We start from the raw sequence: 72,089 nt of genomic DNA on the forward strand, positions 1-72,089 counted from the left end.
AATAAAGTCGTTTGAAGAAAAACGACTCCCGGGCGAAGCCCGGGTAACCAGCTAGTAATTATATATAATAAGATCTATTTATGTATTCATTTATATGCAATTATATCAAAATATTTATAACTCCATATCAAATTATGCAACATTATATTACAATTCTTTTCTGAGTAAATAATTACATATAATTATATCAAGATATGTATAATTCCATATCGAATTATACAATATTATATTAAAACTCTTTTTTTGAATAAATATTTATATGTAATTATATCAAAATATTTATAACTCTATATCAAATTATGTAAAGTTATATCAAAAGTCTTTTTCGAGTAAATAATTATATGTAATTATATCAAAATATTTATAACTTCATATCAAATTATGCAAAGTTATATTAAAATTTTTTTTCAAGTTGAGATACATCAAATTATATACAAACTTATATATAATTGCGCCAAATTAGATATAATTATATATATATTTATATTTTAATGTTTGATTAAAATAATAAATAATAAATTCGCGTAAAAATACCATTTTTCTAGTAAGAATAATGTATAATTTTATTTTTATATGTATGTGTGCGTACACATATATTTTATTGTTCTCATAATAGAATTTATTAAATTTGGTGTGTTACAAATATAATCACCTACTTTTACAACTTTATTAATGGTTTTAATGTCCATTAATTTTAATATGAGATATTGATCATCTATTTCAACAGGCAATATATACTTTACTTGCTTCCGTAATTCTTTATGATAGAATATTTTAGTATGAATAATTTTAAATTTCCGCAAAACAATGTACATAACATAATTATTAGCTTTTATAAAAAATCTTATCATGCCATATATTGCAGAATCAGAAGAATTGTTTGTTATTTGTACTGTATAACTATTAGTTTTATTGTGTCTAGAACAAATTTCAGAAGTAAATGTCTCATTTTTTATGTTTGCTCTGCCATAAATAAGAAAATCCCCAGCCAATACTTGACTTAAGAAGTTTTTATCTTGCTCTGTCAATAGCAAATCTGAAATATTTTTATCTAAACACTCAACAAATTTTTTTTCTTTATGAAGACTAATTTTAGTCTTTAAAATAGTCACGCCGTAAAGTATAGATAAATTATTAATAATTTCTTGGCCTATATTCTTAGATGCGTGTGATAAACTCGCTATTATTCCATTATAATTTTCAAATGGAAATGCTGAAGTAGCCCATAAAGGACCCCAACGTTTAACGCAAATACCAAGATGTAATAACTGATGCACATTATATGTAAGTTGTCTATCATTATAAAGATCTGGAATTTGCTTCACAAATATTTTTAACATAAATTCTGCATCTTCAATATCAAGTAACGTTATATCGCGCTTTAGTAAAATAAATATAGACATAACAAGCAAAAGCCAATGTTGAAAATATTGTGTAGGCAAATAATTCTTTAAGGTAGGAACGGAATAATATAGAAGCCAATTGTAATATTCTGAAGCTTTATAAAAGTGTATTAAATTCAGACTTCTTGGTAATCGATTAAATGTATCTGGAGGTTTAATTTGTAGCAAATAATTATTCATTTCATTTAAATATTTTTTTAAACTCCAAGGCCCATTTTTTTGCAACCATGTATTTAAAATCTGTTTTACAGTTCCAAGTAACACAGAATGCATAAATTCTGGAATTACACAAGTTCCAAGATCTAGAAACGGAAGTACAGAAATAATTGTTGGTCCTTTTACACCTGTAGCATTGGCAACATTTTCTCTAAATGCTATTTGGCTTTGTTCAATTATTCTTTCATTAGTTCTCAATGTACAGCCATTTTCTACAAAAGGATAGATACGAATAGTTTTTTTGCCTTCAATTCTCAAACATTCTTGTGTTTTAATTTCACAGATATTACAACCGTACTGCCCATTAAAATTGTATGTATTTAGTATTTGTGCTCTTGCAGGCGCATCAGCTATTATTAATGGTACAAACCAATTTTGTTTGAGGATGAAGCCAATTTATTCCATCTTGGAAACATTTATGTAATTTTAAACAAAAAGGATGTAAAAAAGTATTCATTACTGGTTTTTGATCATCGTACCATAATCCACCTATAATAATGAATTGTTCTCTCAGATATTGAGGTAATTCCATTATTTGAAACATTAGAGGCCAACAATTACTTTTTGAACTTTTTGACAAAGATAAGCCGTCAGTATTTAACATTAATGTGAGATCATATTCTCCTCTACTTTGTCGAAAGTTAACCCTTTTGTATTCGGATCCATCTGTTATATCAGAAATTTTAAATCCGTTATTTAAGTCATTTTTCTGAAACGTTTTTAATATTTTAGCTAAATTCCTATGTTCAAAAAGACACTTAATTTGTTCCATTATATCAATTTAAAAAAAAAAAGAATTTTCGTTTATTGAACACAATTTGCACACTTCTGACGCAGTATTTACACCTTTATATAACATACATTTTTTACAATAGAAATGTTTAATAACAATAAAAGGAGGAACAATATTTTTAACATAAGAAAATAATTTATGTAAAGTTTTTGGCATCAAATTTGGCTGGGGAAGCATATTATTTATGACTATTAGCATATCCTCTAAGTTAGATTTTGTCATTCTATGTTTGATATAAAGATTTATTAAATTATAAACTGTTTCATCAACAGTTTGAGCACTATCATTAAATAAAACATTCTTATTATTACTATAAGAAGTGCAAAATGTACTTTCATTAAAATCTGTATGATGCTCATCATGTAATGATTTACATACATCAATTGCATTATAATTTATGTCATCTAACACCGCAGTATCATCTTCATAATCATGATTATGATCGACGAAATCATTTATAGATTCGTTTTCAGAATCAGATACCTCATCTATATAAATATGATCGCTACAACTTCTAGAGCTTAAATGATTATCTTCATGACTTGTATTCGAAGCTTGTGTAAAATTTTGTTCATTAGTCTCATTGCCACTTTCATGTATATCAGGAATTGATAGTGCAATTTTTTTATCCCATCGTTGACGGTTTCTAACAGGAATCTATTTGCATAAAAACATTTCTATTATATAATTTATAATGTTCATCTTTTAAACATTATATAGAAAATATAAAAATAGTTTTTATACATACGGGAACATTTATATTTTCTTCCCACAGTTTATATCTTTTTCGTGGAAGTGTATATTCACTGGCCATTTTGTCTAAATATATATAATTTCGATCCTAAAAACGCATATGTTATTGTTTTGTGTGATTTTATTATAAATTATAATTATAATTAAGCTATAATATTTATATAATTTAATTAGACTTAAGCTTTAAAATATTAATTAAAAAATATTAATTAAAAAATATTTTTAATTTTTCAATGCAGTATTATTTGCTATAAAGTTATTGATCGTCAATTATCTCAAACATTTAGTGTATAATATCGTTAATCGTATCGAATATATTTGGCCATTGAACGAGAGAGACATATACGTACCGTACCGTTTACAAGTTTACTTCTGAAGCTCTCTATTAGCGTTTTTTAATGAAAAAACTTATACAGTATGTACAAGTGCAACACTTGTGCACACTGAAAAAACGTTATAAATTAATAGCGCTGAATAATTTTTTGCATATACACTATTGTAATTTTTCTATTGTGCGGAAACCTAATCCAGACAGGAGACCAGTAATATGTATATAGAAATAAGATATATGCCACACGTAACAATCGAGAACCGTGTCGCGCAGAGCGTTCTGCGCAGCAGTCAGCACGTGTACGGGTTGGCGGTTCTCGATTGTGTGTGTGTGTGTGATCCACGGCTTACTTTTTCTCAACGTCCCTACCGCAAAGCAACTCAACGCGCGAAGTATATTGTAAAATATTCGATAACGGTACACCACGTGGTGAACTATCTCGAGTTTCTTATTAACATATTCCGTGCAACTGTTTCTTGAAAATGTTTATTTTGTATTGTGCTAGTGATAATTCCTACAGTTGTGTGGAAAATGAAAACGTTATTTTTAACGAAGAAAATATTAACAAAGGTGATGAAGTAATATTTACTTATAATAATAAACAATATACCGGAAAAGTAATAGATTATTCAGGTAAAGTTAATTTAAATCTATATACGTCTGTTATGTAGAAATTATTATTCACTATTAGTCACTTTCTAACCTATATAATATATAGGTTAGAAAGTGACTTCATTATTATATTGTATACCAATTTCTAATAACTTTCTAAAAAACTATTACAGATAATAAATGTTACCTGGAAAAACAATTCGATAAGTTGAAATTGATGGAAAAAGCTAAAAAAAGTAAGGAATCAAATAAAACAGAAATGTCTCTTCGTAAAAGAAGGAACATAGAATCATCGCCGTCTTTATGCACATCATCAAAAATAGCTAATGCTAAAAGCAAAAATAATACTAAAAATAAAGTACGTTATAATTTAATATATTATATTGTTTATATTGTAATTTATAAATTGTTAATTGCAAAATTTTAGGTCTTAAGAAAAATACAGAGGACATCAAATTCTGTAGTTTTTGATGTATTGAATAAATGTAGTAATTCAAAACTACCTGATAACAATGCCAGTGATAGCAATAATCATGCTAGTAATAGCACGATAGATTTATCGAGTTCAAGTACAATGATTGATGACTACAATACTTCACAAGATAATAAAAAAATGGTGATTTTTAAATAATACGTACATTATTTTAATCAAAATATTATTTCTTATTACTTATAAATTAAATATGGTTTGTGTGAAATCTTTACAGGATCATAGTCCGACAAAGGAAGAATTGAAAAAAATGCTTTTTGAAACCAGAAAAGAGTTAAAAGAAAAATCTTGTGAGTTTGCTACGTGCTGAAATTTATATTATAATATAAATTATATAAATTACGTTAATATTATCAATATACAATGTATGTATAATAAGTTTATATTTCATATCTGTTTAGTGTTAAAGGAGATAGATAAAGATTCCTGTCAGTTAAATCCATCACAGAACATTAACAATCTTGAAATGGAAATAGAAAATAACTCAGATACGCAATCTGAAATTACAAATTCGGTTGATAATACTGTTGATGAGAATGTTGATAATAATATAGAAAATCTTGAGGACGATAGTGATATTGAAATAGAAGAATTTGAAGATACAGATACTCAGTTATATGGAAAGAACTTCGAGCCTAAGGTAAATATTCTAAATATAGATTATTTATTGTAAATATTAATTTAATTTTCCAGATTCAATAATATTTCATAAATGTATAATCACACAGTAAATTATTAAACAGAAAAAAAATTGATTGCAGATGATACACTTGAAGAATAATTTCTATTGTAGAAATGCAATATATTATGCAGCTTTAGGGAATTGTCACAGATCATCACATATGGTTAGGAGACTGTTAACAGGAGTGTTTAAAAAAGAAGCATTAATTAACTGTACTCTGACTGGACAAACTCCTAGATCACAAGGAAAAAACCGGCAAAATGTTAAAGTCTCATGCTTACATCCTATTGCAATTAAAGCAATAGTTGGTAAATAATATTTTTTTTATTATTATAATAATCTTAATCATAATAAATAAAAATTCTAATTTTGCAAACAATATTTGTTATAGATTCTAAAATTTTTAATTCTAAATTCTAAAATTATATATATAACAGATATGTACATTGCATTTTCAGATTTTTCTCTTGATCACGGAATCAAACATGGTTGGGCCACACAAACAAAGAAGGATTTACTTTGTTATTTACTTAACTTTCTTTTAGACGGAGGGGTTCGACAAATTACGACACTTATTTCGATTGTAACTGCAAAGACGCTTTATTAGGCACTCGCGACGTGCGACGTGCGTAGTACAAGGGCGCTGACCACAGACTGCTGGGATTCACTCCCCTCTCCTCTCCTCTCTACTCGTCTTGTCGCTCGTCTGCCGTTTTTCAGAAAACATATACGCATATACATATATATATCTCCTAGCAACTACCAGCACATCCTCCCCCCTTTTCTTCTCGGAAGGGAAGAAAAATAAAACTTAAAACTAACATACTTTGTATCATTTAAACTTATAATGTGATCTAACAATATTGGAGTTATCGAAAGCTTATAACTATATATCTTATTATTTCCTAGTATTTAAATCGCTCAGGCTTTCTGATTCTGCGTCCACTCCTCGTAGTAACAACCTTCGAGTCACACTCTACTCCTTCGCAATCCAATGGCTCACCTTCCTTTTTACAATTATCTTTATCTTTCTTATCATTAGATTGCTCTGAGTTCTCTCGTTCATACAAATTCTTCGTAAAACTTGACTCTTCCGTAGAGAGTTCTAGTGGATAAATTCGTTGTATCGGTCTTTTGAATATGCCATTTTTAGTTTTCAAAACGAAGACTCTTTCTCTACCGTCTCTACCTGGAATCGCTTCTATTACGCGTGCCAGAGGCCAATCTATGCGCCTGTGTACATCGTCCCCTATTAAAACTACATCCCCGACTTTTACTTTACGCATTTTTCTTTTCCCGTTTTTTAATAATAAGTGTCCTAAATATTCGGTACGGAACCTCTTTCGAAGGTCTTCAAGAATTTTCTGTCTGTGTATGAACTTCTTGCATAATTTTTTTCGATAGAGCATGTCACAATCTGAGACTCCACATTCTCGAATTTCTTGTAAAAACATTGATGGAGACAGAGGTTTAAGATCATTGGGGTCTTCCGAAATATATGTAAGCGGACGGGAATTAATTATCGCTTCTGTATCGCACAAAACTGTATATAAGCTTTCGTATGAGAGACTCGCTTTGCCTAACATTTTCCTTAACAGCGTCTTTAGGATTCCTATAAGCCTTTCCCACCATCCACCCCACCATGGTGCTGCAGGTGGGTTGAAACACCATTCGATCTGGGATATTGAACTATCTTTGGTGACCCTTTCCCAGTCTAATTTCCTTAACATATTCGAAGCGCCCATAAAATTGGTCCCATTATCGCAATATATACTACTTGGACGTCCACGCCTTGATACAAATCTCCGTAAACATTCCAAAAAGCCCTGTGTAGATAATGTGGACGCCAATTCCAAGTGTACCGCTCTATATACGGCGCATGTAAAAATGCAAATCCAACCCTTTCCTCCCCCCTTTAAAATTAAAGGTCCTGCAAAGTCTATCCCTACTGTTTCAAAAATTGCTGCGTCGCGAACGCGATCGGGGGGCAAAGCAGGAGCTTCGCATTCCATGCGTTTCACCTTTTGTCTCTTACAAATTACGCAATTCGATATGACGGATTTTATTGTTTTTCGGAGAGAAATGATCCAAAACTTTTCCCGTAAATGACACATGATTATTTGCGCTCCTGCATGACCCATATTTTCATGTGTTTCTCGTACTAACATATAAATTATATCGTGGTTGCTGTCTAAAAGAATAGGGCAGAGAAAGTTAGGCGCATCTATTCGGTTAAAGATTTTCGTTCTTAAGACATATAACCCGTCTCTGTTTTTCATTATTTTGAAGGATGATAATTTGGTTTTAGTTACAGTGGTGAACATGTAGTCTTGCAAATATTTAAGTAGTTTAATTTCAGCCGCCCTTAGTTCGTTAAAAGTTAGACGCAATTTATTTAGCTCCTCTTTGGTTAAATGTACTACTTTGTTATTTTGGGCGTCGTACGATTCTTTTGTTCCCTGCAATTTGCAAGAAACCTATTCATCCACGCTAAAAATCTGATAAGTCTACTGTAAGACGAGAAAAAATCACCAACTTTGAATTCCCGATCCTCTGTATTGATTAGGTGTGTCAGACTCGACTTTTTTATTTCGCCTTTTATTTCTTCTTCTTTAAACTCGTGTTCCCCCGCGGGCCAGTTCGATTCAGATTCATACAACCACTTCGGTCCCAACCACCATTCGGATTGCGCTAGTTGCGAAGGATTGCAGCCGCGCGAAGGGAGATCTGCGGGATTTAGTACCCCAGGCACATATTTCCAGTCGTGTTCCGCGCTAAGCGATCGAATTTCTTTTACTCGGTTCCACACGAATGTTCCCCATTGCATGTCCCGTTTGATCCAGGCTAATACCGTAGTTGAATCGGACCAAAACGTTGACTTTAAGATTTTCCTTGTTAAAGACTTGATCACGGCGTCTGTGAGCCTAACTGCTATGGTGGCTGCCATCAATTCGAGACGCGGGATTGTTGCCTTTTCCGGGGCTATACGTGACCTAGCGCTTAACAACCTAACTTCTATTACACGTGTATCTAGGTTTTCAATTCTCGCAAAAACAACTGCCGCGTAGGCCGACGCACTCGCATCACAAAACGTATGTAGCGTCAGATTGCCTCTACCGAGCTTTCTTGAGATTTCGATTGTATTTAACATAGGTAATTCCTTTAGCCAATTTAAAAACCTATCCTTACGACTATCTGTAATCTCTGTATCCCAGTCTATTTTCTCCGTCCATAACTCTTTGAGTAACAATTTAGGCAGTAAAGACGCAGGGCATGTGAACCCAATGGGGTCGAAAACTTTGTGCGTGGTGGACAAGATTTCTCTTTTCGTTACGACTTCCGGATAGTTGCTTTTTAATATGGCCGGATTAATCGCTATTGTATCTCTTCCTTTATTCCATAAGACGCCCAAGACCAATGTTGTTTCGTTTTCCGACAAATCCCCTGAGCTCTCCCATCCCCGAAGTTCAAATCCCCCAGACGCCATAGCCGACGTGGCTTCTTCTCTGAACGTTTTCAATTCGTCTTCTGAGTTTACACTCGTGACGCAATTGTTTACATAAAACGATCCTTTTAATTTTGCTATTAACTCCGGGTTTTTCTTTACGTTTGATAGATGCAACTCAATAATCGCAGCTAATAAAAAGGGACTACATGTCAGACCAAACACTACACGGCAATGTCGGAAGATTACAATTTCATTGTTGACTATCCAAAAGAAACGTAAATGATCGCGGTCTGTCTCGTTAATAACTATTTGTAAAAACGCTTTCTTTATATCTGACACGACTCCGATTTCGCCTTCTCGAAACTTGTTTAAGGCTGAAGGCACTAGTTCGATTAAATTCGGTCCTTTTTCCAGACACTGATTTAGGGACGGGTAACCTTTATTGCACGCCGACGCGTCAAACACTGGTCTAATCTTAGTCGTGCCATGCGTCTTTACTACCGGGCGGTGTGGTAAATAATGGCCTAAATCATTAACTTCTTCGTCCGGTACTCTCTCAATGATACCCTCGGATAGCCATTGCTTAAAAACTTCGTCGTACGCTTTCAGAAGACGCTGTGTCGTTAGCCTTTCTATACATTTCTTTAATCTTAAACGTGCAGTGTTATAATTACTAGAAACAGGCGCGTGATCCTCTACCCATGGCAATCTAACTTCATACCGACCTTCCTCATTTAATTTAGCTGTTTCCTTTAAAAATTCTCGCGTTTGCTCTTCTCTAACTAATTTACTCGCCTTTTCGATCGGGTCCGAAATACCGACCACATCCAAACGCCATAGATCTGATATATTAGCCTCCTGTATGAATAACGTAGTGATCATTGCCGCCGCGTCGACCCTTTGAGATTCTCTCGGCAATTTTCCTATCACCGTCCATCCTAACCGTGTTTCGAAGACTGTCAGACCGTTCTTTAAATCGCATTTGCGGCCCGTTATTAATTTGCCTGCTACATCCGCGCCGATAAGAATATCTATCGAGCTACTGCTCTCTCCAATGTCCGTTAAATGAATATTTTGATCCCGTAATTCCTCGACCCACTTATCCTTTTTAATGCTTTGAATTGTAGAACAAATAGTTCCCTGATTCATTACCGAAAAATTGCACGCATAAGAATCATCGAGATTTTTTAGTCGTATCAAAAATACATTATGTGTTTCACATTCTGATTTAACCCCGCCAAACAAAGAATGGGAAATCTCCTGCTTGCCCAGAGAAACATAACCTAATTCTCTTGCGACATCCGTGCGGATGTATGATCGCTGGGAAGCTGTATCTATTACCGCTCTTACTATTTTCTCTCGTGACTGCGAGTACAACTTTACACGAAGCGTTTGTAAATAAACGTCACGCATTTCGCACAGCGTGGCTAAACTATGTTCTTCCGTGGTTTTCGCGGGATTTTTATTCTCTGGTTTATTCGGCGGAACATTTTCTTTGCGGACTATACCCGGGCACATCACTAACACGTGTCGTCTCGAACACCAATCGCATCGCAATTTAACCTTACATTTTTGAGACACGTGTCCGCGCTTTAGACAATTAAAACAGCATCTTTCTTTCTTTACGATCTCTTTTTGCTCGTCGAGCGTTAATTTTCGCGCATTTTCGCAGACCTGACTCTCGTGACTCGATTTGCAAAATATGCACTCCGCGGGCTTAGGGTCTTTAGAAACAAGAAGAACACTAGCGCTGGGTGCTTCTTTCGCTGCTTCTATCTTGCTCTTCTGCTTCTTCGCCTGTTCCGCCGGTAATCCGAATCCTGTCAGCGCCATGTCGATGCGTTCCTCATTCTCGACCTCGCGTTGCAAAAATTTGAGAAGATTAGAAAGTCGGTCGGTAATTTCACGTCCCTCATTATCTTCCGGTCTCTCTCGTCCGCTGCGTTGCCATGCGCGTAGTACTTCCTCAGGGAGCGACGATTCGACTAAAGGATAGAGCATGGAAGCGCATCTGTCCGTTGTCACGCCCAGCGTTTCCAATGCGCGAATGTAGCACTCAAGTTTATCATACACACTCGCCAGCGATGCCTTCTTGGTTCCCCTCACCGCGTTCTGTAATACCAAGCCGAGCAACTCCCGCACATAGAATTCTACAATGATGTCCTCTCGTCCAAAACGATTTTTTAAACTCGCGATCGCTTTCACATAATTTTCTCCCGTTGGCGGGAAACTTTGCACGATCTCCTTGGCACGAGAATCCGGGAGCGTAGCTTGCTGCAAATATTGGAACTTATCTTCATTACTGATCGCCGGGTCGTCGTGTATTTTCTTAAACTGGCTCCAGAACGGAAGCCACTCCTTGACCATGCCACTGAATTTCGGCAGTTCCAATTTCGGGAGGTTCGCTTTCTTAACGGTGTTGGAAACTGTCCCTGGTGCGTCGACCGACGTCATCGGCGTCAGATTTACCATCTTCATCTTTGCCGTAATGAAGGTCGTCTTATACCGATCGTCCGATTCAAGCTCGTTCGTAATGGTGTCGTCGTCCGCATCCGATTGGAAAAGTAATTGGTTGTACGTGGAATGTACCGTATCCAACTTTGCCATCTTGGTTTCAAGAAACTGAAACGCTACCATCTTTTCTTCCCGCGGCCCTTCGACGTCCATTTTGGCCGTAAAGGCATTGAGCGCCTTCGTGAAGCTCGCGCGCAGAATTTTCCTCTGCTTTTTGGCAGCATCCATTTTCTCGCTCTTGAGTAAGCGTTCGCGTAACGTAAAAATACGAACGCCCTGTTGCACACTAGTGCCGAGGTTAGATTGCACGTAATTCGCGCCGTACTAAACACTTCAATTGCGGAATGTTTACCCTCCAGAAGGTCCTGTCACGGTCGCCAGATGTTATTTACTTAACTTTCTTTTAGACGGAGGGGTTCGACAAATTACGACACTTATTTCGATTGTAACTGCAAAGACGCTTTATTAGGCACTCGCGACGTGCGACGTGCGTGGTACAAGGGCGCTGACCACAGACTGCTGGGATTCACTCCCCTCTCCTCTCCTCTCTACTCGTCTTGTCGCTCGTCTGCCGTTTTTCAGAAAACATATACGCATATACATATATATATCTCCTAGCAACTACCAGCACATACTTCGAACTATAACACAAAGGATTGGAGAAATAAAAAGAGAAGCAAGAAATAAATAATGTATTTTAGTCCTTGTTTAAAAGAAAACAATTTGTTAATCGTTTATTTTTTTTCTTTAAAATTCTAAGTTTAATATAATGATTGATAACATATTGATTTGTACAATCAAACAAGGGGTATGAGACTTCTTGTTTGATTGTATATATCTTACACGGTCGTTTAATCTCATACTTATTGTTCATATTGATTTAGTTTAACATAATGATTGAAAATATATTGATTTATTTTATTTCTTTTATTGCAAAATTAAGCAATATTATTTTTCATTTATGAGATTGTTTATGTAAATGAATACAAGTGTTATAAATAAATAATCTTCTATTCATAAAAATATATTTTAATTTTCCATATTTACCACAAAAATGGACCTATTAAAGATTTGATCTAATTGTATACAAAAATATATAATTATATCTAATCATTTATATATATATGAAGTATGCATGGTTTGATCTAATTACATATAATTATATACAATTTTATCTATTTATATATAATTAGATCAGGTCAAAATCCATGTATAATTATATCTACAGAATTATATATAATTAGATAAAATTTTATATAAACATTTTTTCCCGGGTATACTTTTACGATAAAAGTCATAATGAGATTCCATAATAAAGAAGGTATCTCTCTCGTTACAAAAGCATTATTAGAATAGAAATAGAATCAAACGAGTCACCTGTATGACTCATTCGAGTGGAATCTAGCCTGCGCATAAAATAGGACCATATATGGACATGTCGAGGCAGAGCGAGCCGCATGACCATATAAGGAGAGAAAGTCAGAACGTAGCCATACCATATAAGGTAATGAATTCGAAGCCACCGCCCCATGACTCACTGTAACGAGGTGCGGTCACCTCCCACTATCGTTTCCAAAATTGTATAAAAGCGCAATTTTTCACCTCCTCGACAGAGAGTGGAACGAGCCAGGAAAACCGACATATCTTATACTTGTTCCATCCTCTCACATAGAGCACTTGTATCGTGAAGTTCTACAATAAATACCATACTTTTATACTACAAAAGAAAGATAAAAATTATTGAATACCTACCTTCAACGGATCCGAGGAGCCACAATCCACATCGCCGAGGACAGTTAATTATCCTGGGGTTTTACCTCCTTAACCGCAGAAGAAGAACCCATCAACGGAGACGTTCTGCCGGATCGAGCCACCTCGCATCACCCAGGACGTCACAAGTTGAAATTTTTGGTGGCAGCGGTGGGATTGCCAAAAAGGTGATCCCCGTGGGATAGCTGAAAGGATTGGACATCTAATTGTAAGAAGCATCCCTTGGGACGACACTTCAATTCTCTGGAAGCTGAGTGAGTCAGTAGCGGAAGAAGAAACCGATTGCTGTATTCATTCTACCGTATCCTGTCTCTACAACGAGAAAAGGATCCTTTCCGGAGAGCAGTTGCGGGGATAAGGCTGTCCACACGCTCGCAGGACAAGGCTTCATGGAGTCACGCATAACTATCATTCTTCTTTTCATTATCACACGATACATGTGAGTTCGCACTTACACTTGTTAATATCACTGGGCGGAATTCATAGTCGTTGCTCAAAACTTGTCTTAAGCATGATCTTGGCAAAGACGGTCTTAAGATCGAAAACCGTCTGATGACAGCTTTACATGCATAGCTAAATCTTGAGAACACGAGTTTTAGCTTAAGATCGTCTTGACGAAGTCTGTGCTTAAGAATATGGCTTCGGCAATGTTCGGGACTCCAAGCTTTTTGACCAATTATGATAAAGATTTACAAGAATTTACATGAAACGCTGCATAACACGACGAGATGACATGTGTCATTGTACAAGGTATGTATGTACATACACGTGTTTATTTATCTGAAATACGAATGAAATAAGAAATTGTGTAAGTTTTATATAAATCCGTTTGCGTTTATAACCACCAGCTTGGTTTAATCGATTGCTGAACAGAAGTGCGGTCAAGGAAATAGAAGAAGAAAAAGAAGAAACTTGTAAAATAAGGTAAAAAATACATGGTTTTTTAAAAATGCTATTATGTTTTAATTTGTTACACCATATTCTATTCTTATCAGTCATATGCGTTACTGTTAGGAGAGCAAATCCATAATAGTCGTTTATGCGCGCCTGGACGTAAGGTTAAAAATAAAGTCAATCGTTTTTTAACATTGAACGTAACATTGTCAAATTGTATAATGATACTATTATTTAAATTATAATGAGGATTGTGTTTTCAGTGAATGGATAACATCGGTGATTTGCTTACATTTGATATCCTTGGGAAAGGCTACCGATCCAGATTGAACTTGTATAGTTGTTTGATATAATACAGGTTTCGTTAGATTCTACACACAGGTAAAAGAATATTAACTTCTTTTTTTTTACTATTGCATTATTCCATCTCGTCGATTCACTACATCGTATTCTTTTTTCAGATAGGTGCGTTTTAAAAGAGTAAATCCATGAGAAATAAAGTGTCAATACCGCAGAGAGGATTGATCCGTACAAATCCTTTAGGCTTAACAAACCCACGGACTTGAGTTCTGACTGTGGACACTACACACAATTACACTTACACTTACACACACACACACACACACACACACACACACACACACACACACAGTGACATATATAACATAGTTGGTGTTAACAGAGATTCTGAATCTATAAGGGACTGCCCACAATGAAAGGAATAGGGAACAGGGAACAGAGAATAGGGAACAGAAAATAGGGAACAGTTTAATATTAACATATTCATTGTGCATATGGCATACAGAAACAGAATAAAATTTTATCACTGTTCCTTAGCGCTATTCCTCTGTTCGTCTATTCTGTGTTAATAAATTACACATGTTAATAAATTTCATTTAATATTGAACTGTTCCCTATTCCCTGTTCGCTGTTCGCTGTTCCCTATTCCTTTTATTGTGCGCAGCCCTTAACCGCTTTGGGTTAGGTGCTGGAGCAGCGAGTGCGGGATTATTAATGGTTGCGCCAAAGTAATTGAATGTAATACTATTATATATTTTTTTATCAAATCAATTGTGTTAACTAATTTATTTTATTTTATTGTAGAACTCGGCAGACGATATCAAAAGTAATCGTACAATCCAGTTCAGCCTTAACTGGGCGGTGATAATAGACAAATACCGAGCATAAAATACATCCCGAGTGTATGCAGAATGCTCGGTTGCAGTATAGAGAGAATTGGAAATTGAAATTTACAATGCTTAAAGGATAGATGCAAAGGATTTCTTATGATAAAGGACCATCGGTAAGACTTTCTCAGGAAAGTCTGAAAGATATTGATTATTTCAGATTTTAAAATAATATATAAGATGTAAGCAGGGGGTTCCTCCGTAGCCCTCGGCGGGGGAACAGGTGGATAAATGGTAGGAGAGTGAAAGGAGATGAAGGGAGAGATTGAGAGGTGAGGAAGGTGTTGATTGAAGGGGGTAGATAGAGGAGTGCGAGAGGAAGACGGGAGAATGGAGGCGAAGCGGAAGGTGAACTGGAGGAGACGGGAAACGTTGGTGAAGTGGCACGTGAAAAGTGAGGTTAGGAAGAAGGGCGGGATTGAAGGAATGGAGGTAGCAGCCCAGGTTACACGACGAGGGAGTTGAGCGAGTTGGCAGCAGGGAGTATCGATCGGGCGATCGATCGATCTGTCGCGAGACAGAGGGATTGTCGATGGTGGCGCGGCAGGTATGGAACGGAGCAGGGAGTCGTCGCGACGGATCGATGGATCGAACGATCGAAGGGGCCGGACAGATAGACAGGTGATGGAAAGAGAAGGAGAGAAAGCGACCGCGACGGAGGGGTAGAACGAGGAAGGAGAAAAGGTGACGAGAGTGCGTGAGCTGGACTTTGGAGGCAAGGAGAAAGGAGCTAGGGGAGTAGATTAAGGGTGAAGATGGACGAGGATAAAGCGGTGGAGGCGAGGATATGGATACGGACGAGGACGAGGGCCATAGGAACATAGGAAGAAAGGAGAGTAAGAGGGAGGCGGGAGGAGCGGGGACGGAACAGGGGGCAGGGAAGGCGGCGAGCGGGAGGAGGGAGAGAGAAGGAGGGAGGGGAGGAGAGCAGTGGCAGAAGGGAGGGAAGCGGAGAAATGACAGAAGCAAGGAAGGCGGAGGGAGATGGCTGGAGTAAAGAGGAGGGGAGGGGAAAGGAAGTGGGTTTTTGTTTCAGAGCGAAGACAGAATAGGAAGGAGGGAAGGCGGCGAGCGGGAGGAGAGAGAGAGAAGGAAGGAAGGGGAGAGAGCAGTGGCAGAAAGGAGGGAAGCGGAGAAATGGCTGAAGCAAGGAAGGCGGAAGGAGATGGATGAATGAAAGACGAAGGGAGGGGAAATAAATGAAATGTAAGGTCGCATATGGCCAGGGCACGTAGGGGAGTGATTTGTAAGAAGTTTGGGTACGTTCCTCATAAAAAACGCCTTGTAAACCCTACGGGAATACACAATAAATCTACATACATATAAGATGTAAGCAATAGGTGCATCCAGAAGGACGATGGCTCATTGAGCTGCTAAGTAGCAATAGAATGTGATTGGTTTTTACCTTTGGATCCAACCTATCACTTAATTGCTACTTAGCAGCACAGAGAGCGGTTGTGCTCCTGGATACACCCAATAAGTATTTTTTTTATTATATAATTATATAATGTAATGATTTATAAATTTCTTTTTATTTTAGAGGAGAACAATTATTTCTTAGATGAGGGTCTAAGGGAGAATTCACACCTTGGCAGAATAGCAGAAAGAAAAGCAGCAGCCAATCAGGACTTGCGCTAGTAGTAAGCAGAATGTACTGTGCATGCATACTGTAGTATGCTTACTATCAGCTCAAGTCCTGATTGGCTGCTGCTTTTCTGCTTTCTGCTATTCTGCCAAGGTGTGAATTCTCTCTAAGATCACAATGGATTTTGCAAGGCAACAAACGTATGGAAACGTAAAATAGAGGATAATGTTCGTAAATTACTGGAACAAATCTCGAACTACGTTCTGTCTAACAATAAAACCATCAGCAGGCTGCCAATGAGGATCATTATGATGCAATTCTTCAACATTTTCATTTACAATTGCATCATTATCTGGATCTTCTGGGAGAATATCTTTAAATTGTAAGGATAAATTGTGCAAAACTGCACAAGCTGAAACAACTGCTGTACAGGTAATAAGTTTTAAAGACAATCCTCTTGCTAATCGTCTCTTGCAAGGAAATCGTCTCTTCCAAACTCCAAACGTTCTCTCAACAACCATCCTCGTTCGTGATTGAATTACATTATATCTGTATGTAATGAAATATATTATTTATTATATACTCTTATTATTTAATACTAAATACTTTTTAACGACTTATTAAAATTTAAATTAAACGACAATTAAATTTAGGTTTCTCGAAAATTAACCATAGAAAGATAATAATTGGGCAAAGAAAAAACAACGCGGTTATTAGTGCGTGAAAAGTCAAACAGACAATAATTAAATATTTTTAAAGATATATAAGCGCGAACGTTTTTGGCTCCGCTTTAAGCTATCTTCAGCGATGTCACAAAGTGTAAAATAAAATTACGTAGTCGCAGACTATTTCTATTCTGGTTCTATTTGTAAGGCTTCCTGATCACACCATCAAGAAGCAGAACAAATGTGGAGCATGAGATATAAACTTTTATTTTTCACCTTGTTACATCGCTGAAGATGTAACAAGTCTTTCTGACTTTTCACGCACTAATAATCGCATTGTTCTCTCATTGCCCAATTTCTATCTTTCTATGGTTAAATTTATTTACAATTACTCTCTTTTCTTCTCTTTACCTCTGTTCTTCTTCATTCTGTGGGTTTCTAAAGGGTGTCAAAAGAAATGGGAGACAAGGATATCCTGCATCTCCAATCAACATTCCTGTTAATTAGCGTTGTTGATATCTCATAAAAACTCGAGAATTTTGGAAGATTCGGCTGTCGTGTTGACTTCCAGGTCATTCTGGGACAAGGTCCAAAAATTCCATTCGTGGTCCCACAATAGCCTTTTACACAAAGAGTAAAAAAAAATAATAAAAAATGAGTCAAAAAGTTAATGAGTCAAGTTGAGTTAATTGAGTCAAAAAGTTCTGAGTCATTTTTTTCTATAATGCTTAGCAAAATAGTAATTATTGAGTAAAGTCAATCCAACCAGCACTGTCTTTTAACCGGGCTAGTGTACGTTCATTCATACTACCAGGCGCGCGGCTCACTGACGTACAGTCAGCTAAAGAACTGCGCTGAGTGGATTGATTTTACTCAATAATTACTAACAATAAGTATTATAGAAAAAAATGGCTCAGGACTTTTTAACTCAATTTTTGATAAGGAATATCGCTGTGTAAATAGTGGGTGTGAATTCTATAGGTGACACCCTGTATACGTTATATATGATGGTGTAAAAACTTCATAGTAAAAAATAAATAATTACACATCTCTCTTTGAGGAGTTTTGCTAATTTTACTCGCTCTTGTAGTTCTTTTTCCTCTAATAATAATTTTGTCAATTTATTTATTAATTCTTCACGTTTCTTTCTCATATTAATTGACACATTTCGATTTCATGATTAATTTTAATTCCTTTTTGCACATTACGATTTCTATTCAATTTTTTTGTTTAGAGCATAAACGTAAGTCAAGTTTTGTAAAATACTGATTATACAGATGCGTGCTATACAATATAAATTGCACTTATACACACAAATCAATAGTTTAAAAACTTGACTTGCATTATTACATACGGCTTTCACCCCCTCATATATATTATTCAATACCATATTTTTACCTGGACATTCAAAGAAAAATATCCTTTTCTGTTTCTGTATGTTTCAGCAAGTCCTCCAAAATTGTTACCTACTAGTCTTATATGGGTGCAATCTATCGCTCCATCAATATGAGGAAGTCCAATAGCTCCTTGTCCATACCCTAACTCTTTAAAGAGTCTTCTATTTTCCTGAATGGCTGCTTGGTTTGTTGTAAATTTTACATAAGTATTTAAATAAGTTGCTAATACAATTGTTACTCTAAACACAATCCTGCTTATTGTCGGTTGTGATAATATCATGAGATCTCCATTTACTGTCTAAATAATAAATTATGAAACAATATATTAAACATATTTGTACTGTTTGTCTTTAATGTTTGAAGATGCATTATAGAAAATTACCTGAAAACTACCAGTAGCATAAAATCGTAAACAAATAAGCAATTGGATAACTGGATCAATCGGTAGACCTCGCTTATCAGGCTTTGTTAAACTTTCGACGACTAAAGGCAATAATCCGTTCATAACACAATTTTTTGAAAATCTATATCTAAGATGAAATTCATGTTCGCGGTAGGCAGTGAATGGATCCATCGCATCTCGAATATATCGTTTTACGCGTATTATTCGAATTTCATTATGCTCGTCATCCGAAGATGAATCAGAATTGTCAAATAAATTTATGTCAAATTGACCATATATATTATTTAATTCCATGTTCTTATCTAAAATGTATATAGTAATATAGTACAGTAATAATGAAATAATAATATACATTATGTTATTATGTTTATACGGTCGTATATATTATTATAAATTAATATAAGTTAAATAAATAAGAATGTTATTATTATGTATATATGTATATCTGTAAAGAATCTGTAGTACTTACCTCTTATTAAGAATAAATTATACGGTTTTAATTGCTTCTTTTTTATTTTTCGAAATCCTACGCGTGAAATGAAAATTGCGAGATAAAACTGCAGATTAGGTTAACAATCCGCTATGGTTAACAAACAATAGATGATCGATAGTCGATCGTTAATAAACAATTAGTATATACAAAAAAAGGAAGGAATTTAATATAATACACATTATTATATGATTTGATATTCAAAAACTTTATTTTCATATAAATTTAAATTTAAATTTTATTTTCATATAAAAAGTAAACGAGTTAAACGAAATCATTTTTATTACTATATAATTCTAAATGTAAATATATCAACTCATTGAGTATTAATTGAAAAACGTAAAAGTGTTTGACGGTCGCCGTAAAATCGATTTATATACATGACATACGCTTAACTAAAGATTATTGCTTACTTTTCATACAAATTCCGAAAATAACACCTTACTATTAGAGATAATATTTGAAATAATATTTAATGACCTAGTTTACATCGATCACTTGATACGCGTATTAAATAGTAAATAACTAGTAAATTAGTTTGATTATTGGCTGATCAGCTTAATTATACTATTTAATACGCGTATTAAGAGATCGATGTAAACTAGGCCAATGTTTCAAATTTAATACTTAATACTAAATAGGGCCAAAGCACATAACATTACGTAGCAATATATAACAGTCATAGTAATTACAGAAAGTCAACATCTTTTGGGACGATACTATTATTTCAATGTTGACCGTCAGATCGAAAATTTCACCGGAATACAGTAAATTCGCGCGTTCTGCATCCCGCAAACTTTCCACGGAAGATTTTTGAGCTGGAAACACGCGATTGTTCGAGTACACGATCGATCGACGCGGATGTATCGACGAACGACACAATTCGTTCATGTCGGCGTAAACAGTGCGTTCTTTATCTTCGATATAGTCCGAAGAACACCTTTTGTTATATAGGTCGTTCAAAGTATCGCCGCTGCCATTGCCCTCGTCCCGAGATAAGCGCTTGATGTAACGCTCCGTTCAAGCGGTAAGAGTTTTCCTATTGCACATATTGCTTTTCTGGCCATTCTGCGCGCTATCCGCGACGTGAAATCTGTTTAACGAGTTGTTCGATCTGCGACAGTCTTCGTCGGAACTGCTGCCAGCGCACAAATGATCCCTCTTCGCTTCGGCCCGAGGTTTCAGTTTGTTCCTTCGAGACTTCTTCCCTAAACCGTCTAACGAACCGTCGCTGCTACGCGAATGCAATGAGTCTCGACATGAATGCGGCGAATCCATCACGTGGCGAACTTACTTGTCATCATCTGAAAAATAATTAGGGCCCCTAAAATAAAAAAAATATAAATTATTTATTAAATAGATATATGAAGGAGGCTCTCTATATAAAAAATTCAAATCTAGTTATATAAATTTGGCAATAAGAGTCAATTGGCTCTTATTCCCAAATTTAATTACATTCGAATTTTAAATATAATAAATTATTTAATTATTTAATTTAAAAAAAGTAATTACTTACATCTCTTTTTGAGCTTAAAACTTCGCTAATTTTACTCGCTCTTTTAATTCTTTTTCCTCTAATAATAATTTTCTAACTGTCAATTCATTTATGAACTTTTCACGTTCCTTTCTTAATTCACATATTTCGATTTCATGATTGATCTTAATATTTGCTAACTCTAATTCTTTTTCACATATTACGTTACTTCTGTCCACTTTCGACTTTTTTGATTTAGAGTTTAATGAGTCCGTATGATTTGTTCTCTTTGAATCAAGATATATATATATATTTTTTATTAGTCATTACATCTGAAACATAATTTTAAGTTGCATTTAAATATTAAAAGTATTTCTTTAAACAGTATTTAATTTTAAATAACGTTTGGTATTTTCTTACCAGATTGATTATTGGGCTCTTCCTGTATATTCTCTTCTTCAGGAAGAATTGAGTATACATTTTCGACATCACTATCGTCCTCGTCTACGGTCAATATTATATTATCTGAAAAAAGAAATATACAATTAACATAATACTAATCTTATCAATATATTGTAAAAAATTGTGACTTTAAATTAATTTTAAATTAATTAATTTTTAGCTTACTTAAGTCAGATGCTGATTCATGCTGACTGCATGACAAAGTTGTTGTTTTTATTGGTGTTTTCTTTAAATGTTGTTCATTAGAAACCTCGTTTAGTACTGTTAAATTATTTTGTTTAACTGCTTTACAAATTTCTTTTTGTCGATCTAAAATAATAAATTTTATTTATTTATTTGACAAATAATTTTATTAACAAATTTATATGTATTATTTAAAAACATTTTAATAGTACCTGTAGACTCATTCCTTGTAAAATTACTCGAAGACATTGTTGGTGCTGTAGTCATAAGGCTAGGTATTATGTCTAACACATTTGAATCAACTTCACCAACATTTTTTTGTCGCCCTCCACCAGTAAGAAATCTTGCTTGTCTTTCAGCTGTTAAAATGTTCTTGTTTTGTTGTTTCAAGTTAGACCAGTATTTCTTTAATTGTGAAACATCTCTCTGCAACATAAAACATCCTAATATTAAGAAAAATAAATAAATTCGAGGAACTGCTGTATGAAATATACTTCAAATACCTTACTGTTATTTGGCATTATGACAATCCACTTATTTTTAATATTAATCTACGCACAAAACATGTAAATGTCCCATTTCATTATTTTTGACTTGATGTTTTCTTAATTCACTTTACACATATTCAATATTATATTTCAGTTCAGATTTAGATTTATTGCTGACATAATGTCCGAACTAACGAAATGTTTTATAAAGGCTGTGGTCCACTTGATACTACAAATGCTTTAAAGCGTTCTTCTTCTCCATCTTTCTTCATTGAAAGAAAAAAGAAGAGGAATGCTTCAAAGCATTTGTAAGTGGACCGCAGCCAAAAGCGTATAAACGATAAAGTGTACTTGATAAGGACTGGAATCCTGGTCGAAACGTTGTACTAATCAACCGGGATTCCAGTCCTTATCAAGTACACTTTATCGTTTATACGCTTTTGGCTGCGGTCCACTTACAAATGCTTTGAAGCATTCCTCTTCTTTTTTCTTTCAATGAAGAAAGAAGGAGAAGGAGAAGAAGAACGCTTCAAAGCATTTGTAGTATCAAGTGGACCACAGCCTTTATAAAACATTTCGTTAGTTCGGACATTATGTCAGCAATAAATCTAAATCTGAACTGAAATATAATATTGAATATGTGTAAAGTGAATTAAAAAAACATTAAGTCAAAAATAATAAAATGGAACATTTACATGTTTTGTGCGTAGATTAATATTAAAAATAAGTGGATTGTCATAATGCCAAATAACGGTAAGGTATTTGAAGTATATTTCATACAGCAGTTCCTCGAATTTATTAACTTAATAAAGATTGCCAGTTTGGTCGAAATAAACGAATCCCCCGCATTTTATTCTTCACTGGCGAAGAAAAAAAGTTTATGTTTATCTTAAAATACCTTATTAGAAATTAATGGAGACTCATTATATTCCTGTGTAATTATAAACCAAGCTTCTGATTTTTCTTTTAATGTTGACGAATTTGTTCCTTTTGACTCAATAATATGCTTATATTTTTTTAAAATTTCGAGGAACACTTGCTTCTCCAAATCGGAATAAATAACTCTTTTAGTTGCCATTGTAAAAAATTTTCGTTTAACACACTGGTCCGTGTCCGTTGCGGCTCTCCTGGCTTCGAGTGTCTTAAAGAGGTTAGCAGCTGACACCGATGTTTGGCATCATTACTGCAGCGGCTTCCGCTTCCGCCGCTACCACCAGAGCCAGACCACAGCTGACTTCTCTGCCCCTCGCGCCAACTTCGATACTTCCCGACGAAACCGTTGCCACTTCTGGAGCTCCCTGACGGAGCCGCGGTCGTCGGAATTCCCGGCTTCGGCCTGTCCGCTGTCCCTCTCTCTCGCTCTCCCCTTTCGCACTTGTTCTCTCTGCTCTTCCTCGTCGTTCTCGGCTGCTCGTCTCTCACATCGATGACTACGCACTTTCCTCGTCACACCTCCTCGCCTCGAGTATCGGCGACTCGAGTTTATTCGTCGTACCTCCTCGGAGGATAAACACCACCACTGCACCCGTCGCTCTCTTTAAGGTTAATCGTCGCGATACACGACGCGATGATGACGGCCACGACGGCGAGAATGACGCAATCCCGACACTGGAATATCACCACTCGCAATACATAACCTGACAAAACCGTCTTAAGTCGACTATTTACTCGACTTGACCAAGACTGGCTCAAGACAAATCTTAAGTAAGAACTGTGTATTGAATAATGCCATTTCGCTCTTAAGATTTATCTATGCAACGTTATTTGCTTACTTAAGACCGAGCTCAAGTTTAAACTTAAAAGTCGGTCTTAAGCAAGAACTATGAAGCGATCGTAGTCTCGAGAACAAGCTTAAGCCCGTCTTGACTTTCAAGATTCGTCTATGAATTCCGCCCTAAAATAATACAATGCTTATATGTTCATTGTTTTATTATATTTGTGAATTCTAGCTTCCTAGCGTAGATGATCATTTGAAACGTTGTCTTCGATAATATTTAATTAGCCTAGAAGAGCTGAGATGAATGCTTTAATTTACATAATAAAAATGATATGCCAATGAAACTTATACATTTTATTAAAAGTTGTCTAAAAATAATAGTTTAATCTGCCGGATCTGCTTTTCGTCGTTACATCAAAGAAATCGGATTCTATATTTGATATTATGTGATTGATGAAAATGTTTTGCTTTTTTTTATATATGCTATACCTTTGCAGAAGCTAGGATTCACAAATATATATTTGTATAGCATATATAAAAAAGCAAAGCATTTTTATCAGTCACGTAACGTCAAATATGAGGTCTGATATCTTCGATGTAACGACAAAAAGCAGAACCGGCAGATTACACTATTATTTTTAAATAATTTTTAGCAAAATTTATAAGTTTTATTGGCATATTATTTTTATTATGTAAATTAAAGCATTTATCAGCTCCTCATAGGCTAATTAAATATTATCGAAGACAACGTTTCAAATGATTATCTATGCTTGGAAGCAAGGATTCATAAATATATTAAAACAATAAATATATGAGCATTGTGTTATTTTAATCTCCATATCTAATAACTACAAATACTATGTCTAAAAATATATGTCAAAAATACATCTAAATACGAAACAAGAAATTAATTCAAAAATTTCCATCAATAACGTAACGTCACATAGGGGGTCCAATTTCTCCGATGTAATGACAAAAATCAGGACCGGCCAATTAAATTATTATTAAATGTTGCCAAGATTTATGCGGTCCACACACAAGAGCATATCGTTCTCATTATATAAATTAAAAAGTTCATTATCTGTTCGTAGACTTGTTGAAAATTTGAAGATAAGATTTTAAACATTTGCACGAAAAATGTTGACTGCAAAATTTTTAACTAGCCTACGAACAGATGATAAACGCTCCAATTTATACAATGAGAGCGATATGTTGATGAGACGTACCTATAAATCTCGGTCAATAAAGCAATAATTCAATTGCCTGGTCCAGATTTTTGTCATTACATTGAAGAAATTGGTCCCCGTATGTGACGTTACGTTATTGATGGAAATTTCTGAATTAATTTCTTGTTTCGTATTTATGATTTATTTCTGATATATTATTTTAAAAATAGTATTCGTATTACACAAACATCGAGATTAAAATAACACAATTTTATATGTTTACTATTTCATTATATATGTGAATCCTAGCTCCTAATCATAGATGATTGTATATAACGTTATGTCTTCGGTAATATTTAATTAGTCTATGAAGAACTGTTAAACGCATTAATTTATATAATAAAAATGGTATGCCCAGAAAAAGCAAAAATTTTGTTAAAAATAAATCGAAATGTAATAGTTTATCTGGCAGGTCCAGCTTTTTGTCGTTACATTGGAGTCAAACCCTATATGTGACATTACTTTGTTGATAAAAACTTTTTTCTTTTTTATATATATATGCTTTACGTTTGCATATACTTTTAGGTATTAAATATTTGTATTATTCACAGATTGAAGTTAAAGTAACACATTGTTTTGTACACAATTTATTTTATTAATAGTCCTAACTTCCAATCATAGACGATCTTTTAAAACGTCTTTTAAAACAAATTAATAAATGTATTAATAATTTTCTCAAAAATTAGTAATATATTTTCTAACAATTACTAATTATTCAAGAAACAAATAATATATTTTTTAAAAACTACTAATTTTTTCTGAAATAAATTTTTTTTCTGAATAAATAATTTCTTTTTAAATTGATTGTCTATTTTAATATAATTACCAATTTTATAAATTATTAGTAATATATGTATAATTATTTATTAAGTTCTTAGATAAAGTATTATATTTCCAATCAATTAATAATTATTTTAAATCTGGAGCTTAGAATTTTAACAATTACCAATATTTTGTTAATTAAAATTGAAAACATTCAATTTTTTATTTTTGATTAATGGAAAATAATCGCCGATATTATTTCTAAGAACAGAATTTTTGCCGATCACTGTACCTATTTACACTACCTGCAAATCCAAGTGTGTTATTTTAGCCAAAGCTCTTTTTACACATTTTTTGCCGTTTTAATTACGTCATTTAACACGATTGAACGTATTAACTTTTAATTCAATATGATTAAATGTATTAAATGACGTAATTTAATATGTAAAGAAACACATAAAAAGAACTACTGTCTAATGTGTCATTTTTAGACATTTATGCGTGTAAAAATAACACACTTGGATTTGTAGTGTACCAATGACCGGTACCTATTAGAATATATGCTATCATCTAGTCTATCTTCTGAATGTATCTTTAAAGTTTATTTTCTCCGTTTTCACAAACTTTGGGTTAGCCCATTATAATAACAAGCCCTTCAAATATCCTGATATACATCTGACGACTTTCTTCTTGTACAATTTTTAGAAGAATTGTAGAATTTTACAAATAATTTTAAGAATATCTTTAGCATATAGGGAAATCTTGGAATGCAATTCACTTGTAATTTCTTTACGTTACGTATCCACAGTTTAGAGAAATAAACTAGAATTTTTACGGTCCCATTAAATTACCATACAAAAGAAACTTTCTTTTTTTTATGTAATGTTTAATATAATGTATACAAACCACAATTAATTACGAAATACAATGTATATGATTATCACAAAACTATGTATACTGCATTTTGCATTATGTATATCATGCATAATCAGTTTTTAATGCATTTTTTAGTGGTACCGACAAATAACAAAGCATAAGAAAGGACTAAATTTTGATATATCTTTGTTTATAGCTTATACATACGAAAAATAATTACAAAATGTTCATTAAGATGTTGACGTATATCAATGTATACTTATGTATATGTTACTTATAGTTGGTCCTAGTATGTGCCAAGCAATAAAGATATATATATATATATATATATATATATATATATATATATATATATATATGTGAATCAATATCCCTGTCATCATGACATAACTAAGATTATTAAAGAGAATGTGCGCTGTGTTAAAAGTTAAAGTAACATTTTAATTGCTGACAGACTATTAAATTACATATAAAATATAGGCATTTTATATTAAAAGTGGTGCAGGATATATGAAATATTAATATGATTTACTTAAATGATATATTTAATATAAGTACACACTTAAATAGGAGAGAAATCTTTTCTACCATATACATTACAGAATAGTGCTATACACTGAAAAATAAGTAAAAATACAGATGTTTGACATGTATGAGATGTATCTGTAGTTGATACATAATATTAGTATATTCTATTGACATTAATTATAATTCTTGTAAGCTATCTCAAATCTATATCTATCTTAATTATATCGGCAGTTTCAACTTGAACTGATTACCTTAACGAAAAGATCATGCATTGATATATCTTGTACTACCAGCGATGTATATAATGTAAAAAAATAAAAAAAATAAAAATAAAAAAATAATTGTATAAACGAGACCGAAACGATAAAAAAATAAAAAAAAAGTTTATACATGAGGCCACGCTGGCCACGACACTCCTGCGGATGGCATACCCCCCGCCGTGTATCTTGAGGCATCTAGGCCTTAATAAAGCGCGAGTTTAATCGTAAATCAAGTATGCGTTAAAAAAATAAAAATAAAAAAATAATCGTATAAACGAGACCAAAACGATAAAAAAATAAAAAAAAATTTTATGTATGAGGCCACGCTGGCCACGACACTCCTGCGGATGGCATACCCCCCGCCGTATATCTCGACGCCGACGGCGGCGCGTATGATGGAGGCGGCGCGTATGATGGATGCGACGCGTTTGATGGATGCGGCGCGTATGATGGAGGCGGCGCGTATGATGGAGGCGGCGCGTATGATGGAGGCGGCGCGTATGATGGATGCGGTGCGTATGATGGATGCGGCGCGTATGATGGATGCGGCACGTATTGATGCGAGCACTGGCACTGGCACTATGAGACTGAGGAGCTGCCCGGGCTGCTCGGGGGTCAGGGGGTCTCGATCACGTGACACTTTTTCTATCACATGTTTTTTTGACTTCGCTGGCTTCGGTCTATCCTTGCGACGGAAAACAAACGAATCGCGCTTAGAAAAGGACAGCCATATTCTGTCTCTCTCGCGCTGCGTTTTTGCTGTTCGCCAAGCTCGCCGAGCTGCTAGCCGGCTCGCTTGACGAGCGACGTGACAATTGTTTTCGTCTTCGATGATATCGCGCCGGAAAATAATTGTCACGCAGCGAACGGCAAGCATTGCGATGAATTCGCTCGCTGCTCGGCGCACTCAACGAGCGACAAATTCATCGCGTAAAAATTTCTAAATTATTATTATATTTATTTTTTACATGTTTTAAAATTATTTTTTATTTATTTTATAAATTATGTTTAAAATGTTTCTTCGATGATTATCATCCAAATGTACACTTCCCGAAAAAGATTCCGAAGACGATTTCTATATATATAAATAAAGCAGAATTTAAAAAAATTTTAGAATTATTGCAAACCGATATTATTCGTATATGGTTGCAAACGTTAAAATATATATAAAATATTATATTCAATAATAATGAAATAATAATTTTTCTATTATACATTCTTGCCTAATCATTCATTTTAATGTACATTAAATAAAAAATAAAAAAATTTGGAAAAGCAGGGTTTGAACGCGCAACCTGCAACGTTTCAGTCCGCCACCTCAGTCGCTGCGCCACGCTTGCTACATGGCTATCTCGGTTGCGTACTCGGTACATCAGTCGCACGAGAAGTTTCAATACTTTCTCGCAAATACTTGAAAAATGCATCCCGCTGCTTGCTCCGTTTCAAGTAAAACTTACTCGGTTTCGAGGGGAACATCTTATGATGGATACACGTTTTTCCTGAGATTTTAAAGTAACCTTGGTTTTTTTCAATGTAATCATACGATATTTTTTATATAACATAATTCCTGTAGTTATTTGGCACATAAAAGTAGGTAAGCTAGCAGTTATCAAAAAATCAATATATTGCGAGATGTTATATTTTATTCTGGCATATATTTTGACATGAAATATAAAATATCTTGTAAACTATTCATTTTTTGATAATTGTACCTACTTTTATGCGTAAAATAGTGGAATGAGTAAGTTGATTTAAAGACAACGCATAGTTGCTTTAAAAAAAAATAATGCAATTTATAATGTGCAATTACATACTTTTTTCAGAAAGTAACTATGTTTTTCTCACATCAATTGATTCGTCTTACTATGCTACATATAAATCATAATATATATAATATAAAATATCCCGTAAACTATTGATTTTTTGATAGCTTTACCTTTATACTTTTATATGCCAAATAAGTAGAGGAATTATATTATATAAAGAAAGTTTTATGATTCCATTAAAATAAACAAAGGTCACCTTAAAATCTCAGGAACACCTCCACCTAGGACAAACGTGTGTCTATCATAAGATGTTCCCCTCGAAACAAAGTCAGTTTTACTTGAAACGTTTTTCAATGAAATCATCCGTTCGCGAAATATAGCGCTGTCAAATTTATAATAGGACACCCTGTATATAAATAATTTTTAATATTTTATTGGTAAAGTTGTTACCTATTTCTAAATCATGGTCTTTACTCTGTATCGAATTGACGCAAAGTCAGAAAGCGCAGTGTATGTATATTATATACTGTGTATTGATGTAGAATGAACTAAAAAACGAATAGAAATATTATAGAATAATTTGCAATTGTTCAATGAACAAAACATAATTATGATAAAGACGAAAAGATACAAATATCAACCAGTATTTGAAAGCGACTATTCATCGACGCATCGCCGTCGATTCCACTAATTATTCCTGACAGAGTACGTAATGTGGATCTTTTTACTTTTAGATTTCGAATAGATTTTTAGTACGGACAGTATATATCGGAACACGGCCGTAGTATGTGTCATATATAAATAATATCATGGTGTTTCCGCGGTATTAGTAATAAATATTATGATATTCGCTCGAGCCGATACGTATTTTTACAAATTCATATCTATGCATTTGTAGTAGATATTAGGAATTTTCTTTGAACGATATTCTTTACTAATTCATTGATATGAATTCGTAAGAATACGTACCGGCTCCAGCGAATGACATAGTATTACTAATACCGCGGATAAAATGCCGTAATATCATTTACCGCATTTACATGACACATACTACGGCCTTGTTCTTACGTGTACTGCCACTACACAAATCTATTCCAAATGTAAATATGTAAAAAAATCACGTTACGTATGGTACAGATTTTCAGTACTGGTAATGTAAATTGTGAACACGATCTACGTGTCTATGGCTGGATTCGGGGAGCGCGCTATTAGCGCTATTTGCTTATTCTATCCTTGTTTTACACCTGATGAGCGATAAAGACAGAATAATGCAACAGCGCTAATAGCGCGCTTTCCGAACGCAGCCTATATGTTTATGACAAATCAACGACAATCGCGGAGTGAGATAGATATAGATAGATCGATACTGTCGCGACGATAGTGTAGTGGCGCGAGTGTAATAACGCGAGTGTAATAACGTGCTACAGTGAAGTGAACAGTGAAGTGAACAATGAAGTGAGATTGAAGAGTAAGGAAGACTAAGGTGAAAATAAGTTAAAATAATGGGTGTGAAACGTTTTGAGAAGAAGAAGCCTTTGTATTGCCACAGGCTGTCCCGGAAGAAAGGAGCGTTACAGAGGTTAGTATACATTATGCATCTATGATGACACTTTGATAAATATTTATTATACAAATCTCCCAAGCTATCGATCAAGCCTACTTAGAATTTCATCTATTCACTCGTTATTGAGATCTCAAAATCTCGGGTACTCGCAACTCGTGCGTTCGCGTAAAAGAGTCACGGTGCGGTCTCGCTCCGTGTGCACTTGGCGCGAGGCTCTACCGTGTCTCTTGATATTTACGAATAGAACAATTTAATCAGACAAACAGACTGACTGACTGACTGATTGACTGACAGGTAGACCGGTTTTCTTACATTTAGAACTTTTGTTACATAAAACTTTATATAAAGGTTAGGTCAACTTTCTTACTATAATATTTTTTTTCACGAATATTTTTGTAAAGATCATGTGCATATATGCGCATGCACGCACACACACGCACGCACGCACACACACACACACACACACACAAATTTTGTTCTTCGACATAGTTTAAAAAATTGCAAAATGTTAATAATTTTTATTTTTTTGTAAGTTTTGTTACATTCTAAAATATAAGTAGTATCTGTGCGAAAGATAAATACGCAATCCTTTGTCTATTTTAACATTGAACTAAAAATTAGTTATGCATATTCGTAGCGTGTAATAATACTTAATAGTCATTAGTAATGTAAGGGTAGTACATAGAGTGCCAAAAGCGTCAATTCTGACGATACTGTCAGAGTAAATGTCATAAGCGTCTGTTCCAACGGTATTGATTTTAATAACAATCAGAAGCGTCAATTGAGACGGTACTGGCAGAGTAAGTGTCATAAGCGTCCGTTCCACCGGTATTGATTTTAATAACAATCAGAAGCGTCAATTGAGACGGTACTGGCAGAGTAAGTGTCATAAGCGTCCGTTCCACCGGTATTGATTTTAATAACAATCAGAAGCGTCAATTCTGACGGTACTGGTAGAGTAAGTGTCATAAGCGTCTGTTCCAACGGTATTGATTTCAATAACAATCAGAAGCGTCTATTCTGACGGTACTGGCATTTACGATAAAAATTTATGGAAAATATTAATAATAATATTTTAATACAGAAAGCAGATGCGTCAATTGAGACGGTACTGGCAGAGTAAATGTCATAAGCGTCTATTCCAACGGTATGATAACAATCAGAAGCGTCTGTTCTGACGGTACTGACATTTACAATCAAAATTTATGGAAAATATTACTAATAATATTTTAATACAGAAAGCAGATGCGTCTATTCTGACGGCATTAGTTTAAAAAATGAAAAAAGCATATGTTGTGATTATACTGGCTACTAATAATAACAATATAAATGTCAAAGGCATCTATTTTGACACAGGCTAGTTACCTGATGTAGTAATATAAAAGCTGAAGCGTCTATTCTTATATACTTAGTTTTATAAAACAAAAATGAACAAAGGATTGCTGTCATATTTACACTATTCTTTTAAACTTCTTTCATATCGACTCAACATTATTGTCGACTACACCAATTTTCTGTCAAGTGTTGTTTCATATATTAATATTTTTATTTTTCTTTACAGGCGACAGGCTTTGAAGAGGCGTCATGAAAATGACACAGAAATTGCGGCAAGTATCGACAACGAATCCATCAATTTCCGAGAATCAATGGTAACATTGCCCGATATGATGGATTCAAACTGCAATACCGAAGTAACGCAGTGTCCGTTGCAAGAAAATTAAGGTATGTGCAATTTAAATGTCGAAAAGTGCGATGATGATTATGACCTTGTCATCGATAATACGGGCCTTCTAGATACAAATCGTATCCAAGAGTGCATGCTTGAAGGCCGTAGCATTGTCGACATTTCATTTATGTTGAATGAGATCCACAGAACATTCGATAATCATGCGCGAGGAATAGAGTGCCAATTTAAAGATTGGAAACTCATAAAAGCTCGTCGCAAAGGGTCATTGACGCAGTTGTTCTTCAAATGCCAAATGTGCAATTATAAAGATAACATCTGGTCAGAACCCACGGAATCAGAAACATTGAATGTGAATGCAGCTGTTGTAACCGGAAGCGTTGCAATCGGAATCGGTTACGCTCAGTTAGAGGAACTGTGTGCAGCTGCGAATATTTCTTGTATGTCTGAAAAGACATACATCAAACATCGAGATGATCTAGTCGATGAATTTGAAAAAACAGCCTTGAGAAATATGAAAGAGGCTCTCGAGATTGAAAGACGACTCGCTCTCGAGAGAGGCGAGACTATCAACGGCATTCCGTACATAACCGTTGTAGCGGATGGCAGTTGGATGAAGAGATCGTATGGTACTGCGTACGATTCACCTTCCGGGGTTGGTGCCATAATCGGTCATTGCACAGAAAAAGTTCTCTTCGTTGGTGTCCGCAACAAATATTGCACGGTGTGTGATATGGCGAAGCAAAAAAGTATCGAGCCGAGAGCTCACAAATGTTATAAAAATTTTGATCGCAATTCAAGCTCCACAAGCATGGAGAGCGACGCCATTGCAGAAGGCTTTCAAATTAGCCTCGAAATGCATGGACTGATCTACAAAACTGTTGTTGCAGATGGTGACAGTAATGTATATCAGACTATTTTGGACAACAGACCATATCACAAACAGATGGTAACAGTAAAGAAAGTAGAATGCACTAATCACCTTCTTTGTAATCTGTGCAAAAAATTGCGAGCCGTGGGTAAAATTACTCAACCAAAAACGCAAAGAAAACGTGGTTTTGTTCAAGTACGAAATGTTGTAAAAAATAGCGTTTTAAAGTTTCGAAAAGCTGTGATAGACGCAATCGTTAGACGAAACAAAGAAAATCAACCTCATCATTATAAGGCTGCGGAATTACAAAAAGATATATTAAATATTGCCAGCCATATTTTCGGTGAACATAAGCGATGTAAGGAACGCGGTCTTGATTGCGAAAATAATCGTGATGACACGGAAAAAAATTATGTACCATTTCTAAAGTTATATGGTCTGTATTCAAAAATAGAGAGTGCTCTGAAACATATAAGCGCTTATTCCGATAGTTTGTTGCTAAAATTGACAAATAACCCTGCAGAATCGTTCAATTCGATAATCTGCAAAGAAATCGGTGGAAAGCGCATTCATTTTGGTAAACGAGGCTCTTATAATGCCAGAATTGCGGGGGCAGTTGTGCAATATAATACACAACAAGTCCTTACGGAAATGCATCGAGACATGTGCAAAAGTGTTCCTTCCATTATTGAGAAACTGGAACAGCGACGACAAATAAAAGTTGCTAGAACCAGAGAATCTCGAAAAACGGATGGAAGGTCCAAAAAATTTAAACGAGAACCAGAACTGTATTACGGTCCGCAATCGCAAAAACCAGATCTTCCACCAGATGTATACAAACAACTGAAGGAAAATTATTTGGAAAAGTTAAACGAAAATGGAAGAAACTGGGAGAAAATTGAATGTGATACGAGAGGTCAAAATGAGTCGGATTTGTGGCAATCATTCAGATGCGAAATGTTGACGGCGTCAATTTTTGGAACTGTTTGTCGCATGAGACCAACAACGTCTTGCGTCACGACTGTAAAAAACATCTTGTTTCCTCCAGCCATTGATACCGTGGCTATGAAATATGGCCGCGATAAAGAAGAAATTGCGAGGAAAGAGTTGAGCGCGAAGCTGAACAAAGAAATAAAAACTTGCGGATTATTCATAGATCATGAAAATCCGTGCTTGGGTGCTTCTCCTGACGGACTTATTGAAGAAGATGGTCTAGTAGAAATAAAATGTCTTTTATCGGCTGAGCATTTAACGGCGGAAGAAGCTGTACAAACATTACCGCAAGTAAAGGGCATCTTTGATAAAAAATATCCGGATAAAATAAATCAAAATCACCGATATTTTTATCAAGTTCAAGGACAATTAAATATAACGCAGCGAAAATATTGTATTTTTACTGTATGGACCCGAAAAAGTTTTAAAACAGTAAATGTTATTAGAGACGATACTTTTTGGAAAAATAAGATGCTACCCTTTTTAACACGCTTCTATTACGAATGCATGCTTCCGGAAATCTTGGACAGTCGCCGTAATAGGCACATGCCAATAAGGATTCCGAGTATATTACAGAAGCACAGGAAGCAAGTAAGAAATTAAGTAATCGAAAAACTATTAAGCAAAATGCAGTAAAGAGCGAAAATGTCATTAATGAAAATAACGAAACGTTAAAATGTGACATTTCGCCGATGAAAACAGCAATTACCACTGCTATGATTGCTCAAGATATGGAGCAGGACGATGATTGTACATATATTGGTACAAGCTACAAGCAAGATATAACCGAAGAGGATAAGGCAAGACAAATACTAAATTTAGATGAAATTATTATACCTATTTCCATTGTGGAAAAGAATGTCTTGTCTGGCGACGAACTAACGGACGAATCGATAGATACATTTGTACGCATTGTGAGACAAAATACTCCTTTTGAAACGCAAAGTGTACAGTATCAAGGATTGCCTGATTATATTGACGCTAGTAAGAGCGATAAAAGCTTACAAATAATTGGAGGAAATAGTCGATACTCTGAAGAGGGAATTGAACACTGGCGATGCATATTTTGTGATGGCACCAAACTGTTCGTATATGACAGTATACCTGGCTGTACATACGACAGATTGGTGCTCAAGGAAAGAGAATATATAAAGTGTCGATATCCAAAAATAAGGCAAAGTGATATTATTTTTGAGAAAGTCGATGCACAACCAGACGGTACAAGTTGCGGAATTTACGCCGCAGCTTTTGCCACAACTGTAGCCTTAGGAGGCAATCCTTGTGATGAAAAATATTCCAAGAACGTAAATTGCATGAGACAACACTTTCTGAAAATTATAAAGGGAAATAAACTGTTGCCTTTCCCAAGACGATGAAAACGTACAAATATTATTTAGAAAGTTACGAAATATGTTCTGACGGTACTTTTCAAATAAATGCCAGAAGCGTTCTTACACACGGTACTGATTATTAAAAAAATCAGAAGCGTCTGTTCTGACAATACTGACAAAGTAAATATCAGAAGCGTCCATTCAGACGGTACTGATTATTACAAATGTATCATTTGTACATTACAATCGGAGAGACGGAAACATATTGGTTGCGTTCTCACGGGAATGGGCGTTGGAGGGGCCCATTCTATTTATATTATAAATATATAAACAGTACACACACGTATATATAATATATATATATTAGGGTGTGTCATTTTAGGGCGACTTTTTTTTTCATTTCACGAATAGCATATATACTTCTAGGAAGGTAAAATAAGATACCTGGTAAAGTTTGAGCCCTTAATATTAATATTAACAGGTCGCTCATCGCAATTTTTTATTTTTTATTCAGTAAGATGGAAAAAATTTTATAACTATCTGACAAACAGTAATGCAGCATTTTTCTACATAGATTTTTTGTAGTAAATTTACCGCTCTACAAAAAAGATCTCTTATCATTTTTTCATAAATTCAACCGTTCAAAAGATATTCAAAGTTAAAGTTTGATAAATTTTATAAAACTGTTTTTGCTTCTTATGAATTTTGTATCATATCGACTATCAATAATTATGAAATAACCAATACATATTTTTGTAGAAAATTGAACGATCTACAAAAAAGGTCTCTTATATTTTTGTCATAAATATAACCGTTTAGACGATATTAAGGTTTAAAGTTCAAAGTTTTAACCTTAATATCGTCTAAATGGTTAATTTATGAAGAAAACCCAAGAGACCTTTTTTGTAGATTGTTCAATTTTCTACAAAAATATGTATTGGTTATTTATCTGTACAATGTATATATATAGCTATAATGTATATATATATATATATATATACATTGTGTATATATATATATATACAAAATTTATCAAACTTTAACTTTGAATATCTTTTGAACGGTTGAATTTATGAAAAAATGATAAGAGATCTTTTTTGTAGAGCGGTAAATTTATTACAAAATCTATGTAGAAAAATGCTGTATTACTGTTTGTTAGATAGTTATAAAATTTTTTCCATTTTACTGAATAAAAAATAAAAAATCGCGATGAGCGACCTGTTAATATTAATATTAAGGGCTCAAACTTTACCAGGTATCTTATTTTACCTTCCTGGAAGTATATATGCTATTCGTGAAATGAAAAAAAAAGTCGCCCTAAAATGACACCCTAATATATATATATATATATATATATATATAAAATAAAAGTTTGTGTATGTTTCATTATTCATTTTCGGTGAAAAAAAAATATTAGTAACACCGAGAACATATGTTCATAATACATAATGCGCATATACATGCAATGCATGTAATTGTCGTCGGCGCTATAATTGCGTATATGTACATATGTGTATGTGTATACATTATAATACTCGTACGCATTATATATATGCCACTTACACACAGAGAGACACTCCGTCTATCCGTGTAACGACGCGCCGAGCAAGAGGGAGATTGCTATCCTTCTTTCTTCTCACTCACTCATGCGGCGATCGAGGGCCGAGGCTGCTCTGTTGTTTTCTCGGCGTGGATCTGAGGGGACAATCAACTTCGTACCTCCTGAATTGTGCTAAATTTTCAATATGTTGTACACCCCTCCCACTAATAAAAGATACATTAACTCGTGTCAATGCGCAATAGTTTATTTATGAGATATAATTGTTTAAAGTTTTCCATGTACGTAATGTATCGAGTCGATAAAAGTCACTGAAATAATACGCGTGGTCGAGCGAGTAGGATGATTGGCTGGAATGCTGGACGTCTCAAGTTCAATCCCTACTATTTTTAAACTTTTTTTTTAATATTAAAATGTATTAAAATAACTTTTTCTGTAATATATAAAAGTAAAAAATAATTACTTTATATTCATTAAAATTATTTATATATTTGTAGACATCTTTATAACTTTCATCAATTTCATTGAAAGCAATGACATCTCTTCGTCTTTAATTATTTGTCTCTTTGCTATTACAAAATATATGAATAAATTTAATGAATATAAAGTAATTATTTTTTACTTTCATATATTACAGTAAGTTATTTTAATACATTTTAATATAAAAAAAAAAGTTTAAAAATAGTAGGGATCGAACCTGAGACGTCCAGCATTCCAGCCAGTCGTCTTACTCGCTCGACCACGCGTATTATTTAACAGTGCCTTCTACCGACTCGATACATTACGTACATGGAAAACTTTAAACAATTTATTAAGAATTTAGCACAATTCAGGTCCAGGAGGTACGAAGTTGTCCTTTCAGATCCACGAGCCACGCCGAGAAAGCATAACAGAGCAGCCTCGATCGCCGCATGAGTGAGTGAGAAGGAGGAAAGATGATCTCTCTCACTCGGCGCGTCGTCACACGGAGTGCAGTGTTTCTGTGTGCGTAAGTGGCGTAGAAAAAACATAGCACGCTCGAGGCTCGAGCTCGGTCGCTCGACGAGCAGCGATTGTCGCCCCCTACACTCTGCGTGTATACGTGTGTGCGTGCGTGTATGCGTGTATGCGTGTATGCGTGTACCTATAGCTATAGCTGATGCCTCGAAAATCAACGTATACAACTATACGTTATCGCCTTGGCTCGTCCATCATATCTCGTGTGTCCCTTTCAACACTAAGCGCGAAACTATCATAATAGTTTCTAATTAAAAGAAATTATTAAAAATAAAATTAAATTAAAAATGTATATCTACAAATTAAATAAATCTTGAATTACATTAACATTTCTTCTGTAAATACAATATATAAAATATAAAGTAATTAAAGAAATTAAGAATAGAAAAAACGTAAATGGGAGAAATGCTTTTGGCCAATTTGTACTGTTTTTTCTGGATAAAGTTGATATTTATTTAGAAAGATGATTTATTGATTGCAAAAGAAAAATTACATTATATGTTACTTGTTTGGGATAAATTATTCTGAGTATTATTCTATAATACTTTTTACTTTACCAATAATAAATATATATTGTGAAATATACAAGAAAAATAATGTATTTTGCAATAATATGAATTATTTTATTATATACTTTTTTTATAAATGAATAACGAACATATTGTTGCTCAACGGAAACCACGAGAAATTAGTGGTTTCTTCCGTCATAAAAAAATGTAAAAAAATTTCTTTAGTATTATATTAAAATTATTCTATGCAGGGTGTTTCAGAATTGCACGGCATTATTGGAATATTTTCTATCAAAAGAAACTAAAAAGTTTATAAAAACATATGTCGCAAACTTATTTATTAGTAAGATAAGTATGTTTTACTGTTACACATAATCTTTACTCTTTATATCTTACTAATGACATATGTTTGTATAAACTTTTTTGTTTATTTCAACCTACAAAATATTTACCTAAAGTAGTGCCGTGCTATTCTGTAACACATGTATAATGTTATATTATTGTACACATATACATATAATACAATATTAAAAATTTTATATAATATAAAAATTATTATATAATATTATATTATACATATATATAATAAAGAAAACAATTTTTTTGCATTTTTTCTTAACGAAAGAAACCACTAATTTCTCGCGGCTTTCTTTGAGCAATAACATGTTCGTTGTTCGTTTATAAAAAAAATATATGTACAATAGAATAATTCATATTATTGCAAAACATATATTTCATTCTTGTATAATTTACTATCAGAATAATTGATCCCAAACAAATAATATAATTTAATTTTTCTTCTGCTATCAATGAGTCATCTTTATTTAATATCAAATAATTTTTTCAGTAAAAAGCGTACATTTAGCCAAGAGTGCACTTCTATTATTTGCACTCTTTCTATTCTTTATTTCTTTAATTACTTTATATCTTTTATTTACAGAATCAATTTTAATGTAATTCAAGATTAGTATTAGTATGTTTAATTTAATTAGTAATTTTTATTAATAATGTTTTTTATTTGTAGTAATATCAATTTTTAATTGATAATCAAATAAGAGACACGATAGTGACTCGCGCCTATGGGATACACGCTGGAAGGGACATTCGACATGTAACAGAGGAGCCAAAGTGCTAATGTATGTGTTTCTCGAGACATTAGCTACAGCTATAGCTCGGGAGAGAAAGAGGCAGCCGATTGTATGTTGCACTCTTCTACTGCTCCAACGCCGTACACGGTTCTTTCCTTGTGTGCTCCACATCCACACTGTAGCTGCGACAGTTAGAACGAGAAGGAGAGAACGATATATTTTCTCTCGCTCACTCGGCGTGCCACGTGCCGCAGTTGCAGTGTTGCCGCACGCATCGGTAGCATACGATAGCATGTGGATCGTCGAGAGGTTATGACTGAATGTCTCTTGTGTTTCATTGTGCGTCACTGACGCACGCATATACGTAACAAGTGTTAGGAGTTGAGTAGTGAAGTAAGAAGTGTGAGAGTGTGTGCGCGAAAGGAAACGGTAGCGATGTGATCCCTTGGCTATCAGCTGAGATGCTATACTCACAACGATACTACGTTTACGTGGCGGGGCTATGCGTTTACGCGATGACAATTTTCTACCATTTACGCGTGCGGAGTATTCTGCGATACTTTCGTTGAGAGTCGTAAAAACTCGAAATATTGCGAGCTTGCTTGTGCTGCACCTTTGTGCAACCTTGAGAGCCATTCGCCGTTTACGCGAGGTATTAGCACGAGTTGTACAACGTGTGAGAACGTGTTATCCTAGATAGCAAAATGTGTGCGGTCATACAAACGTTTCTGAAAACAATTTATGTATTGTTGCCACAAATATTGCGTAAATGTATATTGTAGCTCCGTCTAGGATTCATACTTATAGTACTTTTACAACCAAGATGTGTAAATTGATGCTGTAAACTGTTTGCAGCTACAATGTGTAATGTAAATGATTAAACATTTGCACACACAGTATTACATGTTATCTGTGCAAACGCTCGTCACGAGTTTACGTACATATTTCAGTTTTCGTAAATATGACAGGTTTTGCTATCTAGGATATTATAAAAATGGCATGGTTAATTTTAGTGCCAGAGATGTCAATCGTAGGCTAGCTAGATTTAATTTTAATTCAGTGTCAGAGGCTACTGAAAATGTCAGAAGCGTCTATTCTGACGATACTGACAAAATAAAATGCCAGAAGCGTCTATTTTGACGGTACTGATTTTTACAAATGTATTATTTGTAAATTACAATCGGAGAGACGGAAAAATATATTGGTTGCGTCTTCATGAGAATGAGCGTTGGAAAGGTTCATACTACATTATGATAAAAATTAGAAGCGTCAATTCTGGCGGTACTAACAAAATGAAATGTCAAAAGCGTCTATTCTGACGGTATTGACAAAATAAAATGCCAGAAGCGTCTATTTTGACGGTACTAATTATTACAAATGTATTATTTGTAAATTACAATCGGAGAGACGGAAAAATATATTGGTTGCGTCCTCATGAGAATGGGCGTTGGAAAGGTTCATACTACATTATGATAAAAATTAGAAGCGTCAATTCTGGCGGTACTAATAAAATGAAATGTCAAAAGCGCCTATTCTGACGGTATTGACAAAATAAAATGCCAGAAGCGTCTATTTTGACGGTACTAATTATTACAAATGTATCATTTGTAAATTACGATCGGAGAGACGGAAAAATATATTGGTTGCGTCCTCATGAGAATGGGCGTTGAAAAGGTTCATACTACATTATGATAAAAATTAGAAGCGTCAATTCTGGCGGTACTAACAAAATGAAATGTCAAAAGCGTCTATTCTGACGGTATTGACAAAATAAAATGCCAGAAGCGTCTATTTTGACGGTACTGATTTTTACAAATGTATTATTTGTAAATTACAATCGGAGAGACGGAAAAATATATTGGTTGCGTCCTCATGAGAATGGGCGATGGAAAGGTTCATACTACATTATGATAAAAATTAGAAGCGTCAATTCTGGCGGTACTAACAAAATGAAATGTCAAAAGCGCCTATTCTGACGGTATTGACAAAATAAAATGCCAGAAGAGTCTATTTTGACGGTACTAATTATTACAAATGTATCATTTGTAAATTACGATCGGAGAGACGGAAAAATATATTGGTTGCGTCCTCATGAGAATGGGCGTTGGAAAGGTTCATACTACATTATAATAAAAATTAGAAGTCAATCCTGGCGGTATTAATATTCTATTTTCTCAATATTCAAAACATATGGTTTTGTAACATAGAAAAAATGTACTGAAAATATATTTGTCATTTTGTATTATAAATATATAAACAGCACATATATGTATATATATATATATATATAAAATAAGTTTGTGTATTTTACATTATTCACTTTTGGTGAAATAAAAATACTAATAACACTCAGAACATATGTTTATAATACATAAAGCGCATATACATGCAATGTATATATACTCTCATACATATAATTGCGTAGGCGCTATAATTGCGTATATGTATATGTGTATGTGTGTACATTATAATACGCATTATACATATGCCTTACACTTCCGACATTGCATATATATATATATATATCCAATATATGATATACATATATATACTAGAAAAATATCCAATGCAATGTTACGGAGTAATAGAAACGGGTCTCGGTTGTACGCGGTGCTCTCAGCGCACACGTACACGGCACGCACTTGTGTGCGGCACGAGAGTCATCCGTCACACACATGCTACCGAGGCCGTCGACGGCGTCGACACATTGCATGTGTGCAACGTATCATGTATTTCCAACACATGTTCTGAGATAGCCTGGTAAGGTAGAAAACATATCTGTTCTAATATCTTAGAAGTGTCGATAATTATTACCGACATTTTTAGTTCCGCTTAGATGATGGCGCTATCCCGTCGGAGTTCGCCCGTCACTCCAGGATCCCCTTAAAAATATGTACCACATTGTAAGCTTCTGTCGACCATTTACCTGCAAAGGAGTAACATCAAAGTATAATTACATATCCAAAGATAAATAATTTTGAGTAGAGATGTATATATCTAAAATCTACTTACACCGTAGGAGTTGATAATAATCTCGTTGATTGGAATGTGGCTTGGATCAGTCAACTCGCGAAACTGTAATATAATAATAAATCGATTAGAATTTTCGGAAACATCACTTCATACGATTCTTTCACACGATGACGGTTAATGTTAATTTCCGATTACCTTATTATTATGTTTCGCGTGTTCTATACTTGTCGTCATGACGAAACATCTGACCGAGACATTGCGCTTCTTGGCTACCTCAATGTATCTCTATCTCGAAGCTGGATCGGGATTGGTATTGTCTATAACTATACTTTTTCCTTGATTCAAGTATTGTTGGACTGCGGCAATGCACTTCTGCCAGCTCCCTAAAGTGTCTCTGTTGACGTATCCGTATTCCTTCAGATAATTCTTTGCAAAATGCGATTTTCCGGAGTCTGGACTGCCGACCATAAGTACCACCTGTTAATGGATATCTATAAGCACGAGAAAAGAGCGGGCCTCTGTTCACATTTGACGTTCACGATGATATTCGTGTTATGCACGATGCTTCTGTCGAAATCGAGGAATCACATGCGGAAAAGTTTTACTTAGGTATTTATCATTAAAAGAATACTTTGTATAATTCTCTTTTATGTTATTTTTTTATTTTTTCTTATTAGATCATGGTACAAGAGGAACAAACACATTTTTCCAGCGAGTAGATGGGAACCTTTTGATCCAACAAAAAGTTACGACAAGTATACAGGATAAAAATAGGAAGAAAGATAAAATCTGATAAACTTAGATTCAACAAATTGTCCAATTTTGTTTAAAGGATTCAGATTCAAAGGACTGTAAATATTATAACCAGATAAATAACTTTGTTTCATCGTACAATTGATTCATTATGCAACAGATTGTAATATATATATATATATATATATATATATATATATATATATATATATATATAAGTAGGTAAACTATGTTAGTTCTAAATTACTCTGTGTGCGTGCATGCGCGCGCGTGTGTGTGTGTGTGTGTGTGTGTGTGTGTGTGTGTGTGTGTGTGTGATAATCGACAGGATCTCGTTATCGTGAACCGTTTTCGGGGCGCCGCGGGGGTATCGGGTTACACACGGGTATCGGATTTCGCGGGGGTACCGCGTTTTTGCCGCGCCGCGGGAGAGGGGGTCCGCGTTTTCGCCGCGCCGCGAGGTCCGCGTGCAACGACCGCGTTGGTCCGCGCGACGTCTTCTCGTTCGCGTTATCTCCCCCTCGTAGATGTTCTTTCGCGCCCCCGTCCCCCATTCTCGCGCGTCTTCACGGTCGCGGTCTCTCTCTCTCCATCGCTCGCGGTCTCTCTCTCATTCCCGTTCGCGCACGTCTTCTCGTTCGCGCGGTCTCTCTCTCTCCCTCGCTCGCGGTCTCTCTCTCGTTCCCGTTCGCGCGCGTCTTCTCGCTCGCGGCTCCCGTTCGCGTTCTCGCTCACGCTATTTAATCGTTTGGATCTTCGCGATATTTATTTTTAATATTACATTTAAGTAAGCGATAAACGAAGACAGCTTAATTCTAATGACAGGGAATGGGATGAATGGTAAATGAAAAAGAAAAATCGTTTAAACTTTTTACCATATTATAAACTTATTTATTTGTCATGTGGCATGAATTTTGTGTCGACAAGAATTCATACAAATAGGTTAGATTACTATGCACTTTATTCCTCTGATGGGGTTGAAAGACATTTTTAGGGAAGCCAACCCTTTACAAAATCATCTTACAATTACTCGCTTTCTGCCGCCTAAATATATATTGTAGATAAGTTACAAAATTGATATTAACTCTCGACTCTAGAATCCTCGCAGATATTTTTTCTGCGATCTTAAAAATGCAAGTTTGCATTTCAGCCAAGCGTCGCTGCTGCAGGGTGATCACCACCACAGTCCACATATACGTTAAATGTGATATATTTGTCAAGAACATACGTGTTTCGCGACGATTTCATTGCACACGTGCAAAACTGCAAATTTTGCAATTTCGCATAAGTCAATGGAGCGTTATTGTTTTCATGAACATACGTGTCTCGCGATGATTTCATCGAACACGTGTAAAACTGCAAATTTTGCATTTTTTTTTCGAAAGGCGCATCCGTACGGATGCTGAGATGAAATTAGATATGATAAAAAAGCAAACGTTGCATTATTAGTAGGATATAAATTGACGAATCTGGGGGATACGCTCAGTGGCCGAGGACTGGAAGTCGCGAGTGCAACAAATTGTGGTAGAAAGAGGAACATGGAGCAAGAGTTGTTGGAGCAATCCACCCTTTTAAATTCGAGGGAAGACTTTGCCGCGTGGGAGCAACGATGCGACGAGTTTATCGAATCGTTGGAAGAACAAAGTCGAATTAAACGGCCGCGATTATCGATCGGTCTTAAACAGTCGTTGGTCGCTTGTATCGCACGACTCGAAGGTCTGAAAGATTCGGTACGTCAACGTTTCGTGCATGTGGGTGCAGGATACAGTGCGAGTGAGACAGGACTTAGATGGCGTGAGATAGATACGGCTTTTGAAAGTCGTATACTGACCGGTGTGGTAATAAATTCCAAACACATCGACCCTCATCAATTTCTCAAAGATGCGAGAGACATTGTACTCATTCATGTGCGAATCGTCATGCAACGACATGAAAATGTAAAAATAAACACAATGTTTAATGGTGAATTTGTTGCGGGCGACAAACGCGCGAATAAAAGTATCGCTACGAGAAACTATGAACTCTTCCGTGAGTCCGATTTGTGTGAGTGGTACAAGCGACACGTCATCGAGCCTACCCAAGCAAAGCTGGAGGAATTCCAGGAACGCGATAGCGGATGGGCGTTGTCGCGTATACTTACTTTGACTGTAAATGTGAACAAATATAATCCATTGCACGCGGGGTGTCTTGTGGAAATACCGCGAGAAATTAAATTGAAGAGAGCGGTGATAAACGTGCGATCAATGGACAATGCATGTTTCGCATGGTCAGTGATGGCGGCTCTGCATCCAGCCCAAATAAATGCAGATCTGCAATCGTCGTATCCTCATTACACGTCGGTACTAAATCTTACAAACATTAAATTTCCAATGACGTTGGATCAAATTAAACGGTTTGAAGATCACAACGAAATCTCCATCAATGTGTACGGTATCGAGAAAAAAAACAAGGAACTTGCGATCTTGCCAATACGGGTTACTGGTCGAAAGATGGACAGGCATGTAAATCTGCTGTACGTGCACGACGACAACGTGGGACATTTTGCGTGGATCAAGAACCTATCCCGCCTCGTGAGCTCGCAATTGAGCAAGAATAGGAACAAAAAATACTTTTGCGATCGGTGAGTATACATTCTAATAAATAATAAAAATAATTTTACGTGAAAGATATATAAAAAAAAATTTCATTATTTACGGATGTCTGCACTATTTCTACACGAGCGAGAAATTGGAAGCCCACACCGTCGACTGTCGGGAGATGAACGACTGCGCGATCAAGTTACCGAGCGATAACGACAAGTGGTTGGCTTTCAAGAATCACGGCAGGAAGGAACGAGTTCCGTTTATAGTATACGCCGACCTTGAATGTACCCTGGAGAAGATGGAAGCGGATCCGGAAACGTCCAGGTACACGTATCAACATCATCGCGTATTTAGCATAGGATACTACGTGCGCTGCTCGTACGACGACTCGCTATCAATGTATCGGTTTCGTCGCGATAAGGAGTGCGTCGCGTGGTTCGCCGAGGAGCTAAGACGTTTAGCTCACGACGTAAAGACAATCTTGTCCACTAATGTACCCATGGCGGATTTCACGCGAGACGAGTGGGAAAAGTTTAACAGCGCAACGCACTGTCACGTGTGCGAAAAACCGTTCGAGCCAGACGACGTGCGAGTACGCGATCATTGTCATCTGACCGGTCAGTACAGAGGTCCCGCGCACTCAAACTGTAATCTAAACTATAAAGATTCGCATTGCATTCCCATAGTTTTTCATAATTTATCGGGCTATGACGCGCATTTTATTATAACGGAAATAGCAACAGCGTACGAAGGACATGTAGACTTGCTCCCAATTACAAAAGAGAAATATATTTCGTTTACGAAAAACGTTAAAAGCACCGAAGATAAAGATAAGAAAACTTGCGTCAAATTGCGATTTATCGATTCGTACAAGTTTCTCACCGCTAGTCTCGACAAATTGGCATCATATCTCAGCAAGGATAAACTGCGAATATTGCAACGCGAATTTTGTAAAATATCCGCAGAAAATTTTGATTTGCTGACACGAAAAGGCGTATTTCCGTACGAGTACATTGACTGCGTCGAAAAGTTGGAGGACTCGTGTTTACCACCGCGCGACTCGTTTTATAGTTCATTGACAGGTGACACCGTATCCGAGAGCGATTACGCGCACGCCGTCAACGTCTGGCAGCGGTTCACCATTCGAACGCTCGGTGACTACAGCGATTTATATCTCAAAACCGATGTCTTGCTGTTGGCCGATATCTTTGAAATTTTTCGCGATAGCTGCGTCGCGAGTTATGGACTCGATCCCGCGTATTATTATACTCTACCAGGTTTTACGTGGGATGCTATGTTGAAGCATACGCGTATCAATTTCGAATTGCTCACCGACATTGACATGGTCATGTTTATCGAACGCGGTATACGCGGCGGTTTGAGTCAATGTTCAAACAGATACGCGCTGGCCAACAACAAGTACATGCAGTCGTACGATCCATCGAAACCGTCGTCATATCTGATGTATTTCGACGTAAACAACTTATACGGCTGGGCAATGTGTCAACCATTGCCATACGCAGATTTTCAATGGGTTGACGACGTGACCGATTTTAATGTTATGGATGTCGCGTTGGATTCCACGATAGGCTACATTCTCGAAGTCGACTTGGAATATCCGCAACATCTTCACGACGCGCACACTGACCTACCGTTCTGTCCGACGCGCGATAAACCACCCGGTAAGCGGCAGGACAAGCTCCTCGCAACATTATACGATAAGAAACGTTACGTCATACATTATCGCAACCTGCAGCAGTGCACTCGTCATGGTCTCCGTATATCAAAGATTCACCGCATATTGAAATTCGCGCAATCTCCATGGCTTCGCGATTATATAGAACTTAATACGAAATTTAGAACATTGGCCAAGAATGATTTCGAGAAAAATTTATACAAATTGATGAACAATGCTGTGTTTGGCAAAACCATGGAGAATGTGCGCAATCACGTTGACGTGCGACTCGTGACTCATTGGGAGGGTAGATACGGCGCGGAGGCAATGATCGCGAAACCAAATTTTCATAGCCGAAGCGTCTTTTCGGAGAATTTAGTAGCAATAGAAATGCGAAAACTCGAGGTGAAGTTCGACAAACCAATCTACGTGGGTATGTGCATCCTCGATATATCCAAGACATGTTTGTACGAATTTCACCACGAGTACATGTTACCATTGTATCACGACAAGTGTAAAGTCACGTACACCGATACGGACAGTCTCATTTATCACATCGAGTGCGACGATGTGTATGACACCATGAAGCGCCACATTATTAGATTTGACACTAGCGATTACGCGATCGATAATGCGTACGGTATCCCACTCGCCAATAAAAAAGTACCGGGCTTAATGAAAGACGAAAATAACGGTGCGATAATGACCGAATTCGTCGGGCTTAGAGCAAAGATGTACGCCTTGCGAGTCGACGGTAAGAAAGATACGAAAAAGGCTAAAGGTGTTAAGAGTAACGTCGTAGCCAGGTCGATAACGTTCGACGATTACACGCGATGTCTGCACGACGAAATTGAAATGACGCGACAGCAAGCCTGCATAAGATCCAAACAGCACGAGGTATACACCGTGTCCGAAACGAAAATAGCTCTAAGTCCGTACGATGATAAGCGATACATTATACCCGGTTCTACCGAGACGCTGCCATGGGGGCATTATAAAATACCTTTGTAAAATACAATTGTAAATACATTTAGATATGTATGAAAATAAATGACTCATTTGTATGTATAATATGTTTTTATATTGTAATAAATTTTTACAATACATTATTCTTGTGTATCCATGAATTGTGTGAATTATCAAATCCTAACCACTTTACATAAACCTCATCCCCCCTTTTGCGCAAAACTTTTTCAACGAGATACACGTCGGGATTGGCAACGCAATGTAACTCGTATTCGTAGAAGCCGCCGGCGACGGGTTTTCCGCAGGAATCTTCCAATAGATACGTCACGGGATTAGTTTTCTGCACTTTGACGATTCTAAACACCTCCGTGGTCCAATTTGGCGTGTATCCTTTCTCGAAGATTGTCTTGAATTTACTCACGCGTACCGAGTCGCCCACTCTGAATCGCGCGGGACCAGCGATCTTTACGTGGCTGTACACCGTTGTTAGGAGCTTGTCGGTGATCGCGGGGGTAACATCGATGGGTCGCATGCCGATAGTTCGATGCTTTCGCGCGTTGTAATCCGATACGAGACCCGACAGCGAATCGATCCATTTGTAATTTCCGTTGAGCGTAAACATTTTCCACATATCGTTCTTGAGCGTGCGATTGAATCGTTCGACGACCGATGCCTTCATTACGGAATAGGTCGAATAGTGATTGATATTATGTTTCTTCAAGAGTTTCTGCACGTTTGCGTTGTAAAATTCTTTGCCCTTGTCAGTCTGCAGATTTTTCGGACATCTTCCGCCGTCTCGAATTATTTTCGCTATCGCCGTAGTAACCTCGGTTCCGCTCTTGGCCTTGAGCGGTACGGCCCATGCGTGCTTGCTCAGCACGTCGATAACGGTGAGTATGTAGTAGTAGCCTCTGTTGAATCGCGTGTATGGACGCATCTCGACCACATCCGCCTGCCACAGGTCATCGTATCCGCGCACTATGACGCGTCTTCGCGAAAAATTTCTTCTCGCAGGAGCGTGTAGTTCTTCCACCAGCCTCCGTTTCTCAGTTGATTGCTTCTTACTAGCCATGACGCTGACGCGCAACTGACGCAGAGATCAGATGTACGTTCTTATCTATTCGCGATGATTCGCAATTACATCTTGAATCATCTTTTGAAGTTCGTTTAGGGTAATTTGCGCGTTATTCTGGAATGTGGCCATCTTTCTCTCAATTTCATCCTGCTGATCCTTCAAAATTTGCACGCTCTGCTGCACGTAACGTTTATTGGCTGCATCGCCATCATCTACAGGCGGCGCTATCCGTCGAATCTTGCGCGATTTCGCGTCAAAGTCGGTGGCGACCATGCAAAGAGCGTTATCGCGCACGTAATTTCTGATTAATCCGCTCCATTGATAGTACGGTTCCGCACCGCCTCTTCCGAGCGATATACCAAACTTGTTGATCGGCATTTCGATGTTGATTGAACGACTCGCCGACGCGCGGTTTAATTTATAATAAGTCCAGCCTCGCGAAGTTCCTCGATAATCGACAGGATCTCGTTATCGTGACCGGTGTGACCCGCTAGGCGCGAAGCTTCGAGCAATCGGAGACGATCTACAAGCTCGTTGGGATCGTCCCAATGAACATAGTCGATCTTGTTGTCGTTTAATGTCATGGCACGCGGTATACCTTTTCCAGCTTTTTTACCCGAAATCGACGATGCAATTATATGGTCGATCTTGTTGCCGTTTAATATCGTGGCACGCGGTATACCTTTTCCAGCTTTTTTACCCGAAATCAACGGTGCGATTATTTGTGTGTACTTGTATCCCCTGTTGCCATTTATTCGAGCGTGAGCATCATAATTGCGCTTATGAGCACTCGTCGTCAACAGAATGCTCTTGTATGTTTGCATATCGTCCACCGTGTAGATATCGTCATTGGGAAATTTCTTAAAGATCAACTCGTAAAGACCGCGTGTGCCAGCGTATCGTATGCCGTCGATAATTATGTTGTCCGCGTTGTTCACGTCAAAACGTTTATTACCGAGCATCATTCCATCGTTGCTGAAATAAACGCCGTATACGGTGTCTATACCGCTTTCTTGATCGCCGCTCAGAACTGCCCCGACGTACTTTTGGCCCAATAGACCAAAGTGATCTCGCAACGTTTCTCGACCCTCAGATGTTTGCAACTGCTGTCGAACGGACGTCACGAGTGAGTCATCCGTGGTTTCGAAAACATCTTCGTTTGCGAGTGATTCGAGTATTGTGGGTTGGACGGAAGGCGCAGAGGTTATCGGTGGTTCATTCAATGGACCTGTCGATCGTTTCGATTTATGCGGTTGTAAAATTTTGGTTATTTCGCTCAAATTAGATGGCACATTTATCGATCGTTTCAACGTAACCGGAGTTGAAGCCATTACAGAGTCGTTAAACGAGGCGTTTGGTCGTTTTCGTTTGAACTTTGGCTCTTCGTCTTCCCACACCGTTTCATTCTCAATCTTTGACACGTCAGATTCTTTGCCAACGGTGTTTTCGGCAATCTGCCTTAGAGGCTCGATGATGGGCTTAAAGTGTCTCTCCAACGCGATATCTTCCTCCATTTTGCCAGTTTTCAAGGCGTGATACTTTTTGCGAATCGAATCGCTTGTTTTCGCAATTTGATTTGCTATTCTCTCGCGCTCTCTAATCTCCTCGCCGCTGTCCATGTTGCGATAACGTTGTTCAATCGGCGCGTCGACAACAACTAACCGCGTTTCGGTATCGCAAAGTCGTTAAATCCTTTTCTGTATCGACCATTCGAAATCGCGCTGTCCTTGTCTATCACCACGAATCCATACTTTTGTCGCCAACATGTATCACACAATTTGCTGAAATCATCGTATGACATATCTGTGTTTACGTGATCGTTGAATATGTGTTTCAGATTGGTACCATCCTGTTTAAACAGAATCAATAAATTCGCGTTGTCGCGTATAAGATGCTTCGGTATCTTTGCATACGTCTGACAAAGATAGAAGGAGTCAACGTCGGCGTGCCGGCCCATTGCAAAGTATTCTCTTATCGTATCCTGCTTGTCGCATGCCACGTCATCAAAGATAAAAATAGAATTCGGGAGCGCCTCGCTCGGTGGAATGACGTCACTGTTATTCGAGAACGTAAAGTAGCCAATTTCTTCTATCGGTGTTAGTATATTCTCCAAATATCGGTATTTCGACTGTTGCAGCGATTTCGAGTACACATACACGTTCTCGAAACGTACACCGTGCGGACTTTCCAGCAAGCTTATCAAGACGTTTGTCTTGCCGCAATTCGACGGACCGCAGATGATACCACGTATAGAAATCGGTAGCATGTCTCCATGTTTGCGTACCTCTTTCGTTAACTGTATCCTATCGTCAAAGTTTGTCACTTTGATCGTCCGCGATTGTCGTACAAACCGCATTTTACCTCCCCTCCACAACGAATGAAAAACAGTATCGAGAAAGCTGGCCTATTTATAGAGGCGCGTAGAGCTGAGATGCTCAGTCTTTAAAATGTTTTTGCTCGTGTCGGATAACAGCGATATTTACGATTTAACCGCCGAGCAGTTAAAGTATATACCAAAGGTCATTCTACTACGGCAGTTTTATAATCATATAGATTATTTGTGGGATAAGCTTCCCGAACATATCAAGGCAGATTCGGAGGTTCAGCAATACCGTCGCTGTTTAATACATTATAATTTGTCGTGTCAGCAAACGCACATCGACGGTCCGCCGCCGTTGATAAAAAACTGTGGCGAATGCCGCCGAAGATAGGTCGAGGTCTGTTGAATCGCGCGATAAACGCGCTTCCGATCGCATTACACATTCCCGGCTATCAATTTTGCGGTCCGGGAACTCATTTAGAAACACGATTGGCAAGAGGTGATCAGGGTATTAATCCATTGGACGCAGCGTGTCGCGAGCACGACATAGCCTACTCGCGTAGCAGCGATCTCGCAGAACGACACGTGGCAGACAATATACTTGCCGCGAAAGCGCGAAAACGTGTCACCGCGAACGATTCGACTCTCGGAGAGAGAGCTGCAGCTACAGCCGTCTGGGCGGCCATGAAGGCTAAAACGAAACTCGGTATGGGTTTGAAAACGAAGAAAAAGAAGAAGAACAAGCGAATACTTCCGATAGCGAAACGCGGTGGTATTCTACCGATCCTGCCGTTATTAGGGGTTCTCGGTTCGTTGGTCGGCGGAGCGGCGGGAGTCGCAAAGGCCGTGAACGATAACAAAGCCGCGCGACGTCAGCTGGAAGAGATGCAACGTCACAATCGCGCCATGGAAGGTCACGGACTTTATCTCGCTCCGTACAAACGCGGACGGGGAGTCTCGAGAAAAAAAAAACGTCGAAGAGACGCTAAAAATCCCCAAGGGTGTAACTACCAACGTACAACTGCAACAATTGGCAAAGCGTATGCGCATTCCATATTTTCGAGGTATTTTCATGCGCGACTCGTTACCGATCGGCGGTGTACGTCGAAACGAAAGCGGTATCGTGAATTTGGATAATACTGAGGGACCGGGTACTCACTGGGTGGCGTACGCGAAGAGGGGAGATCGTGCCATATATTTCGACAGTTTTGGCAATCTTCGACCACCGAGAGAATTGGCGCAGTATCTAAAGAACAATGTAATAGAGTACAATCGCACGCCATATCAGCGATACGATCAGAGCAATTGTGGACAACTGTGTCTGCGTTTTCTACAGTCGGCTGACAATCAATTTAAAGACCGGCGTTACGCTGTTTAATCTCAGTATTCATTCAAACATGTCACTGACATTTACGCTCACCGGCAAGAGCAGCATCCTCGCGGTAAGCTACTTTCCCGCCGTGGATTTGAGCGATGGCGATTACGAGCTCGGTCTGACAGATTTTGAAACCTATCACACGATACCGAATGTAAATTCGTCGAACAATAAATTCTACTATGACGACGACAAGGAGATTACCATTCCCGAAGGATCGTACGAACTGCGTGATATAGACATGTATCTGAAACGCGCTCTTTTATGGGATCAATCCAATAATGTCTCGATAAATGAAGATGAATCGCACCCATTGATTATTCGGGCTAATAACAATACGATGAAGAGCGAGATCAAGTGCGCTTATCGGATAAATTTCACCAAACCGAACAACATTGGATCGCTGCTGGGATTTTCAGCGAATCGCGTGCTGGAGTCGCGACAATGGCACGAATCGGATGTTCCGATAAATATCATCAACGTAAACATCATTCGCATAGAGTGTAACGTGACCGCGGGTGCGTACAGCAACGACAAGTACGTGCACACGATACACGAGTTTTCACCGAGTGTGCCTCCAGGATATAAGATATCGGAAACGCCGGCACAGATCATTTACCTTCCGATCATCGTACGGAGCATTTCGGACTTGACGCTTCGCGTCGTGGATCAGGACGGCCGATTGATTGATTTTCGTGGAGAGGAGATCACCGTTAGACTGCATGTACGAAGACGACAGCGATAACGTGAGATGCTCGTACTGAACGAAGCTGAGCAGGTGCAACAGACGAGAAACAAAATTAGAGAGACAATCCGATCGCCAAAGAAGAAACTCACTGCGTCGAACGTTGAATTTCTGAAATCATTGGGTTTCGTCGTACGAAATGGCTAATATCTTAAACATTGGAGGTGAACCGATCTTTGACGACAGCGTCGTCAAGATTGAGACACACACGTACAATCCGTATGCCAACACAACGTTTGGACATAACGATGAGATAAGAATACCCATACAACAACAGGATTTATACACGTTGCCGTGCGAGAGCTTTCTCTACGTTGAAGGAAGATTGACGATAAAGAAAAGGGATGACGAGTCTCAGACAACGCTTGCGAATAATTGTGCAGCGTTCATGTTCGATGAGATTCGATACGAGCTCAACGGTGTGGAGATTGATCGCAACAGAAACGTTGGAATAACCAGTACCATCAAGAACTATGTATCGCTATCGTATAATGATTCTCAACTCATGCGGAATGCTGGATGGGACGTTTCATCGAGCATACCGGAAGGATACTTCAACTTTTGCGTACCGCTCAAGAGGTTGCTGGGCTTTTGCGAGGATTACAAACGCGTGGTTGTTAACGCTCGTCACGAATTAATTTTGATACGAGCGCGCAGCGACAACAATTGCATTGTGGGAAATCCGGCGACGGAGCCGGAAATTGAATTGTTTAAAGTACAGTGGCGAATGCCTCACGTCACATTAAACGAGATCAATAAGCTATCCATGCTACGGGCCTTGGAAAGCGGGCGATATCTTAGTGTTAGTTTCCGTTCGTGGGATCTGTACGAGTACCCCATGTTGCAGAGCACGACCAAGCATTCGTGGGCCGTCAAAACGGCGACTCAGCTGGAGAAGCCGCGATACGTTATCTTTGCGCTGCAGACCGGGCGCAAGAATATCATGTCTCAAAATGTTAGCGTATTCGATGACTGTAACTTGACCAACGTGAAACTTTATCTAAACTCTGAATTTTATCCGTACGACGACTTGAATCTGGATTTTGGCAAAAATCGATACGCCGTCCTTTTCGATATGTATGCGCGTTTTCGTAAAGCTTATTACGGATACGATTCCAGTGATACGCTTTGCAGCTTGTATACATTCCTGATGGAAGGACCTTTTGTTGTCATCGATTGCTCGCGACAAAACGAATCTGTCAAGAGCGCCACCGTGGATGTGCGAATAGAATTTGACTGCAAAGAGAATGTACCGGCAAATACTACCGCCTATTGCCTCATCTTGCATGATCGTGTAATCGAATACTGTCCATTGTCGAACGTAGTGCGCAAAATCATGTAAATTGCAATATCAGCGGGTATTGCGATATAAGAAGCACTGATGTACCGCGATAAGATACAGATTGCTCCGTCGTTTCGTCATGATCGTACCAACGTTTGTCGATCTGCAAGGCTTCACCGTCGGGATGAAATTTGTCGTAAAGGAGGTGGCGGTTCTGAGAAACGGGACCGTTTTGGCACATTACATTTTTACATGTCCCATGCCATGGAGTCTCCTCACGAAATCCGACAAATCATGCGCTTCTTGGTTGATTGCAAATCACCATGGACTACGATGGGAGGATGGAAACGTGCCATACAGCATGGCGAAACATTTAATTACATCGGCCGTGCTTGGAGAGGGCGACGAGACGTCGACTCTTGTGTACGTCAAGGGATGCCAGAAACGAGAATGGCTGGTGGATCTACTTGAGAATAAAGCTAGAAAAAATCTAAACATTGAGACTTTGGATGCCGATTACGAAGATATCGAATCTTTAAATAATCTAGATGTTACTAATACTATAAGATGTGAAAAACATGTTAAGAATTGCGCATTACAAAATGTATTAAAAATATGTAACTGGTGGTCGCGACACCAGAAAAAATTATGATTTTTTTTTAAATAAACTATATATGTATATATAAAATGTTTTATTTCCTTTTCCCACATAGTTTGTAATATAATATAGATGTTTTAGTTGTTTAAAAGCTATTCAAAAGCTGTTTTAGCTGTTCAAAAGCTGTTTTTAGTTGTTTGATAGTTGTTTTTAGTTGTTTTTAAAGATGTTTTTTGTTGTTTTTAGTTGTTTTTAGTTGTTTCTAAAGATGTTTTTTGTTGTTTTTAGTTGTTTTTAGTTGTTTTTAGTTGTTTGATAGTTGTTTTTAGTTGTTTTTAAAGATGTTTTTTGTTGTTTTTAGTTGTTTTTAGTTGTTTCTAAAGATGTTTTTAGTTGTTTTTAGTTGTTTTTAGCTGTTTTTAGTTGTTTGATAGTTGTTTTTAGTTGTTTTAAAGATGTTTTTTGTTGTTTTTAGTTGTTTTTAGTTGTTTTTAGTTGTTTCTAAAGATGTTTTTAGTTGTTTAATAGTTGTTTGATAGATGTTTTTAAAGCTGTTTTAGTTGTTTTTAGTTGTTTGATAGTTGTTTTTAGTTGTTTTTAAAGATGTTTTTTGTTGTTTTTAGTTGTTTCTAAAGATGTTTTTAGTTGTTTTTAGTTGTTTTTTAGCTATTTTTAAAGTTGTTTGATAGCTGTTTTTAAAGTTGTTTTTAAAGATGTTTTAAAGAAGTTTGATAGCGGTTCAATAGCAGTTATACAGATTAAACCATTGAAAGTTAATGTTGCGATATCGTTTTCATGAACATACGTGTCTCGCGGTGACTTCATTGCACACGTGCAAAACTGTACATCGTAGATTTTTCGCAAGGCGCATCCGTACGGATGCTGAGATCATTGTGAAATTAGATATGTTAAACAAACGATGTGACAATAGTGAGATATAGAAGGATGAATTTGAGGGTACGCTCAGTAGTCGTGGACCGAAAGTCGCGAGTACAACACATGACATGAGCGACGAGTACATAAAATTGTGCAAACCGGTGCTCAATAGTAAATTCAAAATAGTGAAAATCAGCGAACCGCGGATGAGAAATTGTAGCAGATTGTACTTGTCGGACGTCGACGTAGCGCGATATTTGATCCGTCGCGAATTGGGAATCGCCGATCTCCGATCGAACCGGGAGTTTCTCAACACCGAATTTAATTGGAAAAGAACCTTCGGATATTTTCCAAAGTTTATATTTTAGCGCGTGAGTGCAATACCGCGATTTTTTCTTTTTAACGTGATATGAGCGACGAGTACATAAAATTGTGCAAACCGGTGCTCAATTGTAAATTCAAAATCGTGAAAATCAGCGAACCGTGGATGAGAAATTGTTGCAGATTGAAATTGTGGAGAGTCGACGTAGCGCGATATTTGATCCGTCGCGAAATTGGAATCGCCGATCTCCGATCGAACCGGGAGTTTCTCAACAGCGAATTTTATTGGAAAAGAACCCCTTCGGATATTTTCCAAAGTTTATATTTTAGCGCGTGAGTGGAACAGAGTGTATATAAAATGGATTTCGAAGAATTGCAGTTTGAAGGAGAAGAAAGAATGGAAGTTGAAGTGAATGAACAAGAAGAAGAAGAAATGGACGTTGAAGTGAATAAAGAGGAAGAAATGGATGATGATGATGCAATATTGTCAGACGATTCATGTTATGACAGCGAAAGGTCTGATACGGAAGAAATTTTCAGAGTTTTAAACCAAGCTGAAGTGAATACGTTGAATCCTTTGAAAAAGATGTGTTGCACATACTTTTATTTCACTTCCGGGCACGCAAAGTTTTGTGTATCATGTATGGTGAGAATAAGCGGACTGTTCTCAATGTTGTACGCTGAGCGAAAACATGACACCCGTCTTTATGTACTCATGGACGGTCTCTTCTGTTCATCATGTGGAGATCCATTATATCTAATTATGCCATGTAATCTGTGTCCTGTGTGCACATGTCATTTGTGAAAGACATAGCCTGCAGTATTTTTAACTATTTTAGTGAAGCTTGTTTTATTAACCTTGATAGCTGTCTTTTTTCTCGCGAGGATTATTTTTGCATAACATAATACGCCGCAGATAAATCACGCGCATCCTCGCTTCTCATCTTATTCGATAGCGGTTCAGAGTATCCACCTGCGACTGCATGATGCAAAGGTAAGTAGAAGATTATTTTTCATGATAGCTAGTTTTGATAATATAATATGTCACAGATAAATCACGTACAACCCTCTCTCTTCATTTTTCAATGCCCTATAAATTGAGCTCGGGCTAGAGCGCGGTCAGTATAACGAACATCTTTAGCGACGATCGACAGCTGCTTCTTCGACGAGATTCCGCGTGAATTTTTGATTGAGTGCGTGTGTGACAATGGAGTACATTGAAATATTTTTTCCAAGGAACATCTTGGTACGAAGTGCGACAAAAGTGTAGTGACATACATTATAGAGTTTTTAATGTTTTTTCTTTTTTGTTTAGTGGATGTGGCCGCGATGGGTGCGGCGCATTTTAAGGATCGAGGTGCAGATGGAGGACTTGTGGGTGCGGATCCGCATCCCCCGAGATTGCGTGGGTATAATTTTTTCCTTTGTGCGTGCGTGCGCATGTTTTAAGAAAAAGTAATATTTTTAATGTTTATCTTACAGCTGCGTATGGACTACCATATCCCAGGATTTATTAATATTGATTACTGGCGGTGGATGCGAGAGGAGAGACGTATAAACAGAGAACTGCAGGACTATCAATTCGATTCGTACTCGTTGCGAAGACTCTTCGGGGAGGATATAGAGGAGGAGGAGGAGGAATACTGGTAAGACAATCGCTTTTTTAATAAAAAAATATTGAATCCTTATCTTAATCGTGTTATTGCATTTATGTGTTTCAGGTGAAGAAAATTTGCCGCAAAATATCTTCAGAAATTTGCATGATAAATGTACTTTATAAGTAATCATGATAGTTGTAAAGTCATAATAGTAACGTTGACTTATTATTTGTTACAGCTAATGATTTTGCGTTCGATAAAACTATAATTTTTGCAAGTTTCTTTGATAGTTACTATAATGAAGAAAGACGTACATAAATGTTATAAAATTTTATTTTAGTGCTATTATTGTATGCTTTGATAGGAATACTTTGAGAAATAAATGTATATTAAAATGCATATCACTGTATCTAAAATTATCTTTCCTTCTGTCTACCGTTCCCTTGTCCACCGTCAGCGGTTTAGAATTACAGAGCGGTAACTCTCGATAAGAATGTGCGTGCCGCACTCGTCGCGCGATCATTAAACGTTTTCTCATCTGTCTCGTATAAATTATTAAATATTCTTCCTCTTATTTCCAATAAATAAATCACTTAAAATAATATAAAAATGATCTAACTATAATGGGTGACGGGAGCGAGAAGACGCGCGCGAACGGGAACGAGAGAGAGACCGCGAGCGATGGAGAGAGAGAGACCGCGACCGTGAAGACGCGCGCGAATGGGGGACGGGGGCGCGAAAGAACATCTACGAGGGGGAGATAACGCGAACGAGAAGACGTCGCGCGGACCAACGCGGTCGTTGCACGCGGACCTCGCGGCGCGGCGAAAACGCGGACCCCCTCTCCCGCGGCGCGGCAAAAACGCGGTACCCCCGCGAAATCCGATACCCGTGTGTAACCCGATACCCCCGCGGCGCCCCGAAAACGGTTCACGATAACGAGATCCTGTCGATTATCACACACACACACACACACACACACACACACACACACACACACACACACACACACACACACGCGCGCGCATGCACGCACACAGAGTAATTTAGAACTAACATAGTTTACCTACTGTTGTTTCACCGGTATTCTCGAAGGAATATGCAGGACGGCCTCGACTACGAGCCACGGGTATTGTACGACATCGCGCTCATTACGTAGAGAGACGAGAGTAGTGATGAGGGGAAAGAAGACAAGGATAAATAATGCTTACTTGAACTGTATTTCGCTTTTACATTAATCACGGATCGATATATCGGGACGCGATTACACGGGCCCTCCGCCGCGCGACCGATCTCTTCGGAAATTCACCTCGAACTCTCTCGAACCTCTTTCGCACGCTTCTTGTCTTGAACTCGCTGAAACACGTTCGGACTTGCACGACCGTTAGGCGCGCCGCGTAAACATCTTGCGTCATCGCCGACCCGACCAATCACACACACTCTCCGATCGCTCGTTGGCGACGGTGCCGCTAGCGCCCCTAGTCAGCGTAACTGTCGTGACGCTCGCATGCGCCACGTGGAGCCACCTATCGGGGTAGGCGCCCTTCGATTTCTTACAATATCTACAACGAACATCACCCGTTGGCATTAATCACGGCTACAGCCATACATATGACGAGTCGTTAGACGATTAGACCGCACTTGAGAAGGGCTCGAACCTTAAGCCGAAACGTAGTGCATATTTTTTACATTGTGCCAGTTAGTCGAGCAATAAAATAATATTTGGTTTATTCACTGGCGGATAAAGTTATTTTTCCATATTTATTTATTTACACACCTTTGTACAAACTACGATCTTTATAATCAGGTAAGCGAATATTTTATCATATTCACTAATTACTAATTATTGTATCTATCTATTATATTAAAGTTAATTAGGGCTAGCTTTTATCACGCGTGCGAACTATATAACCTTGGATTGTACAGTCATATGACTGCGGACTTGATGTTCCCATATAGGGACTTTTGTTAGGGATGATTCATATGAATCTCGGAGCAAATAACCATTGTTACTATTTTTACTTTGTATAATTACACTGCGAATATTAGGTGTCACGTCTAAATATCCCGGACATAATATCCTGCGACAAAATATCCCGGTCTTATTATCCCTGCGACAAAACATCCCGCGACAATATATCCCATGACAAAATATCCCCTGGCAAAATATCCCATGACAAAATATCCCCTGGCAAAATAAGGAATGTGTACTGGTGAATATGTCTGGATGTTACTTGCGATACGGTTGTCAGTCAGTTACATCTGTTAGGATTGTGCGGTCAGGTGTGCGATGCCTTTGAAATTTGTAAGTAGTCAGAAGGGGAAGCGACAATTAGTGCTTCATGGTTTTATTTATGGTGTGCATCGTAAAAATACTGTTGCTGTTTACACGATATTGGTCAGAACGTTGTAGTGTGAGGCGATATATATTTGTATTTCTATGATTAATGTGTATTTATATTTGTATTTCAATGATTAATGTGTATTTATGTATGTAACTGTTATTATTGCTCTACTAAATTATAAGTTTTTGTGCATATGTTTAAATTTGAATATATTTCTGGATCCTTGTGATGCGTGGAAAGTCCACGCATGTACTTTGAAGACACACTATGTGTCTAGTTTAATAATAGTGGAGCCCCCCGCAGGGGGGCGGAACCTACTGCCTCCACGCATACACTTTCCACGCGAAACGAGGTGCCACATGGGTTTACAACTTTCCACGCGTGGAAAGTCCACGCATGTACTTTGAAGGCACACTATGTGTCTAGTTTAATAATAGTGGAGCCATCCGCAGGGGGGCGGAACCCACTGCTTCCACGCTTACACTTTTCACGCGTGGAAAGTTTTAAACCCATGTGGCCCCTCGTTTCGCGTGAATTGGGATATTTTGTCATGAGATATTTTGCCAGGGGATATTTTGTCATGAAATATTTTGCCAGGGGATATTTTGTCATGGGATATATTGTCGCGGGATGTTTTGTCGCAGGGATAATAAGACCGGGATATTTTGTCGCGGGATATTATGTCCGGGATATTTAGACATGTAACCGAATATTATACACTTTTAGATACTTGCGCTATATCCCTGAACGAACTGATATGAATGTGTAAACAATATACACATTCCTGATAGGAACAAGTTAAGTTAACTTCTAATGCGCTTGTGTGATGAATATAGTTTTTTGAAATTTTGCGCTGCATCTGGCAACTACTGTGAAATTTTGCAGACATCAAGCGGCGCATGTTATAATTACTCATTATAAGTACGTGCTCGACAACGAGCTAAACTTAGATCTCTCCGCGTATTGCCCCTTAGCGCGGGATATTATTTTTTAGCTAATAAACACCAATTAGCAGCGGGTGTACTCTGGGCGGAGTACATTTCTGCGGGGGCAAGTCTTAGGGAAAGGCTACTCTGATTCAAAAACCAACTATTATTATTAATGAATATGTCGGAAAACAAAGAGAAGTCATTACCATCGCAGGGAGCTCGGATCTCCAGCGATCGGCGCGCTACCCCTCCCGTCCCTGGGGGTGGCGTGTCGTCATCAAGCAAAGGGCTGCCACCGGCGTTGCCTACTACCGTGGATGAAGACACCGGTCACGAATTTCCTCCGTTTTGTGCTGTTACGTCCAACCCCGGGATTAGGATAAGAAAATCCGGGAAGCAAAGGAAAGGCTAACCAGAGGGGTCGGGGTAAGGAAGGACGCAACTAGACGCTTAAGAAATTTGCTCGCAGGTACACGCTCTGAGGCGCGTGGCGCGAGCCGGACGCGCTTTCGATGGCTCGGGAAGGGTCAACGTCCGTAGAGATGATAGGACGCCTTCCGTGAGCGGTGCGACCGTAGGTCCTCTTTCGAGTCAGGGAATTCAATCCCTTTAACTCAGGATCGGACCTCGTGCGATTTCGAGAGGAAGGATGGTACTGAGAGTGAGGTCTTATTTAAAATAAAGGAACATTTAATTAAATTTTATAAACAAATTAAACATTTATTACACAATAAAACAATACGTGTTGCTGAGATTAGTAGAGTGAACATTACAATAAAATAATGGTTGTACTGACATTGGTAGAGAATCAGGTATTGAGATAAGCCGGAGTGTATGTTATTTGAGTGTGTGAGTGTATAGTTACCGCGGGTGTTACATTGGTGCGGGGGTGATCGGGCAGGATCTTTGAAGGGGAAACCTATTCAATGCACCTCCTGCCCGCTATTATTACAATTAGTTTAGGATTGGAGTTACACGAATTTAACTGTGTGCGTGTGGGATGTATGTGAGTATTTAAATTAAACTAAAACATAAAAGAAAAGTAAATAATTTTTATGCTATAAAGATATTAATTATTAATCGAGGGTAACTACTTCGGGATCGACTTCTTCCTCGAGATCGAGAGTCGAGGCGGTCGAGGAGGTCGGGGAATCGGGAGGTTCTAGTAAGGGGGCGGGATCGGGATTGATGGGGACCACGCGAAAAGGGGCCACGCGACAAACAGGGCGAGAAGATGCGACGAAAGGGCGAGAAGGTAAGACGACAGGGCGAGAAGGTGGGACAACGGGGCGATTCTCCTGTGACGTACAGGGTTCCTGCGTAAAAACTGGTGGAGGTGGTGGAGTGGCGAGCAAGGATGCCAATGGTGCTGTTTTGCCCGCTGCCTGCGCGCCTGGTGGGGGACACGCACACACCTGACGGAGCCGTGTACGTGTGCGCTGGGCGCTCGGCGGCGGCTCGGCCAGCTTCGGGCGGGTAGAAGAGTGCAGACATACACTCGGATGTCTCGTTCTTCCGCGAGTCGTAGCGTAGCCATAGCCGGTTCATCGAAAGTCGTATGCGTTAGCGCGTCGGCTGACTTGGCTCGTCTATTATGTCTCGCGTATCCCTTCTGATGTTGATTTATGAATAAAATATATTTTATGACATTGCAGATGAATAAAATATCCCTTCCCACACTAGGCGCGATACACTGTGTCTCTTAATTATTTAAAAGTAATGAAAAAATCATTTATGTAATTAATAAATTTTACTAACAAAAAATGTTAGTAAAATTTATTAATTACATAAATGATGTCTAATGAAATTATTCAAATTATATTATCTTTATTCTGAAAATAACCTATATAAATTAAGTAAAGAAATAAAAAACAGAAAAAGCGTAAATAATAGAAATCCACTCTTGGCCAATATGTACGCTTTCTTCTAAAAAAATCTTGTTATTAATTTAGAAAGATGACTTCTGTTTGCAATTCTTACATTTTTTTAAATAAAAATATATTACTGTACATCATCAGCACACTGCGTAATTTATATTTTCTCTTTACCATATACGATTATATATTTTTAATCCATTTATTTTAATAAATATCTATACATATTGTTGGAATACATTTGCTGACTTAATATGACTCATAAAAATGTAAAATTAAACGATGACTTTCAGTTTTTATTTTATATTTGCGGTTTATTATTAGTAATAAATCAATAAAGAAATGGAAAGTTTTAAAATATTTATTTTTCTTACAATTATTTGATATCTATTTATAAAATGTGTAATTTTATGCTCGTAATCTTGCACTTTTTATTATCAAATTTTTCAATATGTTATCAGCAATCTTTATAATCTATAAATGCATATTTTGGTGTAATAACATGGTGTCTTTTCATAATAATTTCTGAAAGCTGTACTTTGGATTATCTTAAAAATGAGAACTGACTATATTAATACTAGCCTAATTCATATTTATTATAACACCTCTATTTCACTATATTAATTATATGATGTTTTAAATTGACCTCTTCAATCGAATTATTATTTGTTCACTCTCAACATGCTTTACGTTACCGTGTGTCTGTGAAGTTGGCATATCATTTTCCAGCAGATCAAAAATAAAAGGGAGTTCTTGTCGCATGCAGTCGAGTTCTATAGTTCCTGATACTTTTTAGTAATAGTTCTGTTGATTTTGACAAAAAAAGTCCATTGAAAAAATTATCTGCTAGTTTTCCGAAATCTCGGAGTTCCGGTTTATCTAAAATATTTTTCGAATAGTTCTGAGCATATTGAAGCATTTTCTACAGAGTTCCCGACACTAGCAATGTTGAATAATTTTTTTTATAAATTAATACCGGCCGAAAGCCGAGTATTTAGAGAGAATAGGGTGATATGCTGTACGAAATGTCGCAGTTCCGGTTTATTTAAAATATTTTTCGAATAGTTCCGAACATACTAAAGCATTTTCTACAGAGTTCCCGACACTAGCAATGTTGAATAATTTTTTTATAAATTAATACCGCTCGAAAGCCGAGCAATTAAATTTTTTAAACAATCATACAACATTGCCAGGGTCGGGAACTCTGTAGAAAATGCTTTAGTATGTTCGGAACTATTCGAAAAATATTTTAAATAAACCGGAACTGCGACATTTCGTACAGCATATCACCCTATTCTCTCTAAATACTCGGCTTTCGGCCGGTATTAATTTATAAAAAAAATTATTCAACATTGCTAGTGTCGGGAACTCTGTAGAAAATGCTTCAATATGCTCAGAACTATTCGAAAAATATTTTAGATAAACCGGAACTCCGAGATTTCGGAAAACTAGCAGATAATTTTTTCAATGGACTTTTTTTGTCAAAATCAACAGAACTATTACTAAAAAGTATCAGGAACTATAGAACTCGACTGCATGCGACAAGAACTCCCTTTTATTTTTGATCTGCTGGAAAATGATATGCCAACTTCACAGACACACGGTAACGCAAAGCATGTTGAGAGTGAACAAATAATAATTCGATTGAAGAGGTCAATTTAAAACATCATATAATTAATATAGTGAAATAGAGGTGTTATAATAAATATGAATTAGGCTAGTATTAATATAGTCAGTTCTCATTTTTAAGATAATCCAAAGTACAGCTTTCAGAAATTATTATGAAAAGACACCATGTTATTACACCAAAATATGCATTTATAGATTATAAAGATTGCTGATAACATATTGAAAAATTTGATAATAAAAAGTGCAAGATTACGAGCATAAAATTACACATTTTATAAATAGATATCAAATAATTGTAAGAAAAATAAATATTTTAAAACTTTCCATTTCTTTATTGATTTATTACTAATAATAAACCGCAAATATAAAATAAAAACTGAAAGTCATCGTTTAATTTTACATTTTTATGAGTCATATTAAGTCAGCAAATGTATTCCAACAATATGTATAGATATTTATTAAAATAAATGGATTAAAAATATATAATCGTATATGGTAAAGAGAAAATATAAATTACGCAGTGTGCTGATGATGTACAGTAATATATTTTTATTTAAAAAAATGTAAGAATTGCAAACAGAAGTCATCTTTCTAAATTAATAACAAGATTTTTTTAGAAGAAAGCGTACATATTGGCCAAGAGTGGATTTCTATTATTTACGCTTTTTCTGTTTTTTATTTCTTTACTTAATTTATATAGGTTATTTTCAGAATAAAGATAATATAATTTGAATAATTTCATTAGACATCATTTATGTAATTAATAAATTTTACTAACATTTTTTGTTAGTAAAATTTATTAATTACATAAATGATTTTTTCATTACTTTTAAATAATTAAGAGACACAGTGTATCGCGCCTAGTGTGGGAAGGGATATTTTATTCATCTGCAATGTCATAAAATATATTTTATTCATAAATCAACATCAGAAGGGATACGCGAGACATAATAGACGAGCCAAGTCAGCCGACGCGCTAACGCATACGACTTTCGATGAACCGGCTATGGCTACGCTACGACTCGCGGAAGAACGAGACATCCGAGTGTATGTCTGCACTCTTCTACCCGCCCGAAGCTGGCCGAGCCGCCGCCGAGCGCCCAGCGCACACGTACACGGCTCCGTCAGGTGTGTGCGTGTCCCCCACCAGGCGCGCAGGCAGCGGGCAAAACAGCACCATTGGCATCCTTGGTGGCGAGTCGCGGAGGACTTGGGTTGCCTGACCCCTGAGGGAAGTCAAGTTCCCTTCGCGCCCGTTTGTTCCGTCGGTTTCTCTTCCGCTTGATCATGCGGAGATTCTGTCCTTGAAGGGGTGGAACTTTCGGGTCCACTAAAATTATTTTATTTATTTAGTGGTTGATCTCCCTCGGACCCGGTCGGAAGCATACAAAACGAGCAAGGAAATCGTTACGGGCTCAGGGAGGTCGGTGAACCAGCCGAGTCCGCAACAGCGACGAAGACGCCGGGAGTCAAAGGCCGACAAGTCAGCCAGACCCGCGACAACGCCAACGACTGCCGGGAACTCAATACCTACACCGATCGACCCAAATCCACGATGACAATCTACCACGAGCTCAAGGTGTCAGTGGACCAGCTGAGTCCGCAACGGCGACGAAGACGCTGGGAGCCAAAGGCCGATAAGTCAGCCAGACCCGCGACAACGCCAACGACCGCCGGGAACTCAATACCTACACCGATCGACCCAAAGCCACGAGGTCAGTAGACTCGCTATAATAAACTCCCGGGGATCCAACAATCGATAGACCACTTGAGAAGGGGGACGATAACACGAGAAAGAAAAGGAAAAAGGAATTACGAGACTTACTACTTGTTGAATTTCAAACGTGGGAGCGGCTCCTTCCTGAATGGACCTTAGTTGGAGGATGAGTCGGGGCGACTGATCTGCTGTCGGATTTCTTGCACTGACTCTAAGTGCGGAATCGTGGCTCAAAGAGATCACGATTATAATGCCGAGATTAAAAGGGCGAGACTAAGGCTTGAGACGCTTGAAGAGAGTCGAAAGCTTTTTTGTGTCCTGAGTGCCGCAATGTCAGGGTTTATATAGGAAAATGTAAGGAATGGAAGGGATGGGTTTCGTGTGGGATGTGTCTGGTTTTCATTTTGGGAACTTCTGGTTGGCGGGATGTTTCTAATTTGGGTTTAAAGGATTTCCCATTGGGTGGGTTGGTCTTTACCCAAGAGGTGGATTCTTCAGTTTTCGCCTATCCTAGAGAGCTAGAGACGGTTATCGATTTTTTCCGGCTGTTCATTGGTGAGTCGTCTCGTAAGGCCCCCACTGTCTTATCGGGGGTGCAACCCAGCGATTCTTCCAGTGACTTATTTGTTTTCGACTATCGCCGATTTCTCTTTTTATTAGGGTCCCTTATTTATCTCGCGACCCTGCTTTCAGTATCAACAGACAAATGCATTCCGTCTAATCTTAATTGCAGTTTTATTGCAAACAGAAACTTCCGCCACGTGGTCTTACAAGATTTCCAAAAGCACGCTTTAGATCTCGCCTCTATTTGTCGGAACATTGCGCGGGCAATTTTGAGCTAGTCGCGCGATGCAATAAGGATCCTAAGCAAACTCTTCGTCTGGGATTAAGGCCCCTTTTGGCGCGTCGTGGCGCCGGGTTTATAGTTATGGGTTGATAAAGACCGATCACGTAGGTCCCGTCTGTCAGTAGTTTGTCATCTGGAAGGTTGCTTTTAGTTGCCCAAGCAAATAGGTATTTTGATCATAAAAAAAAGGAATGTGAGGGGATCAAGGCTCACTCGCCGATCGATAACCGTCCGTGCTCAGTTTACTTATCTTAATCTTAAGGCCTATCCTAGGCGCATAGGAATTTCCGCGAAAAAGGGAAATCGTTTAGTTCGCAGGACGTAACAGTGCGGAGGGTGTTGAGTTGTTGACGACGCTCCTTCTAGATACTGATGCAGTGTCGGGTGACGAGAAGCCTGTCACCGGCTTGCATCCATCGTTGGAGACCAGTCCTGTGGTACCGGTCGGATCTACGGATAGAGACTGCGCTAGTGAAGCGGATAAAACACTCGTCGAAAACGAGCCTATTTTAATTCCGGACTCGGATGAAGAGTTGGCGGGGGGAACTTCGGCGAAGAGGAAGGCTGCGGCGTCTCCTTCTGTGGATATCTCTCCCCTGGCTAGACTTCCGTTGAAGAGAACTAGGGCCAGTGTCATGGATGATAGGCGTGGAAGTTCCTCGTCGGGGTCTATAGAACTGGAGACCGATATCAAGGTTTTGTCCGCTGAGAGAATTAGAGAATTTGATGCCGATACATTATCTGATTTTGCTTCTGAATGCATCGGTAAAATGGAAAAAATTAGAGAAAAAAGTGGACACCTACAAGGTGTGCTTAGCCGTCATCTCAGGCATGGATTGACTAACGTTGCAGAAATTATAGTCGTCCTCTGTGAGCGACTAGAATCCTCTGGGGATACTTCTTCCCTAAAACTTCAAAATAATAATTTTACGGCACAACTTCGCGCTTTAAAGCGCGATGAAGATAATCGCAAAGAGGAACAATCTTTGATAAAAAAGGAAAATAAGAAGTTGAAGCAAGAGATTAAGGCTCTCCAAGAGGAAATTTCAAAAAGTGTGGATCCTCAGTTTGCGGCTGCTCCTATGGGCCCGCCTTTGTCCTCGCACGCCTTCATGGATAGAACGACTTCCCGATCATCCTTCGCGGAGACGATGGCCCTGTCTGAGGAGACTGACGACGATTTAGATAACAAGATTTATAAATCCGCGGCGCGGAAACAACAGCTTAAAGCTAGCAGGGCTCATCACTCGGAGCAACCTGGAGATACCTCAAATACGGAGTTTCCTCCCCTTCCTCAGAGGGGACCCAGAATTGTCGGAAACCGGAAACTAGTAACAAAGGTTATCTTGACTAAACCGACTAACGTGTTGGAAGCCGAATCCCGTTCGGATGCCTCGGTTTCTGGTGACATGAGGAAATCTTCTCGAGGGGATAAACGGATGAGGACACGTATCAAATCCGTGTCCTCCAGATCCGTGTCTGACCAAATGGACGATTCGGAGGACGGAATTGCCTCCGTGAGTGAGATTGATCAAATCAGTCAGGAAATCTCGTTACTGTTCGCACGTAGGCGCGAAATACGTGATAAGCTTGCGGCGCATTCGGACAAACCACCCGACAAATCTGCGGCCTCGAAAAAAGTCCGGAAAACTTCTTTCCGAGATCCAGAGGTTTCTAAAAAACTCGGACATGGACATGACTACTGTGCGTGCGCCCGCGCCATCCGTGGCGAAAACACGCGTGACTCGGCGTGACCCAACTGCTCCGGTCGGTGTCCCCGGTGGATCTTCTCGCACGGGGGTCTGCCGCAGACCCCCAAGATCTGCGGCAGTCACCATTACTTGCCTCGATACTAAGGTCTCTTATGCAGACATTCTAAAAAGGCCCCCGAAAATATCTCACTGGACACACTTGGCATAGAGAGTTCCAAGACAAGAAGAGAACGAACGGTGACATTGTGATCGAGATTCCCGGCTCGGATGGAGCTTCCAAGGCCGATACTCTCGCGGGGAAGCTTAAGGAAGTATTGGGTAATTCGGTGGCGCGTGTATCTAGACCGACCACCATGGGCGAGATTCGACTCGGGAATCTTGATGATTCGATTTCGCCCTCGGAGATTATAAATGCGATTTCAATAATGGGCGACTGCAACGAGGGCGACGTGAAATTGGGTAATATTCGCCGAATGTTAAACGGCCTCCACTCGGTCTGGGCCAAATGTGCCCATTAGCAGCGGCCGTTAAAGTTACGTCCTCTGGTAGATAAAACTTGATTGGACTATGGCGCGTGCAGAGCTATTGGAAGCCCTGTCCAATGCTACAAGTGTGGCGATATACGGGCACGTACGCAACACCTGTTCATTCTCAGAAGATCGTACTGGGTCGTGCTTCCGCTGCGGCTCACGGGAGTACAAAATAGGAGATTGTAATACCGATCCACATTGCGTCGTCTGCGCTGGAGCTAACAGACAAGCAAACTATCGACTGGGCTCCACCAACAAGTGTTTTGAGAGAGATCCAGTAGTTAAGCCTCAGATTGGCGCTAGGAATAATTGACGTTCATCCAAGTCAACCTAAATAGGCGTAGGGAGGCGCAGGACCTCCTCATTCATCAGTCTGATGAACTGGAGGCCGCGGTATGTGTGGTGTCTGAGCCCGCCCGCATGCCCGACTCCCAGCAATGGTTTTCCAGTGGGAACGGTCTGGCAGCCGTCTATGTCAATAATCGTCGTACAGAATATCCGGCAGTTCTGTTTGCGCAGGGCATTAATGCCGTTATTATTAAGTATAGAGACATTTACATTGTATCTTGTTACGTATCGCCCAATACCGATCACAATGGGTATTCAGACTTCCTAGACGAACTCACCACCTTGTGTTCGAGCGTGCCAGGTAATAGCGATTTATTGGTCTGTGGGGACTTCAACGCCCACGCACACTCATGGGGCTCTAATTTCGCAAATTACAAGGTTGCTCCTGGAGGAGTGGACCGCTCAGTGTGATCTTCGCCTGGCCAACGTGGGTAATAGGCCCACTTTCTTGGGCCGGCAGGGGAGCTCTGTAATACATTTGACATGGGCCTTCCCGTGTCTATTGCGTAGAATTAACAACTGGATTGTTCGCGATGATCTGATGTCGCTCTCGGACCACGCGTATATCACGTTTAATATTTCTAACTCGCTTCGGAGACCCATTCGCCAGCAGGTAACCCGTTGGAACTTCCGCAAAATGGACGTGGAACTATAGGGAAGCGGTTGAGTGGACACGCGCAGTTACTCCTCGTGACGAGGCATTTATGATTGACGCTAAGCCGGATAAGTGGATCCACTGTTGCCTGACGAACGCCTGTAGGGCCGCTGTTCCTCTCTCTCGTGGTGGACCGCCTTGGCGTGGCGAGAGGGCTCCCCGTTCGGATCCGGCGGGTCATGTCCAGTGGCTTCTGTTGGTAGAAGTCACTGTGGTGACCCGTTGGTGAGGTGCGGGGTCTAAGAGTCCACCCTTCCTGCCGCCGGTCTATGGACCGGAGGGGCGGGAAGAATGGGAGCCCGGCGACTCCCTCAGGGACTAGCCTTCGGGCTGGTCCCAATCGCCGGTAGGGAAAAACAACCCTGACTTCAAACGCCTGGTTGGCCGGGACCGTT

At 37.9% G+C, this 72,089-nt stretch overlaps 3 protein-coding genes and 1 pseudogene across 3 annotated transcripts; 1 reads left to right on the forward strand and 3 right to left on the reverse strand.

Moving 5' to 3' along the window:
- Window positions 1-3,978: 3,978 nt before the first annotated feature.
- On the forward strand, window positions 3,979-11,933 carry LOC139782620 (uncharacterized). The gene is made up of 8 exons (XM_071721635.1): window positions 3,979-4,129; window positions 4,282-4,466; window positions 4,536-4,635; window positions 4,814-4,888; window positions 5,000-5,238; window positions 5,360-5,588; window positions 5,739-5,795; window positions 11,875-11,933. Exons 1-8 carry the CDS (start codon window positions 3,979-3,981, stop codon window positions 11,931-11,933), a joined length of 1,095 nt encoding a protein of 364 aa, XP_071577736.1.
- On the reverse strand, window positions 7,700-11,470 carry LOC139782625 (uncharacterized). The gene has a single exon (XM_071721640.1). The coding sequence runs from the start codon at window positions 11,468-11,470 to the stop codon at window positions 7,700-7,702; it is 3,771 nt and encodes a 1,256-aa protein (XP_071577741.1).
- A 4,981-nt stretch (window positions 11,934-16,914) lies between the features above and the next one.
- On the reverse strand, window positions 16,915-19,437 carry LOC139782619 (putative nuclease HARBI1; annotated as a pseudogene).
- Window positions 19,438-21,714: 2,277 nt separating this feature from the next.
- LOC139782624 (myb/SANT-like DNA-binding domain-containing protein 3) lies at window positions 21,715-23,318 on the reverse strand. Its single transcript, XM_071721639.1, has 3 exons — window positions 23,139-23,318; window positions 21,965-22,178; window positions 21,715-21,878 (listed from the first exon to the last, which is right to left on the reverse strand). Exons 1-3 carry the CDS (start codon window positions 23,316-23,318, stop codon window positions 21,715-21,717), a joined length of 558 nt encoding a protein of 185 aa, XP_071577740.1.
- Window positions 23,319-72,089: the final 48,771 nt, after the last annotated feature.

This window comes from Temnothorax nylanderi, unplaced genomic scaffold (assembly GCF_030848795.1).
Source record: "Temnothorax nylanderi isolate EJ_2023f unplaced genomic scaffold, tnyl_v1.0 TNYL_tig0429_pilon, whole genome shotgun sequence".
Taxonomy (NCBI): Eukaryota; Metazoa; Arthropoda; class Insecta; order Hymenoptera; family Formicidae; genus Temnothorax; species Temnothorax nylanderi.

Bases quoted from the DNA above. Each gene is read 5' to 3' on its own strand.
- LOC139782625 (XM_071721640.1), bottom strand. From the start codon at position 11,470: ATGGATGCTGCCAAAAAGCAGAGGAAAATTCTGCGCGCGAGCTTCACG.
- LOC139782624 (XM_071721639.1), bottom strand. From the start codon at position 23,318: ATGGCAACTAAAAGAGTTATTTATTCCGATTTGGAGAAGCAAGTGTTC. The intron at 22,179-23,138 runs GTATTTTAAGAT...TTTATGTTGCAG, and splicing joins CTCCATTAATTTCTAATAAG to AGAGATGTTTCACAATTAAA. The intron at 21,879-21,964 runs GTACTATTAAAA...TTATTATTTTAG, and splicing joins TACAAGGAATGAGTCTACAG to ATCGACAAAAAGAAATTTGT.
- LOC139782620 (XM_071721635.1), top strand. From the start codon at position 3,979: ATGTTTATTTTGTATTGTGCTAGTGATAATTCCTACAGTTGTGTGGAA. The intron at 4,889-4,999 runs GTGAGTTTGCTA...ATATCTGTTTAG, and splicing joins AGAGTTAAAAGAAAAATCTT to TGTTAAAGGAGATAGATAAA. The intron at 5,589-5,738 runs GTAAATAATATT...TTGCATTTTCAG, and splicing joins TGCAATTAAAGCAATAGTTG to ATTTTTCTCTTGATCACGGA.